Consider the following 72,089-nt stretch of genomic DNA (forward strand, 5'->3'; position numbering starts at 1 on the left):
GTTAATACGGGCCTCACAGTACACGGGCTTTCCCTCTGACTTCTCTGTGACCTGGGCAGCTGGCTCTGCTGCCCCGGGTCAAACCGGTCTCACGAGCTCCCCTTCCTCCTTCCACCTGTGATTCGTATCAGGGCTTGACCCGTCATAAAACCCTTTCATTCTACACAATCCCCCGGCTAATCTCTTCCACACCTGCTTGTTCTTGCTTTATGACTTGTTTCCCAAAACAGGAGATGCTCATATTTATTGGGGGGTCTATTTACTTCAAACATGGGATCTGAACCTTCCTGTGTAAATCATTGTGGGCTGGCCGAACTGGAATGTGGGATGGTCATCATGACTCTGCCTTTTCTTTGTAATGTACACTTATATATTGCCGTATCATAAAACCTAGGAATGTATGCTTGAGGCCAGAAAAAGGGTATTTAAGATGAAGTCCGTTTCTATGATTTGCAGCAGTCTCCTGAGAACATACACGCTGTTGTACTTCTAGGATACCTGTCATTGGTCTGCAGCCAATAAACGATTCTTTGACTTCACCCAGAAGACTCTGTGTTTCTGTAGGTCCGGAACAGGGTGAAACCCCGAAGTCATAGGGTGTGTGCCCCTGCACCGCTGGGACTAAAATACCCAGTACTTCAGTGGGCACAGGTGAAAGTTGCAGAGAGACAAGAAGCACAGCTGGTGGAACAGGCAAATAATCCAGGAAATAGGCCTAGATACGGTACAGGAAAAGGAAAGGGAAATCTAGAAGAAGCCAAGAAGAAGTTCCCATGTCACAACTGTGGACAATTGGGGCATTGGAGATCCGAGTGTACCAATCCACCATTAGTGAGTAATGAGAATAAATCATTGAATCAACAGGTGCAGAACGAGGGGTGTAATCATCAGCAGCAACAGCAGAAGGTTGTCAGACAGCAGAGTCAAGAGCCAAAACCGCCCTTGCCGCAGAATAGAGGGTCCCAGAAGTATAACCAGGACTCGGGATTCTACAATGATGAGCAGGTAAACAAACCGAGACGTACTAACCCGGTACAGCAGTACTGGCTAAAGAATGAAGGGAGTGAGTCTGAAGGGGACTATTGACGGTGCCGAAGAGAGGAGGAAGAGTGCATACTTGGTGCAACTCTAGAAATAGACCAGGCAGGACCATTTGTAGATGGGAAAATAAATGGGGAGAGTGTTACTTTTTTGGTAGACACAGGAGCGACGAGATCAACTGTCAGGTCAGCAGATATAAGAAATCTTCCTCTCTCGGACGAAGCAATGCAAGTGGTTGGTGTAGCCAATACACAGATTAAGACTCGTCTTACCGAACCAGTAAGGGTAAGAATAGGGAAATTTTCAGACATGCACAGATTTGTAGTCTGTGACACTAGTCCAGTGAACTTGTTAGGTAGGGACTTATTGTGTAGGATGAATTGCACAATTTTCTGTACTCCGGATGGAATAGCTTTTGAGACACCAGATGAGGATGTTCTGTACAGGATGACTCTAGATAATAGAGAAAGTGAGATTGTTGGAACATATGCTGTGTTTAATCCAGATGATTTGCCTCAAGAGTTGAGACACACAGTTAAAACAGCAGTTTGGGATTTTACTGGAGAAGATGTGGGATTGATGAATAATGTAGATCCAGGGAAGATTTCAGTAAAAGAGGGAATTGTTTATCCTAATATCCCACAGTACAGATTGACACCAGAGATAATTGAGGGAATAACCCCTATAATTGACAAGATGATTCAACAGGGTGTTTTGAGAGAGTTACTGAGTAGCCCGTGTAATTCACCGATAATGGGGCTAAAGAAACCTAATGGAAAATTCAGGATTGTACAAGATTTGAGAAAAGTTAACAATATTGTGGTGGCATGTTGTCCCATTGTGCCAAATCCGTCAGTGATTTTGTATCAGATTCCTCATGATGCTGAATGGTACACGGTAATTGATTTGTGTCATGCTTTCTTTGCAATTCTATTGCATCATGACAGCCAGCCGATTTTTGCATTTCGGTTTGGACAGCGTATTTTAGCATGGTGTCGTATCCCACAGGGGTATACAGAGAGTCCTTCGATATTCAATCAGTTGTTGAAGAAATCTTTGGAGAGTTTGATCATGCCTGAAAGCTCAGTACTAGTGCAGTACATTGATGACCTACTCGTGGCATCGAAGACACGTGACGCTTGTGAAGTAGATACCATAGCTTTACTGAATCATCTGGCAGATGGAGGGTTAAAGGTATCTCCAGCCAAATTGCAATTTTGCAAGAAAGAGGTGCATTATCTTGGACACAATATTGAAAAAGGTCTGAGAAAGGTGACCAATGACAGGATCAAAATTATCAGAGGAATGAGAGCCCCAATGACCCAGAGAGAAGTGAGGATGTTTCTGGGGATGGTGGGTTATTGTCGTCAGTGGATAAGTAATTTTTCCCTGATAGCAAAGCCACTGATTAAATTGACTAAAAGTGAGGTGAGAGACCCATTGGAACTGAATGCAGAACAAATGGCAGCATTTGAAGAGTTGAAGAGCAGAATGTGTGAAGCCCCTGCTTTGGGAATGCCAGACTATGAAAAGGAGTTTGAGTTGTACTGCAGTGAAAGAAATGGATGTGCACTTTCAGTGTTAATCCAGAAGCATGGACAACTGAGGAGGCCAATTGCATACTTCTCATCAACACTTGACCCCGTAGCTGTGGGTTTGCCAGGTTGTCTGAAGTCAGTAGCTGCTACATGCAGAAGCTTGGAACAGAGTGAGGGTATAATAATGGGATATCCTGTAAGGGTGTTCGTACCTCATGATGTGGCAATTCTTTTGACAAGAAGCAGAACTCAATATATGTCACATAGTCGGCTGACTAAATATGAGAAAATCGTTCTGGGAGCATCAAATGTGACTCTTGAGAGATGTGTGAATGTGAATCCAGCAACTCTCTTGCCAGATGCTGAAAATGTGAATGTGGGAGATGATGTTGATCATGATTGTTTGGATGTGCTTGATTACTGCACAAAACCCAGACCAGACATAAGAGATCTGCCACTACCTGAAAGTGATCATGTGCTGTTTGTGGATGGATCATGTCTGAGAACTGATGATGGTGTGCTGAGTGCAGCATATGCAGTGTGCAAGGTTTCAGAAGTTATGGAAGCTTCGCCATTGAAGGGAGTTAGATCTGCTCAAGTGGCTGAATTGGTGGCATTGACAAAAGCTTGTAAGATTGGGAAGAATCTGAGAGTGACTGTGATGACGGATAGTCAGTATGGATTTGGAGTGGTTCATGATTTTGGCCCACTTTGGCTGCAAAGAGGTTTCTTGACGTCGAGTGGAACTCCAATAAAGAATGCTGAAGTGATTGGGAAGTTGCTTGAGGTGATACAGCTGCTTAAAGAACTAGCAGTTGTAAAATGTGCTGCTCATGAACAAGGAGATGATTTTGTTACTCTTGGTAATCGTTTTGCTAATGACATAGCACAGTATTGTGCAAAGAACAATCATTCGATTAACAGGGGGCGAGAAAGGGAGATGTCTTTTTGTTCTGTGATGTTTACTAATGTCCTGGAAACGTGGGATGAAGTGAAACAGTTGCAGGATGAAGCAGGAGATGAGGAAATGAGAGATTGGATTAAGGCAGGTTGTGCCCCAAGAGAGACAGATCATGTTTGGATCTATAGAGATGGAAGACCAGTCATGCCTAACTCGATGCTATCAACAATGGCAAGAATGTATCATGGCCAGGGACATCTGGGGAGGGACGCTATGATTAGGTCCTTTAAACAAACCTGGTACAATGCAAAGTTCAGGCTGATTGCAGAGAGCATCTGTCAAAGATGTTTGATTTGTCAGCAGTTCAATACAGGAAAGAAGACAGTGGTGAGCCTAGGAACAATAGGCAGAGAAGGAGGTCCTTTTACCAGGATGCAAATAGATTTCATTGAAATGCCCCAAGTGAATAGATTGAGGTATGTTCTAGTGGTAGTCTGTTTGTTTTCAAGATGGGTGGAGGCCTATCCGACTAGGAGAAATGATGGAATAACAGTGGCAAAGTTACTGTTAAGAGAGTTGATTCCTAGGTACGGATTCCCAGTGACAATTGAGTCAGACAGAGGTGGACACTTCTACAATGAGCTCATGGGTTTAATTTGTGAAGCATTGAGCATACAGCAGAAGCTACATTGTGCATACAGACCAGAGGCTTCTGGTGTTGTTGAACAGATGAATGGCACAATCAAAAACAGAATTGGTAAGATGTGTTTAGCCACTGGAATGAAATGGCCTGATGTCTTGCCTCTAGTACTAATGACTATTAGGTCTACTCCAGATAGAACCACAGGGTTGAGTCCACATGAAATATTGATGGGACGTGCAATGAGACATGCTTTCGTGCCTGTCAACAAGTTGATGACAATAACTGATGACATGATTTTGGATTACTTTAAAGGCCTGGCTGACGCAGTTCATTCTGTGTTTCACCAGGTTGGAGAAGACGCCACCACACTTGAAAAGAAGCAAGCCCATGATCTGAGTCCAGGGGATTGGGTGAGGATAAAAGTGCACAGAAGAAGAAATTGCTTGGTTCCTAGGTGGGGAAGGCCAAGACAAGTTATTCTGACTACGACAACTGAAGTAAAGTGTGCTGGTGTGAAAAACTGGGTTCATGCAAGTCATACTCTAAGAGTTCCGAATCCAAAGGATGGGACTGGTAAAGAGTATTTTGAAGAGTCAGATTCCAGTGATGATGCGGAAACTGAACCAGTGAGAAGAAAAAAGAATCCTGAAAGGGGGGAAGGAGAAAGAGAGTCAGAGTCAGGTGATTCTTTTTTCTTTCCGAGAGAGAGTTCAAGAGAAACATTGAGAGCCTCAGAGGAGAGATCAGATTCTGTAAGAGTGCCTGAAGTTCCAACAAGCAGTGGAGAAGAAAGAGGAGAAAAGAGCAATTCCACAGAGACTACACCTGAGTCAGATGAAGAGATTGAAAATCCACTTGAGATTACTCCTGAAGAAGTAGGGTCAGAAGAAGATAGAGAGGGACAGATTGCGGAAGACCCCCGAGGAGGTGTAGGGAACATTCCTGATAAGTTAGGTGAAGGGACAAGTAGACAGCAAGAAGATTGCGTGTCGGAGACCCGAGGAGGGACAGAAATAGGGAAATCTCAATTGGTGGAGGAAAAGACTGTGGAGCAAAAGAAAATTGTTCATGGACCAGAGGCGACTGAAACAGAATCGGATGAGAGTGAGAATGAGAAATCAGAGGGTCGGGTTCTGAGAAAGAGAACTTGGATCGGAGAAAGAAATAAAAAAGAAGTGAGACCAAAAAGGAGTGTAAAATTAGATCTTTGGCCTAACAGGATAAAGAGGCTAAGGTATAGACTGACACAAGCAAATTCATCGAAAGCTGAACAGGTAAACGAGGTGTCCAGTCAGAATCAAGTAAAGAGCGATAAACAAAAGGTCTCAAAAGAACCAGAGGAGATCAAGAGAGTAAGAAAGCCTAACCAGAAGTATAGGTCACCGGAATGGACGTACGTGGCACTGTCTGAAGGTGAAGAGGCAGAAAGGCAAGGAAATCTAGAGGGGACCATACGAGAAGTGGTTGAGGAGGAGAAAACTGTTGGAATCCTGAAAGTTATCTTGACTGACATTGGAGAAGAGTCAGATGCTCAGGATATTGAAGATCTGATACAGTTTGATGTTGCTGAAGAAGAAGTGAAAAGTGATGAAAATCCAAATTGAGTGAACTGAAGGAGTCACTTGGAGAGGAGTGAAAAGTAGAAAATCTAAACTTAGCTGTTTTAAATAATCTAGAGTTCTAGAAATTCAGTAGTGAAGTGGTAGAGGCGAAGTCAAAAGACACTGCCGGAGTAATAAAATGGCTAACACAGAAAATAATCAGAGTAGATGTGCCTTCTTGAAAAGATGGTGTAGAATGTGCTGCTGCTGTACAGGACTATTAATGCTTCTATGGGGTGTACTTGCTTTACTAGTTACTTTTAGAGTTACAATAGACACTTTTGGAATACATACTGAGAATGTGACTAATCTAGAGAAAAGTTCACAGAAAGTAGTTCCAACTAGAATTAGTAACATTTACATACATAAAGATAGGTCAATTAATGATTTTTCTAGCAATGTTTTTTCAAAGTTGTTGTATGAATACGTAAAGACAATGGAAGTAAGGGATTGCTACGTTTGTATGCAATTGCCTGCATCCGTTTCAGAGGGTGTTACTTATCACCATCTACCAGCTACGTATGGGATTTCATGTAGTGTGTTAAGTAGTGTTTTTTATTTGTTAGGGAAAATAGATTATGAGATGTCTAACAAAGATAACATTTTTGAGCAATTGCCTATGAATAGAAAGCTGAATCCAGCTAAAGAAGCTAACATTTTTGGTGAGATTTTTATTGAGACAGAAGAATTAACATTAGTTTACATTTTTAGAAACAATTTAACTTGCAGTTTGAAAGAAGAAGAAAAGGCTTTTCTAGACATGGTAGAGAAAAGGAGAGTGAGCATGCATGAAAAGGCAGGGAAATATAAAGTGAGTGAGACAATATGGGATATTGAGATGGGAAAGGAGTTGAGGAATGGGGCCAGTCCAACTTTGGCTTTAGATGCACCACAGAAGGGTAAACTATGCATTACCAGAAGGAAATACCAATATGATAGTTATTTTGTTGGGACTAGTGAGTGTCATGATACATACTTTATTGCAACAGGATGGGGATTCAAGGGAGGAGAAGATCCAGTTTTCCCGGGAGTGTATTATATTTGTGGGAATAAGGCTTATTACAGGTTGCCTGACCATTGGTATGGCACGTGTTATGTTGGCCTGGTCTTTCCAAAGATTTTCCATATAGATAAAATAGAAGATGCAGAACAAATTAATCTACTAACACGTTTTAAGAGAGAAACTTGGTCAGAAATTGTAGGTGATATTTTTGGAGCTTTAATTCCAGCAGTGGGAATTTCATTAAATGCATATGGAATTCGGAAACTGTCAACAGTGGTGGATCGCTTATCGACAAGTACCGCTGGAGGGTTTCTTTTGGTAAATACGGAGATGATTGCCGTACGTGCCATGTCTATGCAAAATCGACTTGCCCTTGATATTCTTTTGGCCAAAGAGGGTGGAGTCTGTGGAATGCTGAAAGTTCAACATTGTTGCACTTACATTCCTGACGAAAGCAAAGATCTAAAGGTCTATATCAAAAATATTACTGATTTGCATGAAGAATTAGTACCACTGGAAGCTGAAAGTATCTGGACTAAAATGGCTAATAAGCTACTTGCTGTTCAGAGTTTTATTGCTAAGATGGGTAGTACCATTATTGGTAAGATATTATTTCCTTTGACATGTGTAATTGTTGCTTTATTGATACTAAGATTAGTGTGTTTGTGTTGTAAAAACAGGGGAGGGAAAAAGAGAATAATAAGAGAAAATATTGAAAAGAAACAAAAGAAGTCAAAGAGAGACCCACAAGAAATTGAATTAGAGAAATTTAGGGAGAGTGTGTACCTAGAATCGAGAGTAGAGGATGAAAGAGAGACTGGTGTGTAACATGTTCATGTTGTTCGTAAACGAAAAGACATTTGAATTTCTCCTAAGAAATGGGGACTCAATTATTTTTTTTTGGGTTGGTTTTTTGTGGTGATAATATATCACCAAAGGGGGGATTGCTGGAGCAGGGTTTTCTGTTGAAAATTTATTGAGATTTAAACTCCAGTTTATGTTTATATGTCATAATTAAAATTACTGATAATTAATTACTAAATATAAATTTTGTTGAAGTTTTCCTATTAATCAACATTACTAATGAAAGAATTACACGCAGGAATGCATTTATGTTGCTTTATTAATACGTGAACTAAGTTGGTGAGCGAATTAATTAAATATGTGTGGCTAAAGTGCTGTTTGTAATGTGTTTGCGCTTTAAAATAACGTGCTTTTAATGCTTCTTTATGTTGCAGATGGCTAGATAATTACATACACATAAGGGTGTTAGTGGGAATTAACACTGTTTAATCATTACGGTGTAGTAACGTTGTTTTGTGTTTCTTTTAATTAAGATGGTCCGTTTTGGCCTAGACAAAGATGGCCGATATCTACAGCCTGCATTTGAGTAGATGAAATACGACGAGAGGCCTCGCTGAATATGGTTGGAAATCACCTGACCTCGGCCTCCGACTGTATTAAAAGTTTCCGTGAGGACAGCAGCTCCGGGCTTGCTGCCAGCTGCCCTTGGAGAAGAATAAAGCCACAATGAACTCTGATAAACTTGCGGTGGCTTCACTATGATTCCGAGGAAGAGCATTCATGGATGTAACATTTTTTAGTTTGAGCTTCCTTCTTCCGTGTTTTTATTTTTGAGATTTTCGAGAGCGGAGGTTTTCTAAATGTTGCGAGTCAACATCCTTTCCTGCAAGCTCTGCTCAATGGCTCAACGGACGTTTAGAGTTTGTTTGTTACTTTCAATTTGTTAGTTTCCCTATAAATATTGTTAGACTAGAGAGGTTCTAAGGCCACTTCTTCTTGAACTTATGCTCGAGAGGATTGACGCTGATTGAGAGGACGGCGACTCGGGAGACTTTACTGAGAGACCTGTCCTGACCCATTTAGCTAGAATAGGTAACTATGAGAATAATGATTCTGCTATTGATTGACTTTCATTTGAACTAATTTAGATAAATAACCCTTTTGTTTGAATAACAGTGTCGGGTGGTTATTTCTTTGTCATTTATTGAGTTTCAAATGTATTTCCAGTATTTAAAATCATGACTCAAGACAGATCTTTTAGGTCGCATTGACCTCACCTTAGACGCAGATTGTTTAAGTTTTCTCTCATATATTCAGTGTGGATAGAGTAATGGAATGAATGTTAGTGTGATGGGCCCTAGCGTATGATGAGTGTATGTGCGTATGACTGTGGAATTACTCTGTCCGTGGAAGTAGGGAGAATTTATATGTTCCGATCTGCAGCATGACCTCCATGTGTTTCCAGGCATAGGGAAAAGTGGCAGTGGTTATTGAGGCATTCAAGATGGAAGTGAGTTGGTGGCTGATCCCATCTCTGCCGAGGTTGAAAAGTCGGTGGGGGCAGGGGTCGTAGTTGCTTCTGAATGGATGGACTTCATAAGATTAGTCGTGTTCGGTGTGCTGAGTTGTTAACATGTGGTGAGCTGGTGGTTGGAGGTGGTGGTCAATGGGAACCTAAGGATGTTGGAGAGTTGGGGATCAAAGTGTTTGTAGATGACAGCTATCTTGTTGCGGAAGTGGTCGGCGAGTACATCACAGAGTTCCCGTGTGGAGGGCATAGAGTTTTTGGTGGCTAAATGGCAGGTGAACTCTCTGACGATGATGAAGTGTTCCTTGACTTGAATGGAGCTGGTCTGAATCCCTTGGGTCAGGGCTTCCTTTTTTGCAGCTTTGATCTGGCAATGGTAGTCATTGAGGGCTGATTTGAAAGTGGCTCGGTTGGTGTGATTCTTACTGGTGCGTCATCTTCTTTCTAGTTCTTGCACCTGTGTTTTGATGTGCTGAGCTCGAGCTCACCCACAAGTCACTTACCCACCATTTTCACCTTCACTGTCAAGTCTTCTGAATATAATGCTATAAAGAAGTCGAGGAAAGCCTGATCAATGCCCTGCATGCTTGAAACAGTTAACCCCGTCTTATCTTCTGTTATTTCATGCAGCACGTTCCTGGCTTGACCTGACCTGGTTTTCCTAGCCAACCGATGGAAGATCAGAGAATGCAGTTAAATCAAGAGATATAGTTACAAGAGGTTAGCCAGGCAGTCAATCTGCGTAAGAATGGGAAGGCAGCAGGCCCAGGTGTCTTTCCAAATAAGTTCTGTAGGGCCCTAGAAGAATCTCTAACCTCCACCCAGACAAGATTGTTTAGTGCGATCTTGGGTAATTGTGTACCACTTCCACAATCATGAGGAGAAGCTGTAGACACCTTAATGTTAAAGCTGGGGAAAAGCCCCAAACTCTAAATCATACAGACCCATATCACTATTAAACAGCGACTACAAGATTATTTCTAACATCTTGAATAAGAGGCTGGGTCTGGTAGTGGGGATGAATAGTGACCAGAAGGTAGATTAATTGTAGATTCCTTCATGAATTGATGCATGAACTAATATGCACAACCGACTTAGCCACCACCTTTGGGGCCCCATTAGCGGTTTTCACTCTGGACGCCACTAAGGTGTTTGATAGGGTAAACTGGTCCTACTTGAATGAAGTTTTGAAACTCAACAACTTGGGGCAGAACTTCTGAAATGTGTTTCAGTGAATATATTCTACTCCCTTAGCTAAAATCCTTATAAATGGGGCCAAAACATCAGAGTTCAAGATTTCTAGAGGGACAAGGCAGGGCAGTCCCATTAGCCCCTTACTTTTCATTCTGTACATTGATCCTCTGGCAAGAAAGCTTGCAGAGAAAAAGAAGATAGTCACATTTAAGTACGAGACAGGGGGAAGAAGATTCCCTGTATGTGGACGATGTGATTATATATACATTAGACTTTTAAGCATCACTAACAGAAGTGGGGCAATGCAATTGGTTTTAGATTTTGGTTATGCAGAAAACTCCCCCAAGACAAAGATAATGGCATGGAACATAGGCGGGGTCTACCCGGGAGTTAGGAAAGAGATGAAATATCTTGCTATTAATATCACACAGGAAATAGCTAGGACCCCTGAGTCAAATTTCAGCAAAACGTTAAAAGAGGTACATGGCCTTCTGTCTAGCTGGTCTCATTTACCACTGGCAATTCTGGGCAAATTCACTTTTCTCTTTAACTCAATCCCCTTGCACTAAAAAAAAAATACAAATCACACATATGTAAAATGCTTTCTTCTAAGAGAAATTTCTTACTTGAATATGAAAAAAAATCAAATAATAATACAATGAACAATTATTTTTAATTTTCATACACTGTAAATTATCTTCTTTAAAAATATATGGTGACAGAATGTGCAAGAAAAAGGCCTTAATTCAAATAAAAACTTTTCCTCTAGGCCAAATAGTATTCTTGAGATCCTTTATATTGAAATTGTACAATAGTAGTCGTATTAATACATATTAATAAATTCCTCAGAGGCCGAATTATGTTCCTAAAACTTTGGCTTTAAAAATATTAGGTAGGAATTTGGTAATTTGCTAGGCAAACGTTGTTTAAAAACTAACTGAGCATCATTACAATATGTCCATCCTTTTTTGCATTTTAAATAGAAAGTGTAATGTCCAGATGTTGTAGAAGGACCATCATGGAAAATTATTGCTACTGCTACAAAAGTTCTTCCTGATATTGATAGTTGACTTGCTACAAAATGTTTTATTAAAGTTTCCAATTTTCTTCCATCAGCGGTACAACGTTGCATCATTAAAATTATATATTGTCCATATCTTTCTATAAATAATGTTGATAACATTTCTGATTTGCATTGGCTACACTCCACGTTTTGATTTGCTGCTTTAACTAGCTTGTTGAAAGACACTGATTTACAGTCTGGTAATGTCAAATATATAAATCTTTCAGTGTCTATGTTAGTGGCACATGTAAACATACCATTTTTTTTACATTGATGTTCCCATTTATAACGAAGGCCAAAAAGATTTTCAATTTCTATGCCTTCCTTTTCCAATACGGTAAGCATATACATTAGAAATTCCTGAGCATCTTGTTGGATATTCTGCATAAATTGTGCGGAACTAGAACATATATCAAAAAGATTACGAATGTCAGAAACGCTTTGGTGCCGATCACGATCCGGTAAAAAATTTCCCCGTGCGACTCGTATCCGGTCTTTTTACCGTACGAATCGTACAAGTGCCGTACGAACTGGCAATCACGATTCGCATGGTAAAAAGTCCATACGAACCGCATTGGGAATCATTCCCCACACGTCCTCGGGTCGGAAAATGTGTCCGACACGTCCTCGGACGATTTACCGTACAAACGTGAAAAGTCAAGTCCGACCGAGGAATCACGATCCATCCCGTGCGTCCGAGGGTACAACCGTATGGAAAAAACACCGTCCGCACCGAACTCCTATAGCAACCATGGAGACATGTGCCCGCATACGCGCCCAACACTCCCCCCAGCCCCCGTACGTCCGACACGTACCCCCCGTGTATGTACACCCCCACCCGTCTAGGTACACCCCAGTACGTTCGAGTCAGACCCCCACCCCTGTACGAGCCGTACCACCGTCTATGTATACCCCAGTACGTTCGAGTCGTACCCCCACCCCTGTACGTGTCATACCCCCGTGTACCTACACCCCAGTACGTTCGAGTCGTACCCCCACCCCTGTACGTGTCGTACCATCGTGTACCTACACCCCAGGACGTTCAAGTCCTACCCCCACCCCTGTACGTGTCATACCATCGTGTACCCCCACCCCTGTACGTGTCGTACCACCGTGTACCCACACCCCAGTACGTTCGAGTCCTACCCCCACCCCTGTACGTGTCGTACCACCGTCTATGTACACCCCAGTACGTTCGAGTCCTACCCCCACCCCTGTACGTGTCGTACCATCGTGTACCCCCACCCCTGTATGTGTCATACCACCGTGTACCCACACCCCAGGACGTTCAAGTCCTACCCCCACCCCTGTACGTGTCGTACCACCGTGTACCCACACCCCAGTACGTTCGAGTCCTACCCCCACCCCTGTACGTGTCGTACCATCGTGTACCTACACCCCAGTACGTTCGAGTCCTACCCCCACCCCTGTACGTGTCGTACCACCGTCCATGTACACCCCAGTACGTTCGAGTCATACCCCCACCCCTGTACGTGTCATACCCCCGTTTAAGTACACCCCAGTACGTTCGAGTCCTACCCCCACCCCTGTACGCGTCGTACCACCGTCTATGTACACCCCAGTACGTTTGAGTCCTACCCCCACCCCTGTACGTGTCGTACCACCGTCTATGTACACCCCAGTACGTTCGAGTCCAACCCCCACCCCTGTACGTGTCATACCCCCGTTTAAGTACACCCCAGTACGTTCGAGTCCTACCCCCACCCCTGTACGTGTCGTACCATCGTGTACCCCCAGCCCTGTACGTGTCGTACCACCGTGTACCCACACCCCAGGACGTTCGAGTCCTACCCCCACCCCTGTACGTGTCGTACCACCGTGTACCCACACCCCAGTACGTTTGAGTCCTACCCCCACCCCTGTACGTGTCGTACCATCGTGTACCTACACCCCTGTACGTTCGAGTCCTACCCCCACCCCTGTACGTGTCGTACCACCGTCCATGTACACCCCAGTAGAGTTCGAGTCCTACCCCCACCCCTGTACGTGTCGTACCACCGTCTATGTACACCCCAGTACGTTCGAGTCCTACCCCCACCCCTGTACGTGTCGTACCACCGTCTATGTACACCCCAGTACGTTCGAGTCCAACCCCCACCCCTGTACGTGTCATACCCCCGTTTAAGTACACCCCAGTACGTTCGAGTCCTACCCCCACCCCTGTACGTGTCGTACCACCGTCTATGTACACCCCAGTACGTTCGAGTCCTACCCCCACCCCTGTACGTGTCGTATCATCATGTACCCCCACCCCTGTATGTGTCGTACCACCGTGTACCCACACCCCAGTACGTTCGAGTCCTACCCCCACCCCTGTACGTGTCGTACCATCGTGTACCCACACCCCAGTACGTTCGAGTCCTACCCCCACCCCTGTACGTGTCATACCACCGTCTATGTACACCCCAGTACGTTCGAGTCCTACCCCCACCCCTGTACGTGTCGTACCATCGTGTACCCCCACCCCTGTATGTGTCGTACCACCGTGTACCCACACCCCAGTACGTTCGAGTCCTACCCCCACCCCTGTACGTGTCGTACCATCGTGTACCCACACCCCAGTACGTTCGAGTCCTACCCCCACCCCTGTACGTGTCGTACCACCGTCTATGTACACCCCAGTACGTTCCGATCCTACCCCCACCCCTGTACGTGTCGTACCATCGTGTACCCACACCCCAGTACGTTCGAGTCCTACCCCCACCCCTGTACGTGTCATACCCCCGTTTAAGTACACCCCAGTACGTTCGAGTCCTACCCCCACCCCTGTACGTGTCGTACCACCGTCTATGTACACCCCAGTATGTTCGAGTCCTACCCCCACCCCTGTACGTGTCGTACCACCGTCTATGTACACCCCAGTACGTTCGAGTCCAACCCCCACCCCTGTACGTGTCATACCCCCGTTTAAGTACACCCCAGTACGTTCGAGTCCTACCCCCACCCCTGTACGTGTCGTACCACCGTCTATGTACACCCCAGTACGTTCGAGTCCTACCCCCACCCCTGTACGTGTCGTACCATCGTGTACCCCCACCCCTGTACGTGTCGTACCACCGTGTACCCACACCCCAGTACGTTCGAGTCCTACCCCCACCCCTGTACGTGTCGTACCATCGTGTACCCACACCCCAGTACGTTCGAGTCCTACCCCCACCCCTGTACGTGTCGTACCACCGTCTATGTACACCCCAGTACGTTCGAGTCCTGCCCCCACCCCTGTACGTGTCGTACCACCATCTATGTACACCCCAGTACGTTCCGGTCCTACCCCCACCCCTGTACGTGTCGTACCATCGTGTACCCACACCCCAGTACGTTCGAGTCCTACCCCCACCCCTGTACGTGTCATACCCCCGTCTAAGTACACCCCAGTACGTTCGAGTCTTACCCCCACCCCTGTACGTGTCGTACCACCGTGTACCCACACCCCAGTACGTTCGAGTCCTACCCCCACCCCTGTACGTGTTGTACCATCGTGTACCCACACCCCAGTACGTTCGAGTCCTACCCCCACCCCTGTACGTGTCGTACCACCGTCTATGTACACCCCAGTACGTTCGAGTCCTACCCCCACCCCTGTACGTGTCGTACCACCGTCTATGTACACCCCAGTACGTTCCGGTCCTACCCCCACCCCTGTACGTGTCGTACCATCGTGTACCCACACCCCAGTACGTTCGAGTCCTACCCCCACCCCTGTACGTGTCATACCCCCGTCTAAGTACACCCCAGTACGTTCGAGTCCTACCCCCACCCCTGTACGTGTCGTACCATTGTGTACCCACACCCCAGTACGTTCGAGTCCTACCCCCACCCCTGTACGTGTCGTACCACCGTCTATGTACACCCCAGTACGTTCCGGTCCTACCCCCAACACAACCTCCTAAGTACGGAGCGCACCCCAGGCCCCAACATCACAACCTCATGTACAAGTCGTACCAACCCACACACAAGGACAGCACCGTACAACCAAATGGCCCATGTACACACCGTACACACGCTCAAAACGCACGTACGCAACCAGGCCAAAACTAAACAACACAAGAATACACCATACGAATGGCACAAAGCCACTAAACATGGCCAACAAACACTACAAAAACACCTTCACTGACCTGCAACTGCCAAAGACAAACAGAGGCCCAAAACACCACCACTACTTATAACACACCCACCCAAACTTCAAACACTGCCACACCCACCCATGGACCAATAAAAAGGGCCCACACACACAAAACCATGAGCCTTTGCAACAGACTCACTGCTGCCAGACACCACAGAACCATACTACAAGCTACACCACACCTTACACTTGCACACCTTCACACAACCACCTTCACAAACACCCCCTCATCACATTCACACACACACACCCACAACCATCCACACCCCCCCAACATCCACACACCCCCCCACCATCCCCACCCACACCCCTCACCATGCCCACTACCAAGAATCCAAAGTTCAGTAACCGAGAGTTGGAGGTCCTTGTTGATCAAATCCTCAGAGTCGAGCCACAGATCTTTGGAACATTGGTCAGAAACACCAGCCTGGCAGCAAAAACAGCCATGTGGCAGACCATCGTCGATGCTGTGAATGCTGTTGCAGACACTAGAAGGACCAGGCAGGAATGCCAGAACAGGTGGTACGATCTGCGGAGGAGGGTCCGAGCCAAGAGGCAGGAGGAACACAACCAGGCCAACGCCACCGGAGGAGGGCCCTCCCGCAGACTCGTACACTACCATCCCTGGGAGGAGAGGGTGATGGCCATACTGCCGGTGGAGGCAGTCGTGGATTAGAAGGACTCCGAGACCCAGGTGAGTACACAAACAACGCACCTCACATGGGGGGAACGGCATCCACAACCAAAATCACTAACAGGCACGCAACCACCACAAGCCATCGCATGACTCAACCACACTCCATGAGCACGCACATGCCACTGCTGCCACCATGCCCCATGCACCCAGCTGGACAATGTCAAGTCACAGGCCACAGAAGACAACAACACATGACACGGTAACCCGGATGGCGGGAGGCTGGGTACCAAAAATCACATAGTGCGACTCCGAAGCAGACAACAATGCACTCTGCCCATATGGCCTAGGTCACAGCCAGACAAACAGTGTGTCCCAACACAGGAATGACTTGCCAGCAAATGGCGGACGCCTTGCATCAACACATGGGGGTGAAGGCACTGTTTTGCACATGACAGCAGCTAATGAACAGCCAACATTGTGAAAGAGTGGCAGCACACACCACCACAGCAGCAGCGCACAGACACACATCACACCCAATGGGTGCCTGGAGATCAGAAACAAACTCACATCAACAAGCCAAGGGCCACTCAAAGATCTGCTAACAGTGTGTGCCCAGGAAGCTGGGCTGAGGTGACAGAGGGTGACACACAGAGGGAGGGAGAGGGGGACAGAGAGGGAGGGAGAGGGGGACAGAGAGGGAGGGAGACACAGGGAGACGGACAGAGGGAGGAGGCTGACACACAGCGGGAGGGAGAGGGGGACAGAGAGGGAGGGAGAGGGGGACAGAGAGGGAGGGAGACACAGGGAGACGGACAGAGGGAGGAGGCTGACACACGGAGGGAGGGAGAGGGGGACAGAGAGGGAGCGAGACACAGGGAGAGCAAATCAGCCGTGTGGCGTGTGCGAATGTCTGCTCATCAGCAGGTAGACTGCGAGCATGTAGACAAGGGTGGCCAGTCCCAGAACCCCCCCCTCTTCACCATGGCAAAACACAGGGCCATGTCACAACCTGTTCACGAGCACAACGACAGCTACCTGGATCATATTAAGTGTGTGGATCCACTCCATGTGCACATGTACAGTGCTACACGGAAGGCGCCAATGCATGGCTCGCAACACCTGCCCACTCCACTGCTGACTGCAGTCACACTTGACGCAGCAAGTAAGACTGTGCCACACATAGTTAAAGGGGCCAAAGTGGTGCCCAAGGGACACACCCATGCACAAGTGCACTGTGAGTGGAATGCAAGACAGATCCTAATTCCAAGAGGAAATGTGCCAACTTTGAAACTGATGAAACATGGATGTTGCATGGACCAAAATTAACATTGTCTCTCTCACACACAGGTCAACGTCGTGGTGCACCCCCCAACACAGGGGGGGAAGACTCACAGGACCTGGATCTGCAGGAGCCCGATCTCACCGGCAGCGACCACTCTCACCACTCTGTGGACGACCCCGACCGACCTGGCCCCTCTGGTGTCCAACCACCTGCAGCACCTGCGTCAGGTACAACTGTGCCAAAACCGCCCTTGCCGCAGAATAGAGGGTCCCAGAAGTATAACCAGGACTCGGGATTCTACAATGATGAGTAGGTAAACAAACCGAGACGTACTAACCCGGTACAGCAGTACTGGCTAAAGAATGAAGGGAGTGAGTCTGAAGGGGACTATTGACGGTGCCGAAGAGAGGAGGAAGAGTGCATACTTGGTGCAACTCTAGAAATAGACCAGGCAGGACCATTTGTAGATGGGAAAATAAATGGGGAGAGTGTTACTTTTTTGGTAGACACAGGAGCGACGAGATCAACTGTCAGGTCAGCAGATATAAGAAATCTTCCTCTCTCGGACGAAGCAATGCAAGTGGTTGGTGTAGCCAATACACAGATTAAGACTCGTCTTATCGAACCAGTAAGGGTAAGAATAGGGAAATTTTCAGACATGCACAGATTTGTAGTCTGTGACACTAGTCCAGTGAACTTGTTAGGTATGGACTTATTGTGTAGGATGAATTGCACAATTTTCTGTACTCCGGATGGAATAGCTTTTGAGACACCAGATGAGGATGTTCTGTACAGGATGACTCTAGATAATAGAGAAAGTGAGATTGTTGGAACATATGCTGTGTTTAATCCAGATGATTTGCCTCAAGAGTTGAGACACACAGTTAAAACAGCAGTTTGGGATTTTACTGGAGAAGATGTGGGATTGATGAATAATGTAGATCCAGTGAAGATTTCAGTAAAAGAGGGAATTGTTTATCCTAATATCCCACAGTACAGATTGACACCAGAGATAATTGAGGGAATAACCCCTATAATTGACAAGATGATTCAACAGGGTGTTTTGAGAGAGTTACTGAGTAGCCCGTGTAATTCACCGATAATGGGGCTAAAGAAACCTAATGGAAAATTCAGGATTGTACAAGATTTGAGAAAAGTTAACAATATTGTGGTGGCATGTTGTCCCATTGTGCCAAATCCGTCAGTGATTTTGTATCAGATTCCTCATGATGCTGAATGGTACACGGTAATTGATTTGTGTCATGCTTTCTTTGCAATTCTATTGCATCATGACAGCCAGCCGATTTTTGCATTTCGGTTTGGACAGCGTATTTTAGCATGGTGTCGTATCCCACAGGGGTATACAGAGAGTCCTTCGATATTCAATCAGTTGTTGAAGAAATCTTTGGAGAGTTTGATCATGCCTAAAAGCTCAGTACTAGTGCAGTACATTGATGACCTACTCGTGGCATCGAAGACACGTGACGCTTGTGAAGTAGATACCATAGCTTTACTGAATCATCTGGCAGATGGAGGGTTAAAGGTATCTCCAGCCAAATTGCAATTTTGCAAGAAAGAGGTGCATTATCTTGGACACAATATTGAAAAAGGTCTGAGAAAGGTGACCAATGACAGGATCAAAATTATCAGAGGAATGAGAGCCCCAATGACCCAGAGAGAAGTGAGGATGTTTCTGGGGATGGTGGGTTGTTGTCGTCAGTGGATAAGTAATTTTTCCCTGATAGCAAAGCCACTGATTAAATTGACTAAAAGTGAGGTGAGAGACCCATTGGAACTGAATGCAGAACAAATGGCAGCATTTGAAGAGTTGAAGAGCAGAATGTGTGAAGCCCCTGCTTTGGGAATGCCAGACTATGAAAAGGAGTTTGAGTTGTACTGCAGTGAAAGAAATGGATGTGCACTTTCAGTGTTAATCCAGAAGCATGGACAACTGAGGAGGCCAATTGCATACTTCTCATCAACACTTGACCCCGTAGCTGTGGGTTTGCCAGGTTGTCTGAAGTCAGTAGCTGCTACATGCAGAAGCTTGGAACAGAGTGAGGGTATAATAATGGGATATCCTGTAAGGGTGTTCGTACCTCATGATGTGGCAATTCTTTTGACAAGAAGCAGAACTCAATATATGTCACATAGTCGGCTGACTAAATATGAGAAAATCGTTCTGGGAGCATCAAATGTGACTCTTGAGAGATGTGTGAATGTGAATCCAGCAACTCTCTTGCCAGATGCTGAAAATGTGAATGTGGGAGATGATGTTGATCATGATTGTTTGGATGTGCTTGATTACTGCACAAAACCCAGACCAGACATAAGAGATCTGCCACTACCTGAAAGTGATCATGTGCTGTTTGTGGATGGATCATGTCTGAGAACTGATGATGGTGTGCTGAGTGCAGCATATGCAGTGTGAAAGGTTTCAGAAGTTATGGAAGCTTCGCCATTGAAGGGAGTTAGATCTGCTCAAGTGGCTGAATTGGTGGCATTGACAAAAGCTTGTAAGATTGGGAAGAATCTGAGAGTGACTGTGATGACTGATAGTCAGTATGGATTTGGAGTGGTTCATGATTTTGGCCCACTTTGGCTGCAAAGAGGTTTCTTGACGTCGAGTGGAACTCCAATAAAGAATGCTGAAGTGATTGGGAAGTTGCTTGAGGTGATACAGCTGCTTAAAGAACTAGCAGTTGTAAAATGTGCTGCTCATGGACAAGGAGATGATTTTGTTACTCTTGGTAATCGTTTTGCTAATGACATAGCACAGTATTGTGCAAAGAACAATCATTCGATTAACAGGGGACGAGAAAGGGAGATGTCTTTTTGTTCTGTGATGTTTACTAATGTCCTGGAAACGTGGGATGAAGTGAAACAGTTGCAGGATGAAGCAGGAGATGAGGAAATGAGAGATTGGATTAAGGCAGGTTGTGCCCCAAGAGAGACAGATCATGTTTGGATCTATAGAGATGGAAGACCAGTCATGCCTAACTCGATGCTATCAACAATGGCAAGAATGTATCATGGCCAGGGACATCTGGGGAGGGACGCTATGATTAGGTCCTTTAAACAAACCTGGTACAATGCAAAGTTCAGGCTGATTGCAGAGAGCATCTGTCAAAGATGTTTGATTTGTCAGCAGTTCAATACAGGAAAGAAGACAGTGGTGAGCCTAGGAACAATAGGCAGAGAAGGAGGTCCTTTTACCAGGATGCAAATAGATTTCATTGAAATGCCCCGAGTGAATAGATTGAGGTATGTTCTAGTGGTAGTCTGTTTGTTTTCAAGATGGGTGGAGGCCTATCCGACTAGGAGAAATGATGGAATAACAGTGGCAAAGTTACTGTTAAGAGAGTTGATTCCTAGGTACGGATTCCCAGTGACAATTGAGTCAGACAGAGGTGGACACTTCTACAATGAGCTCATGGGTTTAATTTGTGAAGCATTGAGCATACAGCAGAAGCTACATTGTGCATACAGACCAGAGGCTTCTGGTGTTGTTGAACAGATGAATGGCACAATCAAAAACAGAATTGGTAAGATGTGTTTAGCCACTGGAATGAAATGGCCTGATGTCTTGCCTATAGTACTAATGACTATTAGGTCTACTCCAGATAGAACCACAGGGTTGAGTCCACATGAAATATTGATGGGACGTGCAATGAGACATGCTTTCGTGCCTGTCAACAAGTTGATGACAATAACTGATGACATGATTTTGGATTACTGTAAAGGCCTGGCTGACGCAGTTCATTCTGTGTTTCACCAGGTTGGAGAAGACTCCACCACACTTGAAAAGAAGCAAGCCCATGATCTGAGTCCAGGGGATTGGGTGAGGATAAAAGTGCACAGAAGAAGAAATTGCTTGGTTCCTAGGTGGGGAAGGCCAAGACAAGTTATTCTGACTACGACAACTGAAGTAAAGTGTGCTGGTGTGAAAAACTGGGTTCATGCAAGTCATACTCTAAGAGTTCCGAATCCAAAGGATGGGACTGGTAAAGAGTATTTTGAAGAGTCAGATTCCAGTGATGATGCGGAAACTGAACCAGTGAGAAGAAAAAAGAATCCTGAAAGGGGGGAAGGAGAAAGAGAGTCAGAGTCAGATGATTCTTTTTTCTTTCCGAGAGAGAGTTCAAGAGAAACATTGAGAGCCTCAGAGGAGAGATCAGATTCTGTAAGAGTGCCTGAAGTTCCAACAAGCAGTGGAGAAGAAAGAGGAGAAAAGAGCAATTCCACAGAGACTACACCTGAGTCAGATGAAGAGATTGAAAATCCACTTGAGATTACTCCTGAAGAAGTAGGGTCAGAAGAAGATAGAGAGGGACAGATTGCGGAAGACCCCCGAGGAGGTGTAGGGAACATTCCTGATAAGTTAGGTGAAGGGACAAGTAGACAGCAAGAAGATTGCGTGTCGGAGACCCGAGGAGGGACAGAAATAGGGAAATCTCAATTGGTGGAGGAAAAGACTGTGGAGCAAAAGAAAATTGTTCATGGACCAGAGGCGACTGAAACAGAATCGAATGAGAGTGAGAATGAGAAATCAGAGGGTCGGGTTCTGAGAAAGAGAACTTGGATCGGAGAAAGAAATAAAAAAGAAGTGAGACCAAAAAGGAGTGTAAGATGAGATCTTTGGCCTAACAGGATAAAGAGGCTAAGGTACAGACTGACACGAGCAAATTCATCGAAAGCTGAACAGGTAAACGAGGTGTCCAGTCAGAATCAAGTAAAGAGCGATAAACAAAAGGTCTCAAAAGAACCAGAGGAGATCAAGAGAGTAAGAAAGCCTAACCAGAAGTATAGGTCACCGGAATGGACGTACGTGGCACTGTCTGAAGGTGAAGAGGCAGAAAGGCAAGGAAATCCAGAGGGGACCGTACGAGAAGTGGTTGAGGAGGAGAAAACTGTTGGAATCCTGAAAGTTATCTTGACTGACATTGGAGAAGTGTCAGATGCTCAGGATATTGAAGATCTGATACAGTTTGATGTTGCTGAAGAAGAAGTGAAAAGTGATGAAAATCCAAATTGAGTGAACTGAAGGAGTCACTTGGAGAGGAGTGAAAAGTAGAAAATCTAAACTTAGCTGTTTTAAATAATCTAGAGTTCTAGAAATTCAGTAGTGAAGTGGTAGAGGCGAAGTCAAAAGACACTGCCGGAGTAATAAAATGGCTAACACAGAAAATAATCAGAGTAGATGTGCCTTCTTGAAAAGATGGTGTAGAATGTGCTGCTGCTGTACAGGACTATTAATGCTTCTATGGGGTGTACTTGCTTTACTAGTTACTTTTAGAGTTACAATAGACACTTTTGGAATACATACTGAGAATGTGACTAATCTAGAGAAAAGTTCACAGAAAGTAGTTCCAACTAGAATTAGTAACATTTACATACATAAAGATAGGTCAATTAATGATTTTTCTAGCAATGTTTTTTCAAAGTTGTTGTATGAATACGTAAAGACAATGGAAGTAAGGGATTGCTACGTTTGTATGCAATTGCCTGCATCCGTTTCAGAGGGTGTTACTTATCATCATCTACCAGCTACGTATGGGATTTCATGTAGTGTGTTAAGTAGTGTTTTTTATTTGTTAGGGAAAATAGATTATGAGATGTCTAACAAAGATAACATTTTTGAGCAATTGCCTATGAATAGAAAGCTGAATCCAGCTAAAGAAGCTAACATTTTTGGTGAGATTTTTATTGAGACAGAAGAATTAACATTAGATTACATTTTTAGAAACAATTTAACTTGCAGTTTGAAAGAAGAAGAAAAGGCTTTCCTAGACATGGTAGAGAAAAGGAGAGTGAGCATGCATGAAAAGGCAGGGAAATATAAAGTGAGTGAGACAATATGGGATATTGAGATGGGAAAGGAGTTGAGGAATGGGGCCAGTCCAACTTTGGCTTTAGATGCACCACAGAAGGGTAAACTATGCATTACCAGAAGGAAATACCAATATGATAGTTATTTTGTTGGGACTAGTGAGTGTCATGATACATACTTTATTGCAACAGGATGGGGATTCAAGGGAGGAGAAGATCCAGTTTTCCCGGGAGTGTATTATATTTGTGGGAATAAGGCTTATTACAGGTTGCCTGACCATTGGTATGGCACGTGTTATGTTGGCCTGGTCTTTCCAAAGATTTTCCATATAGATAAAATAGAAGATGCAGAACAAATTAATCTACTAACACGTTTTAAGAGAGAAACTTGGTCAGAAATTGTAGGTGATATTTTTGGAGCTTTAATTCCAGCAGTGGGAATTTCATTAAATGCATATGGAATTCGGAAACTGTCAACAGTGGTGGATAGCTTATCGACAAGTACCGCTGGAGGGTTTCTTTTGGTAAATACGGAGATGATTGCCGTACGTGCCATGTCTATGCAAAATCGACTTGCCCTTGATATTCTTTTGGCCAAAGAGGGTGGAGTCTGTGGAATGCTGAAAGTTCAACATTGTTGCACTTACATTCCTGACGAAAGCAAAGATCTAAAGGTCTATATCAAAAATATTACTGATTTGCATGAAGAATTAGTACCACTGGAAGCTGAAAGTATCTGGACTAAAATGGCTAATAAGCTACTTGCTGTTCAGAGTTTTATTGCTAAGATGGGTAGTACCATTATTGGTAAGATATTATTTCCTTTGACATGTGTAATTGTTGCTTTATTGATACTAAGATTAGTGTGTTTGTGTTGTAAAAACAGGGGAGGGAAAAAGAGAATAATAAGAGAAAATATTGAAAAGAAACAAAAGAAGTCAAAGAGAGACCCACAAGAAATTGAATTAGAGAAATTTAGGGAGAGTGTGTACCTAGAATCGAGAGTAGAGGATGAAAGAGAGACTGGTGTGTAACATGTTCATGTTGTTCGTAAACGAAAAGACATTTGAATTTCTCCTAAGAAATGGGGACTCAATTATTTTTTTTTGGGTTGGTTTTTTGTGGTGATAATATATCACCAAAGGGGGGATTGCTGGAGCAGGGTTTTCTGTTGAAAATTTATTGAGATTTAAACTCCAGTTTATGTTTATATGTCATAATTAAAATTACTGATAATTAATTACTAAATATAAATTTTGTTGAAGTTTTCCTATTAATCAACATTACTAATGAAAGAATTACACGCAGGAATGCATTTATGTTGCTTTATTAATACGTGAACTAAGTTGGTGAGCGAATTAATTAAATATGTGCGGCTAAAGTGCTGTTTGTAATGTGTTTGCGCTTTAAAATAACGTGCTTTTAATGCTTCTTTATGTTGCAGATGGCTAGATAATTACATACACATAAGGGTGTTAGTGGGAATTAACACTGTTTAATCATTACGATGTAGTAACGTTGTTTTGTGTTTCTTTTAATTAAGATGGTCCGTTTTGGCCTAGACAAAGATGGCCGATATCTACAGCCTGCATTTGAGTAGATGAAATACGACAAGAGGCCTCGCTGAATATGGTTGGAAATCACCTGACCTCGGCCTCCGACTGTATTAAAAGTTTCCGTGAGGACAGCAGCTCCGGGCTTGCTGCCAGCTGCCCTTGGAGAAGAATAAAGCCACAATGAACTCTGATAAACTTGCGGTGGCTTCAGTATGATTCCGAGGAAGAGCATTCATGGATGTAACATTTTTTAGTTTGAGCTTCCTTCTTCCGTGTTTTTATTTTTGAGATTTTCGAGAGCGGAGGTTTTCTAAATGTTGCGAGTCAACATCCTTTCCTGCAAGCTCTGCTCAATGGCTCAACGGACGTTTAGAGTTTGTTTGTTACTTTCAATTTGTTAGTTTCCCTATAAATATTGTTAGACTAGAGAGGGTCTAAGGCCACTTCTTCTTGAACTTATGCTCGAGAGGATTGACGCTGATTGAGAGGACGGCGACTCGGGAGACTTTACTGAGAGACCTGTCCTGACCCATTTAGCTAGAATAGGTAACTATGAGAATAATGATTCTGCTATTGATTGACTTTCATTTGAACTAATTTAGATAAATAACCCTTTTGTTTGAATAACAGTGTCGGGTGGTTATTTCTTTGTCATTTATTGAGTTTCAAATGTATTTCCAGTATTTAAAATCATGACTCAAGACAGATCTTTTAGGTCGCATTGACCTCACCTTAGACGCAGATTGTTTAAGTTTTCTCTCATATATTCAGTGTGGATAGAGTAATGGAATGAATGTTAGTGTGATGGGCCCTAGCGTATGATGAGTGTATGTGCGTATGACTGTGGAATTACTCTGTCCGTGGAAGTAGGGAGAATTTATATGTTCCGATCTGCAGCATGACCTCCATGTGTTTCCAGGCATAGGGAAAAGTGGCAGTGGTTATTGAGGCATTCAAGATGGAAGTGAGTTGGTGGCTGATCCCATCTCTGCCAAGGTTGAAAAGTCGGTGGGGGCAGGGGTCGTAGTTGCTTCTGAATGGATGGACTTCATAAGATTAGTCGTGTTCGGTGTGCTGAGTTGTTAACATGTGGTGAGCTGGTGGTTGGAGGTGGTGGTCAATGGGAACCTAAGGATGTTGGAGAGTTGGGGATCAAAGTGTTTGTAGATGACAGCTATCTTGCTGCGGAAGTGGTCGGCGAGTACATCACAGAGTTCCCGTGAGGAGGGCATAGAGTTTTTGGTGGCTAAATGGCAGGTGAACTCTCTGACGATGATGAAGTGTTCCTTGACTTGAATGGAGCTGGTCTGAATCCCTTGGGTCAGGGCTTCCTTTTTTGCAGCTTTGATCTGGCAATGGTAGTCATTGAGGGCTGATTTGAAAGTGGCTCGGTTGGTGTGATTCTTACTGGTGCGTCATCTTCTTTCTAGTTCTTGCACCTGTGTTTTGATGTGCTGAGCTCGAGCTCACCCACAAGTCACTTACCCACCATTTTCACCTTCACTGTCAAGTCTTCTGAATATAACGCTATAAAGAAGTCGAGGAAAGCCTGATCAATGCCCTGCATGCTTGAAACAGTTAACCCCGTCTTATCTTCTGTTATTTCATGCAGCACGTTCCTGGCTTGACCTGACCTGGTTTTCCTAGCCAACCGATGGAAGATCAGAGAATGCAGTTAAATCAAGAGATATAGTTACAAGAGGTTAGCCAGGCAGTCAATCTGCGTAAGAATGGGAAGGCAGCAGGCCCAGGTGTCTTTCCAAATAAGTTCTGTAGGGCCCTAGAAGAATCTCTAACCTCCACCCAGACAAGATTGTTTAGTGCGATCTTGGGTAATTGTGTACCACTTCCACAATCATGGGGAGAAGCTGTAGACACCTTAATGTTAAAGCTGGGGAAAAGCCCCAAACTCTAAATCATACAGACCCATATCACTATTAAACAGCGACTACAAGATTATTTCTAACATCTTGAATAAGAGGCTGGGTCTGGTAGTGGGGATGAATAGTGACCAGAAGGTAGATTAATTGTAGATTCCTTCATGAATTGATGCATGAACTAATATGCACAACCGACTTAGCCACCACCTTTGGGGCCCCATTAGCGGTTTTCACTCTGGACGCCACTAAGGTGTTTGATAGGGTAAACTGGTCCTACTTGAATGAAGTTTTGAAACTCAACAACTTGGGGCAGAACTTCTGAAATGTGTTTCAGTGAATATATTCTACTCCCTTAGCTAAAATCCTTATAAATGGGGCCAAAACATCAGAGTTCAAGATTTCTAGAGGGACAAGGCAGGGCAGTCCCATTAGCCCCTTACTTTTCATTCTGTACATTGATCCTCTGGCAAGAAAGCTTGCAGAGAAAAAGAAGATAGTCACATTTAAGTACGAGACAGGGGGAAGAAGATTCCCTGTATGTGGACGATTTGATTATATATACATTAGACTTTTAAGCATCACTAACAGAAGTGGGGCAAAGCAATTGGTTTTAGATTTTGGTTATGCAGAAAACTCCCCCAAGACAAAGATAATGGCATGGAACATAGGCGGGGTCTACCCGGGAGTTAGGAAAGAGATGAAATATCTTGCTATTAATATCACACAGGAAATAACTAGGACCCCTGAGTCAAATTTCAGCAAAACGTTAAAAGAGGTACATGGCCTTCTGTCTAGCTTGTCTCATTTACCACTGGCAATTCTGGGCAAATTCACTTTTCTCTTTAACTCAATCCCCTTGCACTAAAAAAAAAATACAAATCACACATATGTAAAATGCTTTCTTCTAAGAGAAATTTCTTACTTGAATATGAAAAAAAATCAAATAATAAAACAATGAACAATTATTTTTAATTTTCATACACTGTAAATTATGTTCTTTAAAAATATATGGTGACAGAATGTGCAAGAAAAAGGCCTTAATTCAAATAAAAACTTTTCCTCTAGGCCAAATAGTATTCTTGAGATCCTTTATATTGAAATTGTACAATAGTAGTCGTATTAATACATATTAATAAATTCCTCAGAGGCCGAATTATGTTCCTAAAACTTTGGCTTTAAAAATATTAGGTAGGAATTTGGTAATTTGCTATGCAAACGTTGTTTAAAAACTAACTGAGCATCATTACAATATGTCCATCCTTTTTTGCATTTTAAATAGAAAGTGTAATGTCCAGATGTTGTAGAAGGACCATCATGGAAAATTATTGCTACTGCTACAAAAGTTCTTCCTGATATTGATAGTTGACTTGCTACAAAATGTTTTATTAAAGTTTCCAATTTTCTTCCATCAGCGGTACAACGTTGCATCATTAAAATTATATATTGTCCATATCTTTCTATAAATAATGTTGATAACATTTCTGATTTGCATTGGCTACACTCCACGTTTTGATTTGCTGCTTTAACTAGCTTGTTGAAAGACACTGATTTACAGTCTGGTAATGTCAAATATATAAATCTTTCAGTGTCTATGTTAGTGGCACATGTAAACATACCATTTTTTTTACATTGATGTTCCCATTTATAACGAAGGCCAAAAAGATTTTCAATTTCTATGCCTTCCTTTTCCAATACGGTAAGCATATACATTAGAAATTCCTGAGCATCTTGTTGGATATTCTGCATAAATTGTGCGGAACTAGAACATATATCAAAAAGATTACGAATGTCAGAAACGCTTTGGTGCCGATCACGATCCGGTAAAAAATTTCCCCGTGCGACTCGTATCCGGTCTTTTTACCGTACGAATCGTACAAGTGCCGTACGAACTGGCAAGCACGATTCGCATGGTAAAAAGTCCATACGAACCGCATTGGGAATCATTCCCCACACGTCCTCGGGTCGGAAAATGTGTCCGACACGTCCTCGGACGATTTACCGTACAAACGTGAAAAGTCAAGTCCGACCGAGGAATCACGATCCATCCCGTGCGTCCGAGGGTACAACCGTATGGAAAAAACACCGTCCGCACCGAACTCCTATAGCAACCATGGAGACATGTGCCCGCATACGCGCCCAACACTCCCCCCCAGCCCCCGTACGTCCGACACGTACCCCCCGTGTATGTACACCCCCACCCGTCTAGGTACACCCCAGTACGTTCGAGTCATACCCCCACCCCTGTACGAGCCGTACCACCGTCTATGTATACCCCAGTACGTTCGAGTCGTACCCCCACCCCTGTACGTGTCATACCCCCGTGTACCTACACCCCAGTACGTTCGAGTCGTACCCCCACCCCTGTACGTGTCGTACCATCGTGTACCTACACCCCAGGACGTTCGAGTCCTACCCCCACCCCTGTACGTGTCGTACCATCGTGTACCCCCACCCCTGTACGTGTCGTACCACCGTGTACCCACACCCCAGTACGTTCGAGTCCTACCCCCACCCCTGTACGTGTCGTACCACCGTCTATGTACACCCCAGTACGTTCGAGTCCTACCCCCACCCCTGTACGTGTCGTACCATCGTGTACCCCCACCCCTGTACGTGTCGTACCACCGTGTACCCACACCCCAGGACGTTCAAGTCCTACCCCCACCCCTGTACATGTCGTACCACCGTGTACCCACACCCCAGTACGTTCGAGTCCTACCCCCACCCCTGTACGTGTCGTACCATTGTGTACCTACACCCCAGTATGTTCGAGTCCTACCCCCACCCCTGTACGTGTCGTACCACCGTCCATGTACACCCCAGTACGTTCGAGTCGTACCCCCACCCCTGTAAGTGTCATACCCCCGTTTAAGTACACCCCAGTACGTTCGAGTCCTACCCCACCCCTGTACGTGTCGTACCACCGTCTATGTACACCCCAGTACGTTTGAGTCCTACCCCCACCCCTGTACGTGTCGTACCACCGTCTATGTACACCCCAGTACGTTCGAGTCCAACCCCCACCCCTGTACGTGTCATACCCCCGTTTAAGTACACCCCAGTACGTTCGAGTCCTACCCCCACCCCTGTACGTGTCGTACCATCGTGTACCCCCACCCCTGTACGTGTCGTACCACCGAGTACCCACACCCCAGGACGTTCGAGTCCTACCCCCACCCCTGTACGTGTCGTACCACCGTGTACCCACACCCCAGTACGTTCGAGTCCTACCCCCACCCCTGTACGTGTCGTACCATCGTGTACCTACACCCCAGTACGTTCGAGTCCTACCCCCACCCCTGTACGTGTCGTACCACCGTCTATGTACACCCCAGTACGTTCGAGTCCTACCCCCACCCCTGTACATGTCGTACCACCGTCTATGTACACCCCAGTACGTTCGAGTCCAACCCCCAGCCCTGTACGTGTCATACACCCGTTTAAGTCCACCCCAGTACGTTCGAGTCCTACCCCCACCCCTGTATGTGTCGTACCACCGTCTATGTACACCCCAGTACGTTCGAGTCCTACCCCCACCCCTGTACGTGTCGTACCATCATGTACCCCACCCCTGTATGTGTCGTACCACCGTGTACCCACACCCCAGTACGTTCGAGTCCTACCCCCACCCCTGTACGTGTCGTACCATCGTGTACCCACACCCCAGTACGTTCGAGTCCTACCCCCACCCCTGTACATGTCGTACCACCGTCTATGTACACCCCAGTACGTTCGAGTCCTACCCCCACCCCTGTGCGTGTCGTACCATCGTGTACCCCCACCCCTGTACGTGTCGTACCACCGTGTACCCACACCCCAGTACGTTCGAGTCCTACCCCCACCCCTGTACGTGTCGTACCATCGTGTACCCACACCCCAGTACGTTCGAGTCCTACCCCCACCCCTGTACGTGTCGTACCACCGTCTATGTACACCCCAGTACGTTCCGGTCCTACCCCCACCCCTGTACGTGTCGTACCATCGTGTACCCACACCCCAGTACGTTCGAGTCCTACCCCCACCCCTTTACGTGTCATACCCCCGTTTAAGTACACCCCAGTATGTTCGAGTCCTACCCCCACCCCTGTACGTGTCGTACCACCGTCTATGTACACCCCAGTACGTTCGAGTCCTACCCCCACCCCTGTACGTGTCGTACCACCGTCTATGTACACCCCAGTACGTTCGAGTCCAACCCCCACCCCTGTACATGTCATACCCCCGTTTAAGTACACCCCAGTACGTTCGAGTCCTACCCCCACCCCTGTACGTGTCGTACCACCGTCTATGTACACCCCAGTACGTTCGAGTCCTACCCCCACCCCTGTACGTGTCGTACCATCGTGTACCCCCACCCCTGTACGTGTCGTACCACCGTGTACCCACACCCCAGTACGTTCGAGTCCTACCCCCACCCCTGTACATGTCGTACCATCGTGTACCCACACCCCAGTACGTTCGAGTCCTACCCCCACCCCTGTACGTGTCGTACCACCGTCTATGTACACCCCAGTACGTTCGAGTCCTACCCCCACCCCTGTACGTGTCGTACCACCGGCTATGTACACCCCAGTACGTTACGGTCCTACCCCCACCCCTGTACGTGTCGTACCATCGTGTACCCACACCCCAGTACGTTCGAGTCCTACCCCCACCCCTGTACGTGTCGTACCACCGTCTATGTACACCCCAGTACGTTCAAGTCCTACCTCCACCCCTGTACGTGTCGTACCACCGTCTATGTACACCCCAGTACGTTCCGGTCCTACCCCCACCCCTGTACGTGTCGTACCATCGTGTACCCACACCCCAGTACGTTCGAGTCCTACCCCCACCCCTGTACGTGTCATACCCCCGTCTAAGTACACCCCAGTACGTTCGAGTCCTACCCCCACCACTGTACGTGTCGTACCATTGTGTACCCACACCCCAGTACGTTCGAGTCCTACCCCCACCCCTGTACGTGTCGTACCACCGTCTATGTACACCCCAGTACGTTCCGGTCCTACCCCCAACACAACCTCCTAAGTACGGAGCGCAACCTCATGTACGAGTCGTACCAACCCACACACAAGGACAGCACCGTACAACCAAATGGCCCATGTACACACCGTACACACGCTCAAAACGCACGTACGCAACCAGGGCAAAACTAAACAACACAAAAATACACCATACGAATGGCACAAAGCCACTAAACATGGCCAACAAACACTACAAAAACAACTTCACTGACCTGCAACTGCCAAAGACAAACAGAGGCCCAAAACACCACCACTACTTATAACACACCCACCCAAACTTCAAACACTGCCACACCCACCCATGGACCAATAAAAAGGGCCCACACACACAAACCATGAGCCTTTGCAACAGACTCACTGCTGCCAGACACCACAGAACCATACTACAAGCTACACCACACCTTACACTTGCACACCTTCACACAACCACCTTCACAAACACCCCCTCATCACATTCACACACACACACCCACAACCATCCACACCCCCCCAACATCCACACACCCCCCCCACCATCCCCACCCACACCCCTCACCATGCCCACTACCAAGAATCCAAAGTTCAGTAACCGAGAGTTGGAGGCCCTTGTTGATCAAATCCTCAGAGTCGAGCCACAGATCTTTGGAGCATTGGTCAGAAACACCAGCCTGGCAGCAAAAACAGCCATGTGGCAGACCATCGTCGATGCTGGATAAGTCTTTTTCTGATAAGTACTGATTCGGGTCCTTATTTATTACTAACCCTATTCCTCCTATGACTAGGGACAACTGTTGTTTATAATCACTTAACTCCCAAGGTCCCTAGCTGACCCCTTTGGGTGCTCTTGTTGTTACTAAATATAGTGAATGCTGTTGCGGACACCAGAAGGACCAGGCAGGAATGCCAGAACAGGTGGTACGATCTGCGGAGGAGGGTCCGAGCCAAGAGGCAGGAGGAACACGACCAGGCCAACGCCACCGGAGGAGGGCCCTCCCGCAGACCCGTACACTACCATCCCTGGGAGGAGAGGGTGATGGCCATACTGCCGGTGGAGGCAGTCGAAGGATTAGAAGGACTCCGAGACCCGGGTGAGTACACAAACAACGCACCTCACATGGGGGGAACGGCATCCACAACCAAAATCACTAACAGGCACGCAACCACCGCAAGCCATCGCATGACTCAACCACACTCCATGAGCACGCACATGCCACTGCTGCCACCATGCCCCATGCACCCAGCTGGACAATGTCAAGTCACAGGCCACAGAAGACAACAACACATGACACGGTAACCCGGATGGCGGGAGGCTGGGCACCAAAAATCACATAGTGCGACTCCGAAGCAGACAACAATGCACTCTGCCCATATGGCCTAGGTCACAGCCAGACAAACAGTGTGTCCCAACACAGGAATGACTTGCCAGCAAATGGCGGACGCCTTGCATCAACACATGGGGGTGAAGGCACTGTTTTGCACATGACAGCAGCTAATGAACAGCCAACATTGTGAAAGAGTGGCAGCACACACCACCACAGCAGCAGCGCACAGACACACATCACACCCAATGGGTGCCTGGAGATCAGAAACAAACTCATATCAACAAGCCAAGGGCCACTCAAAGATCTGCTAACAGTGTGTGCCCAGGAAGCTGGGCTGAGGTGACAGAGGGTGACACACAGAGGGAGGGAGAGGGGGACAGAGAGGGAGGGAGAGTGGGACAGAGAGGGAGGGAGACACAGGGAGACGGACAGAGGGAGGAGGCTGACACACAGCGGGAGGGAGAGGGGGACAGAGAGGGAGGGAGAGGGGGACAGAGAGGGAGGGAGACACAAGGAGACGGACAGAGGGAGGAGGCTGACACACGGAGGGAGGGAGAGGGGGACAGAGAGGGAGCGAGACACAGGGAGAGCAAATCAGCCGTGTGGCGTGTGCGAATGTCTGCTCGTCAGCAGGTAGACTGCGTGCATGTAGACAAGGGTGGCCAGTCCCAGAACCCCCCCTCTTCACCATGGCAAAACACAGGGCCATGTCACAACCTGTTCACGAGCACAACGACAGCTACCTGGATCATATAAGTGTGTGGATCCACTCCATGTGCACATGTACAGTGCTACACGGAAGGCGCCAATGCATGGCTCGCAACACCTGCCCACTCCACTGCTGACTGCAGTCACACTTGACGCAGCAAGTAAGACTGTGCCACACATAGTTAAAGGGGCCAAAGTGGTGCCCAAGGGACATACCCATGCACAAGTGTACTGTGAGTGGAATGCAAGACAGATCCTAATTCCAAGAGGAAATGTGCCACCTTTGAAACTGATGAAACATGGATGTTGCATGGACCAAAATTAACATTGTCTCTCTCACACACAGGTCAACGTCGTGGTGCACCCCCCAACACAGGGGGGGAAGACTCACAGGACCTGGATCTGCAGGAGCCCGATCCCACCGGCAGCGACCACTCTCACCACTCTGTGGACGACCCCGACCGACCTGGCCCCTCTGGTGTCCAACCACCTGCAGCACCTGCGTCAGGTACAACTGTGCCAACCACCACCCCCACTCCTGCCACATCCCAGGTGACACCCAGGATCCCTGCCCCAACACCACAATGCAGCCAGGCTGGCCAGGAGGGACACGGTGTCCCGGGCACCCAGGAGGAGGCAGGCGACAACGCCAATGCCACCCCTCAGGGGTCCCCGAGACCCGATGTGCCCACAAGGGCAGGCCAGGCGCAAGTGGGCAGGGTTGTTGGGAGTGGAGGACGGCGGAGGCGCGAGCCTGACCAGTTGGCTGGGGATCCGGTATTTTCCCATGTCCGTAACATCCTGGACTCATACCGGCAGGACACCACGGGCATGGCCCAGGTTGTGTCCACCCTCAATGAGATCAAGGGGAGCCTCGATGAGATAAAGACCCAGCAGGCCCAGCAACATGCGGAGCTACATGCCTGTCTACTGGTACACCAACGGAGGATGGAGGACAGACAGGCTGAGAGTGACGGCATTCCAGGGGATTCACGCTACACTCCGTCGGATGGCCGACAACATGGCCGACCCTCCCTGTGCCAGAAGGCGGAGAACATCACCACCCACAGGGAGGGATCAGGAGGAGGAGGAGGAAACATCCGACGGAGCATCCCAGATGTCGTCACGGCCTGCTGCTGAGGTTCCCCGCAGGAGGGCGGGTCGTCCACGGAAAGGACCGTGAGGGTCGGCGCTACATCACCATCTCCCAGGACACCTGGCCTGGCACCTGGCCCACTGGAGCAACAGCATCACAGCATCAAGAGACATTCTCTGCCACATGGCCCTGCTGGTCACTGGCTGACCAATGTTGACAAAGACTGTGGCATGGACTCTGAGGATTTCCAATGGCAAGGACACCAACTCCCCTACTGAACTTTGGATTCCAAAATCCCGGAAAGACCCTCACTTTGTCCCCCCCCCCCTCCCCAATAATAAATCACACTATGAAGAGTAGATGCCTGCTGGTAGCATTATTACCTAACATGTGTCTTGTAAAGTCAAAACATGCCTGAGTCATCTTTTGTCTTCAACCACCCACACCCTGGGGCCTGAGTCTGGCACAGGACACATGGGTCACAGTGTATTAGGCAAGACAGACATGGAGCACCATACACACCCGTGATGGGCCCAACCAGCTGAGGGGGTTACCGAACAACCGTGCTGACACACACATTGAGTACAGCAACAGTCATGCGCAGAGGTCAGGGATCCAGTCCAGTGTCCTGGGGGGCACCCAGGTATGTGTAGACAGGTGGCAGAACCATGTCCTGCAAGCTTGAGTCCGGTGGATGCAGAGAATGGGGGCCTGGCCAACGTTGGATGCATGGGGATGGCACATGTCACAATACCCACACAGTCATGGACATCATGCCCAATACACAGTCTCAGCCCACACACACAGCTTGCATCTTGCCACTCGACACATTGACACATAGCCACAATCAGGGAATACCATGCCAGACAAGCAGGATGCACCGTGGCAACACACCAGCATTGACTGAGAAGAGGCACCTTGGAGGCATAGGGACACCTTTATTAGTCATGTATTCGGGATTGCAGAGGCAACTCGAAGTACACATGAACACATCATGTGGAGTAACATGTGGGTCCAACACTGGCACCCCCCTTCAGCAGCACACATGCGTGTTCGCCATGGAACTGGCACACAAGCGTCGGCTAACAGCTAAATACCCACAGCTGCACACGGAGAGCCTGCCATACACCATAGATCCGCTGATGTCGAAGTCCCACACCATGTCAAGCCAAAGCTAACCGTATGTGTCCGAGGGCAGTGTCACACACATTGATGCCATCATCACAATCCCCTATCCCATCACTGATGACTGTCAACCAGGCAGACCATCTATTCAGGTGTACACAGCTGCATGTCGTGTCCCATGGGGATGCGACATGGCTGCAGAGGAACCAAACATCGACAGGGGCAGTGTGCATACATCGTGAACAACTGCCACACCCAATACACCCCAGATGCATCCCTTACCCCATGGAGACTTCCAAACGTGTCCGTGCCTGTAACGCTGAGTCAGCCCACGATGTCATGTCCATGAGGAATAGCAGTGCCACAACAATGCAACCAGCAGACGTCATGCGCAGGTACCTGGGGATGAGAGACACACAAGAAGTCAGCCACAAAAAGCACAGCCACTTGCATGTGCATTTACTCGACACATGTATGGATGACAACATGCTAGGTCACAATTATGACTGGGGAAGTACAACCATCACTGGCACCATCACTCCAGTGACACACCCACACACACCTCTGACTCACGTGCCATACATGCAGGTGGAGACACACATCACAACGCATGCCACACGGGGCCAAATGCGTGCACACTCAGACACTGGTACTCACCACTAAGCAAAGAAGTCGCGTATGAGCCGAGTCCGGATGTCCTCTTGCGGCTCCACATCCTCCACATCACTAGCCCCATTGCCAAGCCCTTCGTCCTCCACGGGTGGATGGTCCTCGTCATGTTGATCCAGGATGAGTGGCACAGCTCTTTCAACTGCCATGTTGTGCAGCATGCAGCAGACCATGAAGATCTTGCAGACCTTCGCCGGGGCATATGGGAGTGCGCCGCCGGTCTTGTGGAGGCACCTGAATCGGCTCGTCAGCATGCCAAACGTCCTCTCTATCACTCGCCTTGTCCGGCCATGGGCGGTGTTGTAGCGGAGCTGGGCCGGCGTGATGGGGTTGCGGAGAGGTGTGAGCAGCCAAGGCATGTTGGGATAGCCAGCGTCCCCTACATGGGAAGCACATGGTCATCGTTAGAAGTGGTGAAGCGGTCGTGCTGGTGGGCTATACAGAATACAGGACAGACAGACTGTACCCACCAACAACACATGCCCGTTCGTTGCGCAGCTGCATCATCATATCAGGCATCCCGCTACGCCTCATGATGTAGGCATCGTGTGCTGATCCTGGAAAACGAGCACAGACATGTGAAATCACCAAGTTGGACTGACACACCACAAGGGCATTGATGAAGTGGTAGTGCTTCCGATTGCGGTACGCCACCTCCCGTGCGTGTGGTGGTACCAAAGCTACATGTGTACCATCTATGGACCCAATGACATGGGGCATCCCTCCCAGGGCATAGAATCCACGCTTGACCTCAGTCATCTGTTCAGGGGTTGGGAACTTGATGAAGTCATCCAGGTGAATCAACATGGCCTCTAAGAAATCATGCAGCACACCGCTGAACGTGCTCTGGGACATGCCACCAACATGAGCTATGGTATTTTGAAAGGTACCCGTGGCAAGAAAATGTAGGGCAGCCATTACCTTCAGCTGGGGTGTCAGTGCCGTGGGATACCTGTGCTGCGGTTGCAGGTGTGGTGCCAGTCTCGCCGTCAACTCCAGAATCAACGGTTGGGTGAAGCGGTAGAGCCGGATGCTGTCATTCTCCTGCATGGCAGCCAAGTCTGGAATTCTTCGGGCAAGAGGCGGCGCTCTGCAGTAATTTAGAAGTGACAAGGAAGAGTGAGTGCACTACGACAACAACTCATGTGTACTGAGCACATGTTAATCTGTCAATACACACATGCTACATAGGGAGTCAGGTATGTGCTACATGGCCAGGACACGTATGGATGCAAGGTGACACTCCTTCCAAGACCCAGCTACACACGGAGATTGAGAACCTCCCCATGCCACGCCATGGGAATAGCTGTGTCCCAGTGCAAGTGAACAGCCAGACGCAACACAGGAGTGACATACGCCCACACATCAGCAGCAGTAGGATGCCGATTGCAGAGACTGGTAGCGGAACACTGAAGCCACAGGTCACATGACATTACACTAGGACAGCCCACACACCTTGCCATGAAGGTGCACATGTCATGACTCACCACACATACCTTGTGAGGATGCTGACATGTCCTTGTCACGCTACTCCCTGTCCCATGCATACATGTGCACCTCACATCCGATACCACATGTGGCATGGTGTGCGGAACAGTGTGCAATGACAATCTACACACAGGCACATGTTGGTTGCTGCAACGGCTGCAGCTTTTGAGGGTGCTCCAACATCAACCTGATGGGAAGCCCCCACACATACATGACATAGTCACATTGTGCACCGTGGGTAGTGACAAGTCAGGTGTCATAACCCCTGTACCGGGCATCAGGGGACACTTCCGTGTGTTGGTGTCCGTGCCATGCCAGTGACGCTCACCCCAAGTGCGCAGTACGACATGCACACATGTCAAAGGAGTCAAGGGCATGCCTGGCACACATCGCACCATCACACAGTACATCTGTACACATCTCATCATACATCTGGTGCCTTCTCGACTCAGGAGTAATGTTCCACATCACAGGCCGTAGTGATGCACAGACGATGCCTCGATTAATGGACATTCCCCACCAACACCAATACCAGCATAGCAGTAGTGTTATAATGAAAAAAAAATTAAGCTTTATTCAGCATGAGCACAATGTCCGTGGATCGCAGGCAGTTCAATATTCACAAAGCCCATAGGGCAGTCAATGAGTCTCAGCTGGATGGGGGACACAGTGGGATGCGTGTCCCCTACCTTGCCTGCACAGTTACATGCCATCGTCTTCCACAGGGGTGAGGGCATCATGGGGGGGGGAAGCAACAGGCACCGCAGGGACATCAGGGCAAAGGGGAGGCGTTGTGGGTGCAGGGATGGAGGACTCCACCACAGGGGGTGGGGCAGGGCCAAAGGCGGAGGCCAGGATGGCACTACACACCTTTGCAAGGTCCTCCAGGGATTCCCCTGCACCCGAAGGATCCACAGGCCCCAAGGAGGGGGGGGGTCAGAGGGATGGGTCGCAGCGCCACCGGGGGAGGGTGTAGACAGGGGGGGGAGAATCAACCACCCTGACCGAGGACTTCCTTGACCGCTTGCATGGTGGTGTCACTGTGGGGCTCAGGGACAGAGCGGCCATGAAGGAGTCCTTGGGGGAGATGTGGCCAGGAGAGCTGAGGGGAGGGGATTTGGAGGGAGTGGACTGGGTGGAATGCGGACTCCCACTATGGCTGCGTGTCACACGTTTGCCCCCCGACCCAGTGGGTGTGCCTACCTCACCCTGTGTGTGCGTGTCAGGAGGAGTGCGGTGGACCTTCCCTGCTGGTGTGGTGCCTGTGTCTGTTGATGTGGGTGCATGCCGACGTCTGGGTGTACGTGGGACAGGCATGGGAGTGGGAAGTGTGGATGGGGCAGGGGTAGGTGGGGGGAGGTCGCGCTGCAGGAGACCCACTGCTGCAGTCAGTGTGGAGTCTATGGACCTCAGCAAGTTGCGTTGGTCAGCCTGCGATGAATGAATGCCCTCCAAGTATGCCTCGATGTTGGTGAGGGTTTGGCCGTGGGCATGGAGGACATTAAGTATCGCAGCCTGACCAACCTGCAGTTGCCGCTGGATGTCCACAGACTCAGCATTGGCGGCAGCAGTGGAGACAGGGGCAGGGGGTGCGGTGCCTGGCATGAAGGAGACATGCGGTGACCGGGCACGCTGGGAAGGGACACGAGCAAGTGGGAGGCGGCTGATGGGAACTGAGGGGGTGGTGCGAGGTGTTGTTCCGCTGTCAGCTGCTGGTGCAGCCACCGCCCACTCGGAGACATCCTCCTCGGACCTGTCAGCTTTGTATTCTGACGTGCCAGTCGACAGGTCCTCGGCCGCACTATCCTCCGCCTCTGTCCCACTCGATGTGCCAGCCCCGATGTCACGGCTGGCACTGGTGCTCGGTCCCTCCGCCTTGTCTGTGTCCATGTCTCCCTCTGTGTCCTCCAACGATGCTGTGGGCAGGGTGGAGAGACATAAATTAATCAGACACCTGTACACATCTGTCACATGAGTCCAATCTACATAGGTAACATTGCATAGCCTGAAAAGGAAGATCCCTAACATCTACTAAACAAGGTACCGATGTAGGGCATGAAACACACAGTTGGTTGAGCCACCATGCCACTGAAATACCATGGAGAGCATGAGACAATAGCTAAAGACAGGAAACGGAGTCTGACATAGCACCCAGGCCCTGGGGACAATCCAGCACTGCATCTGCACCACACAGCGTTGGCGAAAATACCGATGACCAGGGACCATATCCATGAACTTGAGACACATGCTGCATAGGTAATGCTGAAAACATGCCCAACATGACTCGGTCACTGCACCTTGCGTGTGTGTCCAGACAAACATCACACACTGCCCAGACCCAGCAAGTAGAAATCTGGATTTGACATATAGGCTTTGCCCGCCCCAACCACCCCCTACACGAGGCAAATAGTTGAGACACAGGTGGCACCAACATCTCATAGTCTGGGTGATAAACACAGGGGCAGGCAAAATGCAAGATTGGACGCCAAACAGCCAAGGTGCGCCTGTACAAATAATGAGGTACCAGTGGCCATCCTCAGATGAGTATAACAAGACACACAGGCACTAGCAACTGTGAGTATGAAGAAGGACATTCAGGTCAGGCTGCACAGTGGACACCTGTACAAAATAGCACGTCTATATACATGGTGCCAGGGGACAATGGCACAGAGCACAACCTACGCTGTAGACACTGAGAGTGTCCACGTTTATGATGACACATACAACACTGATGAAAAGGTGCCCCAGGGGACAGTAGTGGCCACGCAACTCCATGCTCCTGAATGGTAATGACTGCAACACACGCCACCATCCCTGCACTATGCGTATCGCACACTCATGCACATCATGTCACAGGCCACTACATAGGACATGCGCGCTGTAAGGCATGACACATGAGAGACCAACTCCCATGTCTGGAGTCAGCATCAGTGCCAACTGACATGGAACCCACATGCAGTGAACTTGACAGGGCACAGCCAAGGTCCCAAAACCTGTTACACACCACCCCCACACATGATGCTACAGGCATAGTTCTCGTGGACAAAGCGCCAGCCTACATTACCTTGTGAAGGAGTGACTACACACAGACCAGGGAACACATTGCAAGGAGGGGAAGGGTGGCAGGGGCGCAGCGCTATACTGGGGCAAACTGTATCTGCACAGCACCTTTACACCCTGGCAGTGAATTCATGCTACTGTGCCCTTACAAATGCCAGTGACACACAACAAACACACATGTACCTACCCCCTTCCGGCTGCTGCTTCGCCTGTAAGCGCCTCTCCAAGTCTGGAAAGACCACCGGCAGCACACGCCTGTGGAGGTGGCTCAGACGGCGGCGGCCGCGGTTCTTGTGGGTCTCAGGTGAGTCCCCCAGCAGGACCCGTGCAATCCTCCGCGTCCAGCACCGGATATCCTGCCAGCGTTTCCTCACCTGGGACAGGCTCCGCCTCTGACCATCCACACCCCTCACGGCACTGACGGCAGTCAGCCAGATCTGCTCCTTGGCAGTGGCGCCTACCTGTGAGGAAGAACAAGTGACACCACATCAATACACCAGCCACATGTCACAGAGAGACATATGAGAACAAATTAGCTGGTAACAACAAGGCATGTCATGCAGCCAACGCATTGCACCTTTGTCATAGGGACATGATCCTCTGGTGAGGGAAAAAGCAGTACGTGCCATAGTGGGTACACAGGTGGAATGATGGCAATGTCACAATCAAGGATCGAGGCTCACACTGTGCATCACACCCACCCCTCCTGTCTCAGGGCACTGCTGTTAGTGATAGGCACACACCCCTCCTGTCTCAGGGCACTGCTGGGAGGACTCCACACCCACCCCTCCTGTCTCAGGGCACTGCTGGGAGGACTCTGCACACACACCTCCTATTTCTGGATATGTACGCTTGGAACATACACGGTGGGGGTACGCTCCATGCATTCGAGGTGAGGGTACGAGTCGTACTTACACTGGTGTGGTGGGGGTACGGTCCGTACGTCCGCGGGTGAGGGTACGAGTCGTACTTACACTGGTGGGGTGGGGGTAGGCTCCATGCATACGGGGGTGGGGGTACGAGTCGTACTTACACTGGTGGGGGTGGGGGTACGGTCCGTACGTCCGCGGGTGAGGGTACGAGTCGTACTTACACTGGTGGGGTGGGGGTAGGCTCCATGCATACGGGGGTGGGGGTACGAGTCGTACTTACACTGGTGGGGGTGGGGGTACGGTCCGTATATCCGCGGGTGAGGGTACGAGTCGTACTTACACTGGTGGGGTGGGGGTAGGCTCCATGCATACGGGGGTGAGGGTACGAGTCGTACTTGCACTGGTGTGGTGGGGGTACGGTCCGTACATCCGCGGGTGAGGGTACGAGTCGTACTTACACTGTTGGGGTGGGGGTACGCTCCATGCATACGCGGGTGAGGGTACGAGTCGTACTTACACTGGTGTGGTGGGGGTACGGTCCGTACGTCCGCGGGTGAGGGTACGAGTCATACTTACACTGGTGGGGTGGGGGTAGGCTCCATGCATACGGGGGTGAGGGTACGAATCGTACTTACACTGGTGTGGTGGGGGTACGGTCCGTACGTCCGTGGGTGAGGGTATGAGTCGTACTTACACTGTTGGGGTCGGGGTACGCTCCATGCATACGCGGGTGAGGGGACGAGTCGTACTTACACTGGTGTGGTGGGGGTACGGTCCGTACGTCCGCGGGTGAGGGTACGAGTCGTACTTACACTGTTGGGGTGGGGGTAGGCTCCATGCATACGCGGGTGAGGGTACGAGTCGTACTTACACTGGTGTGGTGGGGGTGCGGTCCGTACGTCTGCGGGTGAGGGTACGAGTCGTACTTACACTGGTGTGGTGGGGGTACGGTCCGTACGTCCGCGGGTGAGGGTACGAGTCGTACTTACACTGTTGGGGTGGGGGTACGCTCCATGCATACGCGGGTGAGGGTACGAGTCGTACTTACACTGGTGTGGTGGGGGTGCGGTCCGTACGTCCGCGGGTGAGGGTACGAGTCATACTTACACTGGTGGGGTGGGTGTACGCTCCATACGTACGCGGGTGGGGGTAGGGTCCGTACATATCCGTCCCCACGCTATGTGATGCTTGTGCGGGCCGTACCCAGGCCTTTGCCACGTGGGTACGATCCGTCCCGCCATTGTTGGGGTGACGTGGGTGTGGGCGTGGTACGTCTCGTACCCACGCTCTTCAGGCGTGGGTACGGGACGTACCGGTCTGGTTGTGTTGCCGGTTCGCGTGGTGACGGACTTCCGTTGTGGCGGTCGCTGGCGTAGCTGGACATGCCCCCACCCCCTCGTAGTGACCAGGGCATGGGTGTCAGGTATGTCCTGGGCATGTGTGGTGTGTGACTTTGGTGGGGGTTTTGTGGCCTGCCCTGGTCCTGCCACCCCCACCCCACCCCACTTTCCCCCCTCCCTTAGTTATTCTGACCTTCTGCGGCGTCTGCGTCGTAACCTGTAGAGGAGGTGGACTGCTATGAGGGCCGGGATGACACGTAGGTTCGGGTCCATGTCTGTCCGTCGCGTACGGGTCCTCCTTGTTTGCGTCGTCCTGTGTGTCCGTCGCGTACTGGTCCTCCTTGATCGCGTCGTCCTGTGTGTCCGTCGCGTACTGGTACTCCTTGATCGCGTCGTCCTGTCGCGTACTGGTCCTCCTTGTTCGCGTCGTCCTGTCTGTCCGTCGCGTACTGGTGGTCCTTGTTCGCGTCGTCCTGATTTCCCGGCAGTTTTTGGCAGCCGGAAAATATTCACCGTGCGGGATGACGTCGGTGCGAATCGTGATTCCTGGTTCGTGAATGGCAGGCTGCGAGCGTCCCGACGTCAGGTCGGCGCTTTCCCGGATCGCATTGGTAGGTTTATTTTGTTCGGTCGGGCTTTTTTACGAATCGTACGGAAATGGTGTTCCGTGCGATTCGTAATTCCTTGTTTGTAAATTTTGACGACCGGGTACGCGTCGGACGGAGAATATGCTCCGTCCGACGGTTCGTACCCGGTTTTTACCGGATCGTGATCGGCATCTTTGTATTTTAGTTTTATCAGTTCTCAATTTTTCATAAACAGAATGCAACAGGGAACAAAATCTTTTTTTCCCGATTCTCCATAATTTGCTGTTGCAAACTTTCTAGAAAAAAAACAACACTGACCACTACATTAGCATAGCAGTTGACACCTGAACTATTTTAAAACTGATAACCAACAATCTCTTCAACAGTGTCCTTTTTCTTTTTGCTTGTGATCTCTACATTATCTTGATTTTTTTCCTTCTCTATAACTTCACTACAGATATTCTCATATCTTCTTTTTCGACCAACCACACGCTTTTCAAATACAGGATATTGACCTACATTGGGAGCATACGCTCTTCTTAACCTATTATACTCTTTTACAGAGTTTGCATCTGCAGTAATCTTTGACTCATCAAAATCAATCAAAAACAAACCAGATAAAATTCTGACTCGGGACAAAGCAACATATGCCATACCCTCTTTAAATACGGTACTTCCAATGTTCACCAAAGCACTGTCTACACTTAATCCTTAAGATTTATGAATAGTCACTGCATATGCCAGAGAAAATGGAAATAGTTTTTTACGGGCATATAAATCTTTAACAAGCAAAAACCAACTGAACAACGACCAATTTCTTTTACTTCTTCAATTTGATCAAATTTGATTTTAAAAAATTGAATTCCATCTCTATTTTGATAATTAACAAAATCAACAACTTTACCCATTGCTCCATTTACTAAACCTTTTTCTACATCCAAATTACGCCTTAAAATTACCCGACAGTTTATACATACATATAGATTCTTTTCTAAACCAGCAGTTATAGATATCGATTTTTCTAAAGAATCCAATTTTGTTTTCAATTTACCCGTCAAAATAATAGTGATTCCTTCATGCTCTATTTTATCAATGGCTTCCATTTTTATTATTTCTTCATTTTCTAGCTTCAAAAGTTGTTCATTAAATATAGAACACTCACTCATTAAGCAGATTATAGATTTACTTTCTGCAATTTTCATATATATTTTCTCAGGAACTATATTTTCATTTGGAATCAAATTTGAAAGTAATAGACTCTGCAAAGCTTGTTTGCCACGTTCTGTCAGTACTCCAATTCTTATATCTTGAAGAATAGTTCCATGATCAACATCATTTGCCTGTCGCATATTTGCAATCAGTTCTTTGTATTCAAAATATGACCAAATATTAACGTTTCCAACAATACCCAAAGACTTTCTAGTGTCTTCATGCGCAAGTGTTTTAAATACTGGTTGTCCTTTTACGGGAGGAAGTTGCAGTAGATCTCCAAAAACTATGACATGTTTTCCTCCAAATAAGACATCGTACTCTGTTTTAAGAATTTGCTGCATTCTTAAATGCAAAAAAGCAAGCATTAAGTTTGAGACCATGCTTACCTCATCAATAAACAGAAGTTTCATTTTCTTTAGCACTCTTGAAACTTCATAACAAGCTTCTCCAGATAGCTTGTGATATTCCAATTGTTTTCATGCTCCACAGGTAGCATAAGTAAACGATGCAATGTAATTCCTTTAATGTTGTGTGCTGCCAACCCAGTTGGAGCAGTTACAACACAAGACACATGGAAATCAGTTGTTTTCTGGAGATAACTGGCGATTACTTTAATTAAGAAACTTTTTCCTGTTCCAGCTTGTCCACTCACATACATTCGTATAGGTTGAAATGAGGTGTATGTGCATTCTTTCTTTTCATGAAGAAATCCACGGTCAATCTGTTGTCTCACTTGCTGATATATTTCTTTCTTTTCAACATTTAGTTGTTCTTCCAAGTTGGCTAAGTCCATAATATCTTCTTGAGCTTGATGCATTGCTGTTTCCACCTCATTCATGGCGATTGCTGCTTCATTTTCAACAATTTGTTGTCCTAGTGGATCTTGACTCAGTGGAGCAGAGCTTTGACTGTCTTGAGAACTGTCTCTAGCAATCTCAGCTGCAATAGTAGCTTCTTTATCAATTACATCGTTCAACATTTTCACATAATTTGCAAAAACAGTACATTCTATGATATCTTTACAAGCATTGAAGGAATCTTCATAGCTGTGAAAATCTCCAAATAATTCCAATTCTGAATGCCACGGTTTGAACAGTTGCAAAAGTGCTAAATAGTAAAATTCCCTTTTATCAGGAGTGTCGCAACTCAGTTTCCTGTGATTAATTAAATTTCCTTTCCTTTGTTTCACCAAACAACCTTCAGAACCAATCACTGCATATTTTCCATCATTTATGTTTTCTGTAGTATCCCTTTTAAAAGTGTAGTTTTGCAGCACTTCATAGAGACATATGTTATCAAGATGATGAATTCTATTTGGATAATATGTGTCCAACATATTTGTTTTCACAATATCTGTACTTTCCGGTTCATTTAAGCTAAATATTCGATTTCTTGTACAGATTTAAGTACTCGATTTCACGTTGCAGCAAGACCTAGACTCACCCAAATGATTCTTCTAGATTTGGAGTATAAATTTGCAGATGATAACCGATCTGAGCATTTATACGCTCCAATTTCTCGATGGAATAACATCTTCAAACTGAAACTGTATAACTTCTTACTTTGACTCTTCTTGTGAGAAATCTCTTTCCACATTTCTTTCAAGTCCGTCTTTTCTGATTTTGTAATGTAGGATGTTACATACCGAGCGACAGCAATGGAATTATCCGCTACGTACTGAATATCCATGTTAGCATTCCACATAGAGAGAATAACCGGATTGTAATCATTTATATATTTTGATTCTTCACATCTTCTCAAATTGTAGGTATTTTTAGGAGACTTTCTAGTGATGGTATGTCTCATAGCTGACATAAAACTGTTTACTCTTCTTTTAGATATTACAGGACGTGGAAATCCAAAACGACCTTTGGTATAAAACGTTTCCTTCGACTTGTACTTTCGTTGACAGTATTTTCCACATCGATGGCTTTGGAATCGTAAGACTTGTTTCTTAAGTTGTTTTCTTCTGTGCTTTTGGGTATGGCACATGTGGCATAATCTTCAATGAAAGACAAAATAGTATCGTCGGAATCAGTTCCGAATTTGGGGGCATCCTTGATCCATATGAGCATATGTATATGAGGAGCACCTCGAGCTTGATACTCCTTTCTCCAAAAGAAATCCACAACTTCTCCGAGAGGAGGATTCTTTTTATTGCAGATAAAAGACATCATAGCTTCAAATCTATTATTGAAATTCCTGCATACATTAACAAGATCCAAAGAGCACAATTCTCCAGGTGTCGTGTATTCAATATTGTTTATATTCAAATTTGCCTCTCGAAGAAATTCAAGTAAATCATCCCAAGCATATTCAGCACAGCTTAGGGTAAGGAACCACGTAGGAGTTCCTAAGTTCCATAGCATACATTTAAGTTCTCCACGACGACGGTACCAATACTCATTAGTGCCACGCTAACATGTCATCAGATTAATCAGCTGAGATTCTAAATGATAATTTCTCTGATGTACTTTATCCATAAATTCCTTTGCAGAAACATTTTGAAGATGTACTCCTGTTTTCAATATGTGATTCACTGCATATGAAAGTCCAGACAAGTCACTCTCAAACAAAAGATGCAATATATATGGGATAATTGTCGAAATCTTGGATCTTCTGCATACAATCTTGTTGTACGATGTCCAGATGCAGGAATCTGCACAGGTCGTTCATCATATCGTCCACCTTTTCCTGTTGGGAACAACTGCGGAAAACGACGAGCTTCCAAGCTTTTTTCCCATACACTCATGGGACTTCCCTTTGCTTTTTTCATTTGGAATACCTCAATAGTATTCCCCATCACTTCTTTGGAATGAAGTGGATGTACACTGTAATGTTCATAGATTTCTTCACTTCTGGACATGTCCACTTTTTCAATTTGTCCACTTGACGTTTCAGTATCTTCTGCTGAAAGTATTTCTTCTTCTCCCACATACACATTTTTATAGAACTCATTGTTTTTAATCAGATACAATGCTGCCTTCTGATCTTTCCTAACATCCACTAATTCTTGCCAGATTTTCTTACTCTTAGTAGGAATGCCATTAACTAGAATAGCTAGTGCTTCATTTTCTACATTCTCTACACCAATAGTTTCAATATTTTTCTTTAAATCTAGAGGTAAATATACAACTTTTCCTTTTAATCCTCTCTGTAAATCTGAAGGAGGCAATTTACCTGTTTTAGGCTCCATACGAACAATAGCCTGAAATGGGTGCACACATTGAATGAGAATAGACCTATAGGTATTTAAATCTATCAGTTCTGGAGGAATATTTACCAACTCTAGATTATTATGCACAGCTCTAGCGGGCATTTTATTCTCATCTAATTTATTATAACAATATTTACAAATACGCTGATCAGAACCCAAATCAAAACAATTCTCTACCAACAAATAAGTTGTAAATTCCTTCCACTTCCCATTATTTTCTCTTTCACTTTTTAAATACAGATCAACAGTCCTAGTCTGATTTTTAAAGTGAGTTCGCCGACAACAAATACAAGAATAATTTGGTCTTTCACCTGAAATCACCTTAAACTTTGTAATTTGTTCTTCAAAAAATGTTGTAGTACTATGTTGCACATTCTCGTCAACATTTTCTTCTATTAATGTGTCAGTTTCTGCACTCTCTTGTTCAGGACCAGAGTATCAAAACTCAATTTCATCACAAACCTTCTTCACATCTGATACTGATCCATGCAAAAGAGCACTGTTCAACTCATTTAGCATTAGTGCAGGACTTTTTGCATAATACAATCTTCTGACTAACTTCCGCATCTGAGAATGATGTACTGCTAACATCCTGAAATGGTGAAAAACACTTTGACATACTTTCCTAGAAAGACAAGCCAGAAAATGACCTTGCAAACCAGTATTTTTTCTCACTCTGCAAGGGTCTAGTCCTTGCAATATCTTAATCTTTTGTTTAACACTTTTTTTACTATATTCTCTTACGAAATTGCGTAAAATATCAATAGATTCTTGTCGTACACTACAAATACTACTGCAATCCCAAGTGTACACTGGGGCTTTAGGATGTCTCCCTAGAACTTCATCAGCTAACGCTTCTTCTACATTTCTGGGAACCATCTTCTCTTTCTCAATTGGACAACCATTTCTAACCTCATAAGCTCCACCACTTGTATCAACTGCATGCAATAAATTATTGGTCTGAAAATAACTCTCTTCATTAAAGAAAGGCTCTGAACTTGAACTGTGTTTCCATTCACCCAAAAAAAATCACAAAAACGAGTTCTGTTAATTACTCTTTTCCTCTTACTTTTGGCCTTCATTAAATGGATTGGCTTATCTAATGATCAAATTCTGTTTAAAACTAAAATGAATAGTTTCCTTTTTACTTCAAAAGCCTTTTGAACAATGGATTCAATATGCTTCTTCTTTTTATAAAATAGTGCTCTTTTTCTATATTTTTTCACATCTTTGAGCAAGTTAAAAACTACTCTATTATAAAAACATTTTTTACGGATTTCTTTATACTGATTTTGCCTTCTTTTACCATACATCGAATCTTTTGAATTTAAATTTTCTTTTTTTCCTTTCCTGTTATTCATAGTCTTTTTAGTGGTCAAACCATTCTCAGTAGTTTGCACTTTCTGCACACTGCTTCTAGGCTTTGAAAGTTTTTTAAGGAATGCTTTTGTTGTCTTACCAGAAGACTTTTGCTTTTTACCCACATGATGTTGGTCATCCAATACTTGCTGTTCAATTTTCTTCAAATAATTGTCCTTTAACTGTTCTTTTCTCTTTCTTGATTTTTCAGGCATGATAACTTTATTTTAATGATGATAAACAATATCTGTACAAAATAAACATAAATAAATGTATTTTAATAAATTTATAAATTATACATTTCTATTTTTATACAAAAATATTCAATATAAAAACCATTTAACCACTTTCTTTTCTCATCACTAATTGAAATTGTAAATCAAGGTGTATACATAACTGTATAGGTGATTACAGGTCTGCATGTGTAATGGACAAAGGTTTGTACCAGTGTTTGTGTTAAGCCCTGGGACATTATATGAGTACTTAGGCACTGACTGAATGATTACAGTCCTCCAGGGAGAATGCCTGGGTGAATATATAAGTGGTTGGGTTTTGGTGCAGTCTTGAATGTTCTCAAACAGCCAATCATTTCTTTTCTTTTTTCAAAACTGCATCTTATCCACCATTTTAGAAAAATCTTACTTTTCAAACTGCCATTTCACATGCAGACACCTTCTGAGTGCATCCAGACCTTCTTTCAAGATGCTTAGAGTGTGGGTTGTGGGACACAGCTATATTTTCTGGAGCCAAAGGTATGCAGAAAACAGAGGTATTGACAAAGACCTATCTTTGCCAAATGTAGACATTAAATGGATTGGTCAGAGAGGATTAAAGTGGCACCAATTGATGCCATTGGTTAAATCCTTTTTTCATCTCCAACACCCTGACCTCATAATTGTGCACTGTGGTGGCAATGACCTAGGCACTTTGACTGGGGTAGGTCTGGAAATGCTTATGAAGGACACTTTTGGAGAATTGATGTCACTTTTCCCCCAATCTACCTATGTCTATTCCAACATATGCAAAAGACAGAAATGGAACTGGTCCAATTAATTTTGTCCGCAGATTGAGAAAGCTAGAAAACATGTCAATAAAGCTGTTTCTGCTTTTCTCCGAGATTATAGGGTGGGGTCCATTTACCACAACAATTTCCGTTTCAATATGGATGGAATCTATTGGAGAGATGGTGTACATTTTACAGATGAGGGTAACAGAGTCTTCCTCATCAACTTTAGACTCTGCATAGGTACTTACTTATAAGTACCAAAATCTCTCAATAAACACAACGACTCTTTTTAGAGCCACCCAAGATCTAAACACATAAGCTTGATGTATATCTGAAAAATATTACTTTTTTTTTGCTTGGAGTCGCGCACCCAACGCGTTAGGAGTCGCAGACCCAACGCGAGAGGAGTCAAGCACCCAACACGTTAGAAGTCATGCACCCAATGCGTAGGAGTCGCGCACCCAGCGCGTGCACACCAGGGGGCTGCCCTGAGCACCGCGCTGGGTGCGCGACTCCTAATTTGCCCGTAAAAAAAGAAATTAGCACCTATCACTAATTTCTATTCTCCCCGGGGACCCCATCCCCCGGGGCCTATATACAACGTTGGGGACCGTGGGGGGACCCCCAATGCCCCCACGGTCCCTGCCAGCTCCCCGCGTCCTTCGGGAGCCAGCATTGCTTTTCCAGACGGGGAGCTGCTAACATGCAGCTCCTCGTGTGGAAAAGCAATATGGTTTGCATTTTGAAAGAGAGAGCAGATTTCCCTGCTCTGTCTTTCAAAATCCAAACCAAGTTTGCTATGATAGGGCGGGAGCCAAGGCTTCCGCCCTGCCATAGCAAACAGCAGTGTCCCAGGGGTGGGCAACCCGAGACACTGCAGGAGCCGGCCCTGGGGGGTGGTGGTCTCCATGGCCATCGACGGCTCCAGGAGGGGGGCCATGCGGCCCCCCTCCCACAATCTGAAAAGCCCCGGGGGGTGGTGGTCCCCGGGGCTTGGGGGGCCTTTGAGACCCCAACCCATTTTTTTGAAAGCCCCCGGGGGTAGCGGTCCCCAGGGCTGGGGGGGCCTTTGAGCCCCCCACCCGTTTATTTTGTAGCCCCGGGGGGTGGCAGTCCCCGGGGCTACAGGGACTGCCACCTAAGCATCTAGAGGTGCTTAGGGGGTCCCAGAAGGACCCCCAGGGGCCCCCTTTTTTTTTAAAAAAAAGGCAAAATGCGCGCATGGTGCGCGCATCCTATCGCGTTTGGTGCACGGATCCTCTCACGTTGCGTGCGCGGATCCAAGGAATTTTTTTTAGTTTTTTAAACGCATGATTCTTATTGGTTAACAAAAACTGACTGTAAGGAACATTATATATGATAAGCTGATATGTTGAAAAGTCAAGCACACTTGCTGTCTTGTTTAGCAACATTGTGTGCTGAACTTGTGACCTGTGTGCTCAGTACAGTGTTCCATGACCTGTTTCTATGGTAACAGGCGGAAGGCAGATTGGGGGAAGGGTTAAAATGTATTTCATTTGGAAAGGGTTGAAATGTTTAACCAATAGAAATGTGTGTTTGCTTTTGAATTAAAGTGTGAAGGATTGTGATTTGATGTTCACATGTATATGTGTGGAAAATGTAAGGGAAACTTTGCCATTCTTTGTTTTTGCTGAGAGGTGCACAGTGCAGAGATTCTGTATAAGAAAATCTGGTGTGTGACTGATATCTGGTGTGTGACTGATATACTTCTTAATCTACAAAACAACTTGAAAGGTGAGTTATTTAATTGTGAGGGGTTGTATGTAGACTATTTTGATTTTAATCAGACTAATGTATTTCTCCTGCTAAAGTGTAGGGAGTACTTTTTTTCTCTACAATCTTATTGACAGTGTATGTGCATGTAGAAACCATTCTGTGATAAGCATTTGTGTTTTTCATGTGTTTGCAGACAGATAACTGTGCTGTTTTTATATTTTGGTAGAATTAGAAACCAGTCATTATGAATTTGTGAAATGAGTTATGTTTCTATACTAAAATGTAGTACTCCTTCTTGATGAAGAAATGTGCTTTGGTATAGTGCAAGGGATAGTGTTGTTTGTCTAGAATCACACAGTGAGTATGTGTGCATTTGGGAACCACTGTGAGAGAAGCATTTGGTAACATCGTGTATTTGCTGACAGATAACTGTTTTAAAACCTGTCATGTTGACAAGTTTTAGTAGCATTAGAAGCCAGTCTTTTCTTATGCGTTGATTAAATGAGTCATGCTTTGACACTAATGTGCTGTACTTAAATATGTAGAATGTGTGCAGTACCCTTACATCTTCTAGAGTAGTGAATGAGTTTTGGTAAACTCCTAGGATAGTGTCGCTTGTCTAAAATCACACTGTGAGTCTGTGTGCATTTGGGTAAGGATTGTGATAGAAGCATTTGGTAACATTGTGTATTTACTGACAGATAACTGTTTTAAAACCGGTCATGTTGTCAAGTTTTAGTAGCTTTAGAAGCTATTCTTTGCTTATGCATTGTTAAAATGAGTCAGGGTTTGACACTAAAGTGCAGTACCATGTACTATTCTCTTCACTGTGCCAGAACTGAAAATTTAAAAGTTTTACCCAGGCACTATCCTAGCAGAAGTCTGAAGATTTAGTCAGTTTCCAAGTACTCATGTTGTGAACCATACATTACCACATAGACTGCTTCAAATGTCTATGCAGTATGCATGCCGTCTTCTAACATACTATACACTTGTCTTTCACACTTTCAATTACCTAGTCAGTATCCATACAGTCCAGCAAACATCCTGTCACTCCCTTTGTACTCCTCTAGTGACCCATTCAGTACCAAGTACTAATCCATTCACTGTGTCAAAAGCCAACCACTTATAAATTCACCCAGGCACTCTCCTTGCTGTACTCTAATCATTCCGTCAGTACCCAAGTACTCATGCAGTGAGCCAGGCCTTAGCACATAGACTGCTTTAAATGCATTTTCACTATGGATGTAGTCCTCTAATCACCTACACAGTTGTCTTTCACACCTTCAATTCCACAATCAGTATTCATACACTTCTAGCAAACACCCTGTCACTCAACCAGTGTGTCTCCTTATAGTACTGTAATCATTCAGTCAGTTAGTATGTAGTCTTTTAGTGAGGTAGGCTTTAGGGCATGAACTGCTTCAAAGTAGTGTGCACTATGCATGTAGTGTTTTAACCATCGTCACACTTGTGGTTCAGGGCTATAGTTTCTTAGTCAGTTTTTATATAAAATGTGTTTGTACAGTAATGAAATAGTATAAATTTGAAAGTTATTAATATACATTTATTTGTGATTCTTTTTTACAGATACTGTTTTTCAACGTAAAAATAGGGAAATCATGCCAGAAAAAAAAGAAAAAGAAAAGAAACTCAGAAAGGCACAGGAGCAGGAGTGTTTCTCATCCGTTTGCACTCTTCTCGTGCAAGATTGTTCGGATGAAGGGTCCTTAGGTGTTTCATCATATTTGCCGTGCCGTACGAGTATTTCTTGTTAGGATCCCCTCGCGACAGAACTCTTTTGCAAATCTTGCACGTGACCAAGGTGGCATTGGTCTTTGTTTGCCCCTCGGGAAAAGTAAAAAATGTCCACACCACTGAAGAAAAACGTTGTGGGCGTGGTGCCTTCTCCTAAAATGTATCCTCAGATTCGGTCAATATTTTAAAGCGGCAACATTTACAGTTTTTGTAAGTTAAACTTATAAAATGTTGTTAGCCGTAAGCATTTTATATATCTTTGATTTGTATCTTGTGGTATTTTGCTGAGAATAGCATGTTGTTTTTTTTTTAACCATCTTTCTGATTGTTTTGTTTTTGCCCGCTGTTAAGTGATGAGTACGATTGAAATCACTATGTTTAGTGAAATTCAATATATTCTGAGAACAGCAAAAAAGGCAAACAAATTACTTTGTGGAAATTATGCTGTGTTGTAAAAAATTTACTATTACATGTTATAATTTTTTTTCTCCTTTTCTTTCACAGATCCAAATTTTAAAATAAGCAATTTATATGAATTTAGATTGCAATGAAAATCTGAAAAAAATGTATACCATTTTTTATTCCTATTACTGTGAAGGTAAGTTTAACTAAGTCTCAATATGCAGAATGAGGAGGTCTTCAAGAAGCTACAAAGTTGAAACACGTTTCTAAAAACACTCTGTTTATACCTATGTAGTTTTGAAATCTGACCATAATCAGATATCATGTGACCTGCAAAAAAAGAGATTTGAGGGGTTCATAATATTTCCCATTGTACCTATTGAAGGACCACAATCATTTCAATCATTCTTCTTTGAACATCTTTGCAGACAAAACTCTGTGCTTACCTTCTATCATTCGCAAGGAATTTTAAAACCGGAAATATGTCACTTTTTGTAACATAGTTATTGTGCAAGACACTCTTTCATATTTAAAAAGAGAGGAAAAGGCACTCTGTGCACTTTTTATACTCCATGTAAATACAACCTCATTATGCACACCAGAAAGGGTGTTCTATAAGTGTTGTTGTGCATGATTGCACTGAATACTCATAGAACAAGACACATGTCTAGATTTATCATAAATCATAAATCTCGATATGTGTGTGAATGCTGCACCATTTTAAAATTGGTGTAGGAAAGCACAACAAGGAGAATTGTTTTCATCAGTCATCAGTGATGTCATTTGAGATGTCATCAGTGATGTCATCAGTGATGTCACTGACCATGTCATGAGTGATGTAATATGTGATGTCATCAGCAGTGCATTGCGGGGGCGCGAGTTATAGTTAGCTGAACTAACTATAACAGGGGAATTTCTAGGGTTTTGTACAAGGGAAATGTCCAGCTAACTATAACGCCCCTGAAACCTATGGTTTTTTTTGTGAATATATATATGTATATATTCCACTGGCTTCCCACTGACACCAGACACAAGGTCACCCAAGCCCTCAACATCTGTTGGACTAGGGCATTGCACTCTACAAATCAACTGTCAAAAAGGCTCCAGACCACACAGAACACCCCCACCAGACTCATCCTCAACATCCCCTACAATGCACACATCACGTCCCTCCTCAGAGAGCTACACTGTCTACCAATCGAGAAGCAAGGCCAATTTAAACTGCACACCCATGCATACAAAGCTCTCCACAATGTCGAACCAGCCTACCTCAACCACCACCTTAACTTCCACTATCCCGGCAGGCAACTGTGCTCAGCCTCCCTCCTGTTTGTTCAAATATCCACATTAGCAGGAGCAAGTGAGGAAGACGCTTCTTCTACATCGCCACCAAATCCTAATACAACCTTTCACACCACACAAGGACCTCTCCGTCCCTTCTAGAATTCCGCAAGAAATGAAAGACTTGGCTATTCGACTAGGAACTCAATTGGCCTACTCACCTACTGCAGTGCTTGGATACCCATTGGGTGATAAGCTCATTCTACAAATCCTCACAATATAACATAACACCAGAAAAAACATGAGAAAGGTATGCACTTGTGGAGCCCAGGACTTGTCAAAAACCTGCCACTCTTCAGAATGCCTGATGCCTTGATTCCGGTCCAGGGAAGACATGGCTTGGCAGTTCGGGCTGAACTGTTCCCATGAGGCACAGGGTCAAGACTGATTTGCATATGGCCATGTCTAAACTGGGGTGGTGTAGTGGGCAAAAGAATGATGGATTTAACCCAGATCTCTTGACTGGGGGAGAATGTCTGCATTGTCAGCATTCCGTCCATCATTTGTTTGTTGTAACGCTTTTCGCCCTAAGTGGGATGGGTATTCCCAGACGTGGGACCGGTGCTCACTACGCCACTGGAGTCAAGCTATCCTGGCTGATGACGGCTGATAGCCAGAAACCGGTCCTAGGATGCTTGATTCCGGTCCAGGGAAGACATGGCTTGGCAGTTCGAGCTGAACTGTTCCCATGAGGCACAGGGTCAAGACTGATTTGCATATGGCCATGTCTAAACTGGGGTGGTGTAGTGGGCAAAAGAACGATGGATTTAACCCAGATCTCTTGACTGGGGGAGAATGTCTGCATTGTCAGCATTCCGTCCATCATTTGTTTGTTGTAACGCTTTTCGCCCTAAGTGGGATGGGTATTCCCAGACGTGGGACCCGTGCTCACTACGCCACTGGAGTCAAGCTATCCTGGCTGATGACGGCTGATAGCCAGAAACCGGTCCTAGGATGCTTGATTCCGGTCCAGGGAAGACATGGATTGGCAGTTCGGGCTGAACTGTTCCCATGAGGCACAGGGTCAAGACTGATTTGCATATGGCCATGTCTAAACTGGGGTGGTGTAGTGGGCAAAAGAACGATGGATTTAACCCAGATCTCTTGACTGGGGGAGAATGTCTGCATTGTCAGCATTCCGTCCATCATTTGTTTGTTGTAACGCTTTTCGCCCTATGTGGGATGGGTATTCCCAGACGTGGGACCCGTGCTCACTACGCCACTGGAGTCAAGCTATCCTGGCTGATGACGGCTGATAGCCAGAAACCGGTCCTAGGATGCTTGATTCCGGTCCAGGGAAGACATGGCTTGGCAGTTCGGGCTGAACTGTTCCCATGAGGCACAGGATCAAGACTGATTTGCATATGGCCATGTCTAAACTGGGGTGGTGTAGTGGGCAAAAGAACGATGGATTTAACCCAGATCTCTTGACTGGGGGAGAATGTCTGCATTGTCAGCATTCCGTCCATCATTTGTTTGTTGTAACGCTTTGGGTGAATTTGCAAGCAAATCCAGGAATATGTTTAGAAATTCTCCACAAGTAACCCAATGATCATGAAAGCAATACAACCGATTTTACATTTATGGCTGAGTTGAAAGGCTTTACTTGTGGATTCCAGAGTGACTCCAAAGTTAGGAAGCATAGGAAAGGGCCTAAACCAGCGACATGCTCGCTGCTGACATCTGGCATGAATTTTGGCTCAAGTGCATAATTCGTAAAAAATCCAATTCAGTCTTTCATCCTTCACAGTATAGCTGAGTCCCATCAAATTGGTTAATAGAAACACTAGAAAATATGCTATTCTGAGAAATTGTTGTATTGTATTAAATAATGATGATTTGATACTTCTATGTGTACTTCAGAATGGAACAAATCGCCATTATGGATTGTTAATGTGCAGGAAGGGACACCTTCCTGCACATAACCAATCATTCCCTGCAACACAAGCAACCGGGCCTGCATTGGCGCTAGGCAGCTAATTGTAGTGCCAGCATTAGAGAAAACACAGGGGCACTCCGTATTGTTGGAAATACGGTGCAGCCCGATGTTTTGGAAATGTCAGAGCACATGCGCTGCTAAATTTGGCACAGCGCCACGCTCCAACTTTATGAGCCTCATCACAATATCGGTTAGAAAGCATTCCAACAGACTCCTTGTCAGAATCGGTTCCTACTGACTCGGGTTCGGCGAGTCTGACCAACCGATTACGATGTTTACGAACACTGTTCGGTCGGACTCCTATTGACTTCAATGAAAGCCTGTGTTCTGACCGACAACACATGCTACCATACATATATATATATATATATATATATATATTTTTTTTTTTTTGTGACAATGGGGTTAGAAGCCGGATCGCACAACAGCGGGTGCGAGCGTGGGGCCAAACCCAGGCCAGGTTCAATTTTCACACAAGAGACGCCGCACTCTGGAACCATTGGTTTGCAAAGCTTTATTCGAACACAAAGCCTAGTCTGTCAATCCGACGCGTTTCGGCCATGACGGCCTTTTTCACGGTAGGTGACACTACTAACAGCTGTTCTTATATGTCATTTCCTGTCGAACAATTAGTCCCATTGAATTCTGGGAGTTGAAGTTCAGTTTTTACATAAATCACCTAATGACAGAAAACTTAAAGAAAGGAAAGTCATTCCTACTTGTAAGTACAATTCTCAAAGTGCCTGTATTAATGTGACTGTTGCATGATTAATACATATGAATTGTTTTTGCAGACAATAGGGGAGGCATGCACAGAAAAAAAAGGGGGGGAGAGAGACCAAAGTGGATAAGTTATATACGTATATTAGTAGCCACATTAGTATGATACTATGTATTGGCACCGCTTACTCATGCCAATAAGATTAGTTAGAGAAGTTCACGTATAGTACGTGTGTATTTCAATTTAGTAAAGTAGTTAACCCTTAGTGGATGTGTATTATTGTGCATGATCTGGGCATGTACCATTGTCTGGAAAACAGTAGAAGTAATCTGTATGCATTTGGAGATACAATGGAAGATGAAAGTTGAAAATTAAAAGTTGGAAATTGAGCGCCTGTTACAGTCAAAAAAAAAAAAAAGAAAAGAGGTTCCACTCTATAAGTGGACATAAAATTCCTCGTCAATGTTCATCCCTTTAGGGTGCTTGGTACGCAGTCTAATAATATATTTGGATTCAAGCTGGCGTAGCGTCTTCTTGCGGTCTCCCAAGCGTTCGCTCTCTTCCACTATGTCTATAGCAAAGAAGTTCATGTTCTGCCAATCTCCATTTTGGCATGTCAAGAGATGTTTTTTGTTGATTGTCCAATGATTTGGGCTAGATCACGGTCTGGTTGGAGTAATGGCCAGTATTTTTGGATGCTTTGTCTAATTTTGTATGCTTCCTTGCTGTAGGTCAAAATTAGTCGTAGACTGGATTGTGTTTGTTTGGTTTTATCTTGGGATTTGTTGATCAAGATTTCAACACGTGATAGTTTGTCAACCTTGTTTTTACTCTTGTTCAGATCTAGCCCAAATCATTGGACCCACACCTCTCATCACTTTCCGCAAAGCACCGTCAATCAAGGACACAGTAGTCCAGAGCCACTTTCAAATCAAGAACACTACGACCAATTGGCTTACACAACAACAAATTGGATTCAGAAAATGCAACAATTGCAAAGCATGCAAAATTGCAATCAACAAAAAAGACATTAGAGATCCAAACGGCAGGAAAATTGATATCACCAAGAAAATTACCTGTACTACCAAGTTTGTGGTATATTGCATTGAATGCAACTGCGGGATGAGATATATTGGCAGTACGGTATGCATGTTGAAAAAGAGAATTCTCGAACATATACGAGCTGTAAAAAACCGAGATGCAACCTATGCAACCGCAAAACATCTCTTGACATGCCAAAATGGAGATTGGCAGAACATGAACTTTTTTGCTATAGACATAGTGGAAGAGAGCGAACGCTTGGGAGACCGCAAGAAGACGCTACGCCAGCTTGAATCCAAATATATTATTAGACTGCGTACCAAGCACCCTAAAGGGATGAACATTGACGAGGAATTTTATGTCCACTTATAGACTGGAACCTCTTTTTTTTGTTTTGTTTTTTTGACTGTAACAGGCGCTCAATTTCCAACTTTTAATTTTCAACTTTCATCTTCCATTGTATCTCCAAATGCATACAGATTACTTCTACTGTTTTCCAGACAATGGTACATGCCCAGATCATGCACAATAATACACATCCACTAAGGGTTAACTACTTTACTAAATTGAAATACACACGTACTATACGTGAACTTCTCTAACTAATCTTATTGGCATGAGTAAGCGGTGCCAATACATAGTATCATACTAATGTGGCTACTAATATACGTATATAACTTATCCACTTTGGTCTCTCTCCCCCCTTTTTTTTTCTGTGCATGCCTCCCCTATTGTCTGCAAAAACAATTTATATGTATTAATCATGCAACAGTCACATTAATACAGGCACTTTGAGAATTGTACTTACAAGTAGGAATGACTTTCCTTTCTTTAAGTTTTCTGTCATTAGGTGATTTATGTAAAAACTGAACTTCAACTCCCAGAATTCAATGGGACTAATTGTTCGACAGGAAATGACATATAAGAACAGCTGTTAGTATTGTCACCTACCGTGAAAAAGGCCGTCATGACCGAAACGCGTCGGATTGACAGACTAGGCTTTGTGTTCGAATAAAGCTTTGCAAACCAATGGTTCCAGAGTGCGGCATCTCTTGTGTGAAAAAAAAAAATATATATATATATATATATATATATATATATATCTTTCTGATTTCTTGCAGGACGTCCAGTATTATTTGCTTGAGTTTTACCTCATAATATTTGCTGCTTGTATTTCATATTATTATCCATGCATTTAACTGTTGCAATTACCAAGTGTGTTATTATTACTTGCATATCAATATTTATAGCTCTATATGCATTAGAATGTTGATAACTTGGCATCAGGGAAAGCTTTTCTGTTAGAGAGCATTGCATAAATAAAAACCCAAGCCTTATTCTAAAAAGAGAGTCTTTGCATTTTGTAACGTGAAACCCCTTTCTGGGCGTTGTTGTGTTTTATGTCTTCTGCCTCGTCGCGTTTGGGCCACCTTGTGGCAATGGCATTTGTGCAGCTTTGTATTATTGGAAGGCAAGGCAAGACAGCACCCAAGGGCAAGAAGAGGGGCAGTGAAGTAGTGGGTCTGGTAAGAGCTGGGGAGGAGGCGCTGACCACCAGCGCCACTGCCTAGGGCTCTGCTCAGCTCAGTAAGTCCTATTGTTTATTATTATTCTTTCCCTAACTGTTACCTCTGCCGACTATTATTCTACGTTTAATTTTGCCTTGTTTATTTCATTATACTGTCTCCTTTTTTTTCTCGAAATTCCCTATCCAATCCTGTTATCCCTGCATTATCTTTTTTTCCTTATATCATATTTTTTTGGGTAGCTGACTTTTTCTGGTCTGTACTTATCTGTAGTTTTCTTCTGCTTTGTTGTTTATCTTTCCCTCTCCCCTATATATCTTGTGGTACTGTAAGACTAAGAACAGATTTTTGATACTCTACTGTCTAAGGTGAAGATTGCAGGCCTAAGTAAGATAGTATTATAAATAATAATCACCATGTATGTTTGTTGAGAAAGACTATGTGGTATCTTCATTTCGATACCATGCATTCCCCCTTAGTGTTATGTCCAATGCCGCTCAGCCAGAGTGACTGTGATTTAATTAGAATGCTGATGTGTGCCTTGTTCAGTGAATGTCAGTTGGAGTGTGTGGGCTGAGCAGCAAGGATGCTGCTCTTAGTGGAGCTTTACTGATACCATCCTGCCTCCTTAGTACCATCTTTACCTGTAACCTGAGACTCCTTGCTTGTGATGGGGTTGGGATGCCTTTACTTGAGATGGGGCATGCTTAGTGCATCCTATCCATTCTTACAGTTCCTGGTGCTAGAGCATGGATTCTGCAACCGAAACCGTCCTTACATTTATGTCGCTAGTGATGGGCATTTGAATTGTGCCCTAACTAATCTTGCTTTTACTTGCACTGGATTACTCTCAGGCATTACTTACTGTTACTGGTGATGGGGTACTGGCGTTGCACTCAAACTAAATTGTTAAGTGTCTTGGAGCATAGCATATGCACCCAGACATTACTTACAGTTGCTGGTATTGGGGCACTTGCGCTACACCCATACCAAATTTTCTGTTGTGTGTGTTGGGTATGTGCACCAAGGTGTTGCTGTGTGATGGGCTTGTTAGTTGCAACCCAAACAAATATTTACTTTACAACTACTTACAGTTGTTGCTGATGGGGCATTTACTTTGCTTTCAAACCCTTTCTTTGAGGCATATGTGTTGCACCCGCAGGGGAATAGGTTTTGCATGTGGCAGGGGTATGCAATCTGTTGGGGCACACATATTGAAACCTTGTGCTACGTTGTGGCAATAGAGCATTTGCGCTCAAAAGTTTTCTTTCGGGCATATGTGTATTGCAACCGCAGGGGCAAATGTTCTGCTTGTGGCAATCCGTTGGGGCACTCGTGTTTTACCCTTGTGCTATGTTGTCGTGATGGGGCATTTGTTTTTCATACAAACCATTTTTTTGGCGCATATGTGGTGCACCCGCAGGGGCAGTTTTGCTTGTGTCAGCTGTATTGCGCCCGCTGGGGCACACATATTGCACCCTTGTGATATGCTGTTGAGTCGGTAACTTGGGTGCGAGGTGTGACTTTGTTGCTCCTCTATATTTTATTGTCTGCTGAGGGGAGAGAGTGTGGGTTTGCCCCCCCCCCCGAGTTATGTATGAATGTGTTTTTCTTAAACTTGTATCTTAATTTCATTTTCTAGTCTTTTCATTTTTTATTGCATGACTGAATTTGTAATCCCTTTCTTTGTTCTCCTTTTATGGATGTTGTGTCTTATTTAAATTTAAATTTTCTATTTTTTCTATAAGGAAAGGAGAAGTGTGGTATCTTCATTTCTATGCCATGCATTCTACCTTAGTGTTATGGCCCATGCTGCTCAGCCAGAGTGACTGTGATGTAATTAGAATGCTGAAGTGTTTCTGGGTGAGTGAATAGCAGTTGAAGTGTGTGGGCTGAAAAGAAAGGATGCTGCTCCCAGTGGGGCTTTCCTGATACCTTTGTGCTTCCATACTACTAACTTTACCTGTAACATACAACTCTTAACTTGTGAATAAACATTATCCTGTTTCACCTATGCTACTGGCTACCCTGCATCTTCATTTATCACAGCTTTTATTTTCTTGTTCATGCTCTAGCAGTTAACCAGAGAGTGGCCATGGTCAGAGGCCATCCCTCCAACTCCCAATGTTGTGCTGTGTTTTTCATTCATACAGCATACCAGCAGTTCCCATGACAGTGCAGCATGTTTGGAAATTTGGAGGACCCATTGCATTTGCCAACTGACACCATATATCTTTCATTGACTATTATTATCCCACCCCTTCATTGTGCTTCAATGACTCAGAGTCATCATCATCATAGGCTATAGCTCTGCCCCTCCATTACAAAAGGTTTTTGGTTGGTTTGACTACCTGGCTTTTCTAACATTGTGAACCAACAAAATGCCCATTTTGATTTTTTGCTAGAAGATACTGCAGTGCTAACCAAACTGTAGTGATGTATTGCAGTTGTATTTTTTTATTAAAAAAATGAAGGGGACGTGTCTCTGGCATCTCAACAATTCATGTTTTTTTTCTAGCCAGACAGAGTTTCGCCGGCTCAAGTTCCGCTTCAGGAAGAGAAAATGCAGGGCCATTCAGTTCACTATTGCAAATAAAACATAAGCATGTATTAATTACATGAAAATGCACTCTTCACTGTTTGCCACCCACCTTTGCATTGTCCCATGTTAATATTTTCTTAGTAGAGCTTTAAGCAAAAGCGGCATTACTTATTGTTAATTTCAAAGTAAGATGCAAGATGCGAAATGCGGCCTAGTCATGCATTTGTTTTGTTTCTTTCAAAGCGCAAATGTAAAATGCAGCCTAGTCCTTTCATGCATTAGTTTACATTAGTGCATGAATGCACAAAGTGGTTTCCTGTGTTTCTCATGTTATTTGTATGTTAGTTTCCACTGCACACTGTTAGTAAATACTGCGAGTTGTCAATCCGAGCAGTTTTTCTTTTTCTAAAACACTGCTCCATAAATCCCCCCTCTGATGGCTTTGAGCCATCATAAAATACCCACCATACCAAGTGCTATCCTTATTCTATCTAAAGTTCAATATTCTTTTCTCTTTTCATCTTTCTTTCATCTAAATCTTTCATCATTTCATAGTGATTTCTTTTCATTTCTTCTAGTTCTATCTCATCTCTTTTTCTCTTTCTTGCTCTTCGTTTGTTATTTGATTCAGTTGGGTCACATCTTCATGTAATTTCATAATATTCTTGATATATCCCTCAATACCCTTACTTTTGTCTGGGATATAAGTACAGCAGTGTTGAATTTTCAACATTCCACAGACTCCACCCTCATTTGTCAATAAGATATCAAGGGCAAGTTGATTTTGTAAAACCATTGATATGATTGCAACCATTTTGGTGTCAATCATCAAGAACCCACCAACAGTATCTGTTGATAAACGATCAACCACTGTGGAAAATGTTCAAATTTTATGTGAATTCAGAACGACTCCAACTGATGGTATCAGTGCACCAAAGATGTCACCTATTATTTCTGAGAAACTCGCTCTCTTATTACGTGTTAGTCCTTGTTTTACTTCATTGATTCTGTTATTATTTCTATCGACATGATAGATTTTTGGAAAACAATTCCAAAATAACAACTACCGTACCAATGTGCAGGCAAACCATAGTAGGCTTTCTTACCACACACATAATAGACTCCTGGGAAAACAGGATCAGTTCCACCCTTTAATCCCCACCCTCCAGTAATTTGGAAAGTATGCTCACATTCGCTAGTACCAAAGACGTAAATATTATAGTTAGTTTTTAGTCTAGGTAAACAGATTCTCCCTTTTTGATACCAGTCCGTGGACATTGCAGCATATGTCTCGTCTTTCTCATAATTTCCCTCTCTAAAAGTCCACGGTGGTACCTGTGACTTCTGTTCAGCAGCTTTTCTTTGGAAACTCTCCCTTCTGCTATATGAACATCTTTTCTTCAATCTGCAAACTATATGTTAGATTATGTTTATAAGCATATTCTATATTTAGTGTCTTGGTAATATTGAAGAATTCTCCCATATAACGTGCATTTTTACTACTTAAAACCTTGTTCAGCTCTTTTAAAACAGGTATTTCTAAAATACTAAATCTGTATTGGAATAATGATACTCCAGCTTACCCGTCACATAAAAAAGACTGGTTAAAACACTACATGACACACCATATGTTAAAGGTAGGTGATGATAGATCACCCCTTCTGAGACAGACAAAGGTAATTGCATGCACACATAACAATCACTCACATCCATTGTGTTAACATATTCATACAACAATTTAGTAACATTTAACGAAAAATCACAAATTGATTTATCATGGTGATAAATACTTCCATCTATTTGTTCTATATCAGTTTTTGGGGTTTCTTTAGTAACATCATTCACTCTTTCACTTATTACATTATTAGTATTGTTTCCGTTATTAGTTACCATTAAAATAGGTACCATATAAAACTCTAAACTAAAAAAAAGTAAAAAATAGTGTAATCTTACACTTCAAAGCTTTCTTCTTTATCCATTTCTTTTATTTCTTTACTTTAAGTCTTCTACATTTGTCAATTTCTTTGTTTTGTCTGGCAATATTGCACTCTAGTTTTCACAGTCCCTTTAAGGTGGCTTCAGTTTGCTTTCATCAATTTGCTCAATGCCAGTACTATCTTTTTCTTCACTTGGATCTGCGCTTTCAATTTCTTCGAGCATTAAATAAGTCCATTCTGGTGCTGTGTACTTCTTGCTTGGAATTCTTACTCTTTTTGTTTTTTATATTGATTCTGACTCTTCCTGTTCTGTTTGACTTGAGACCTCAATAATTTGCTTGTGTCTTCTCTTTGACTTTCTCCTCACAAGAGTTTATTTAAGTCTTTTCACTCCACCTGGCCAATTGTCACCTTTTCTTGCTCTTTTAGTTTGAACCACTTCTTCACCTTCTTTCTCTGGCTCACAGGTTCTTTTACTTGGCTTTTCCGTTATTTGTTCTTCTTCATGACTTTCAGTAACTTCCCTTTATTCTGTTTCAACAGCAGTCTCACGAGACCCAGTAGCTGGTGCCCACTCTACCTGACTTGTGCTTGGCTGTTCATCATCTGTTTGTTCTTTAGAATCTGTCACTTTAGATTCTTCAGTTTCGCACACTTCAGCCTCTGGACTTTGTCTTTGGTTTACCAGTTGCCGCTCTTCTTGTCTTTCAAGCGGACTTGGGACTCGTCTGGTATGACTTGCATGAAACCAGTTTGGCAAGCCACCACACTTCACTGCTGTCATCGTCACCAGAATTACTAGGTATGGTCCATTCCACCTGGGTTCTAAACACGATTTCCTCACATGTTTCTTCACGAGAACCCACTCTCCGGGACTCAGATCATGAGCTTGAGTCGTCTGTGTTGTAGTTGCATTTTCTCCAATCTGGTGAGACTCAGAACACACCAGATCAGCCAATCCTCTGCAATATTCAACCACTAGATCATCAGATATATTCATCAGTTTGTTCGCTGGTACAATCGCTTGTCTCATTGATCTTCCCATCAGGACTTTGTGGGGACTCAATCCCGTCTTTTTATCAGGAATGCTTCTAAGACTCATCAATACAAGGAGTAAAGCGTCAGGCCATTTCAGTGTTGTGGATGCACACACCTTTCCTTACCTAGATTTTATTGTGCCATTTATCTGCTCAACCACTCCAGATGCTTTGGGTCGATAGGCACAATGCAGTTTCTGTTCAATTTGTAATGCTGCACAAATCATACGAATTATCTCATTATTAAAATGTGTTCCTCTATCTGTCTCTAAAGTGACTGGAAATCCAAATCTCTGGATCAACTCTCTTAAAAATAGTTTTGCGACAGTGAGACTATCGTTCCTTCTCGTTGGATAGGCTTCCACCCAGCGAGAGAACAAGCAAATGACAACCAAAACATATTTAAGTCCATTACATGGGGGAAGCTCAATGAAGTCCAATTGGAGTCGGGTAAATGGTCCTGCTGCCTTTCCAATTCGTCCCCTACTAACAGCTGTCTTTCTACCTGGATTTTGTTGCTGACAGGTGACGCACCTCTGGCACAGACTTTCCGCAATGACCCTGAACTTTGGGTTATACCATGACTTCTTGAAGAACCTAATTATTGCATCTCTTCCAACATGTGCAATTCCATGGTATACCCTTGCCATTTTTTAAAGTAAACAATCTGGCATGACTGGTCTTTCGTCTATTTAGACCCACTCTTCGTTCTCTGCTCTCTTTCTGCAGCCTGAATTTATCCAAATTTCCTTTTCCTCAACACTGGCATCTTCCTGCAACTGTCTAATTTCGGCCCAAGTTTCAAATGAAGAAGAGAACATTAGATGGCAATTGATATTTTCCTTTTCTTTCCCTCTGTTTAGGGCAATTAAATTTTGCGCACAGAAATGCGCTACTTTATCTGCGTATCTGTTGCCTTTCGTCACATAGTCATCTCCTGACTTATGTGCGGAACATTTGGCCACTGCAACCCTTTTGGGCAATTGTAAGGCATCCAATTAATCTTTCACAGTTTTGCTGTTCCTGATTGGGGAACTTGAAGTCAGAAATCCCCTTTGCATCCACAACTGCCCAAAGTCGTGGACAATTCCAAAACTATATTGACTATCAGTAAATATGGTTACTCTAAGGCTTTTGGCAATTTTGCATGCTCTAATCAGAGCTATCAATTCAGCAATTTGGGAAGAGTTTACCCCTTTTAGACAGGATGCTTCTAAAACTCCCGCTTTGGTGCATACAGCATAGGCAGAACACAATACACCTTTTTCATTCCTTCAACATGATCCATCAACAAACATAACACAGTCTGGTTCTTCTAGAGGGGTATCCTCTATGTCAGGCCTAGGTTTGGTGCACAACTCTGTCACATCCAAACAATCGTGATCTGCCTCGTCTCTTTCTTCCTCACAATATGAATTTGGCAACAAAGTTGCCGGATTCACGGTTGTGCACCTTACCACAGTCATATTTTCAGCACCCAAAAATACTCTTTCATACCTAGTCAGCCGACTATGGGTCATATTTTGTGTCCTTGTCCGTGTCAAAAGAATCTGACCGAATGTGGCACATATACCTTAACTGCATTCCCATCACAATTGCTTCACTTTGTTCCAGACTCACACAAGTAGTAGCTAGTGCTTTCAAACATCCTGACAACGCTGCAGCCACTGAAGCCAAAGTAGCAGAAAAATATGCTACTGGACGTCGTGCCATTCCATGTTTCTGGGTTAAGACTGTAAGTTCACACCCATCTATTTCACAGGAGTACAAGGCAAAATATTTTGTATAATCTGGCATTCCCAAAGCATGTGCTCGACAAAGGCTGTTTCGCAATTTTGTAAAAGCTTCCATACTTTCATCATCCAAAACAATTGGATCTTTCACATCTTTTCGTGTCAACCTCTGTAGAGGTGTTGCCATTAGTGAGAAGCCACTGATCCACTGTCTGCAGTATCCAACCATTCCCAAAAACATTCGAACTTCTCTCTGAGTTTTGGTTGGGCTCATTTGTATAATCACACTAATTCGTTCTGGTGTCACCTTCCTGACTCCTTTGTCTATTTTGTGCCCTAGGTACTGGACTTCCTGTTTACAAAATTGTTATTTTGCTGGTGACACTTCGTGTTCACCTTCTGCCAAACGGTTCAATAGGGCAATGCCATCTGTCACACATGCCTCTCGTGTCTTTGATGCCACAAATAGGTCATCAATGTATTGAACCAAAACTGAATTTCCTGGCATGATCAAAGTCTCCAAACACCTTTTCAGAATTTGATTGAAAATCAAAGGACTCTCTGTGTACTCCTTGAGGAACTCAGCACCATGCCAAAACATGGTCTCCGAACTGGAAAGCAAACAAGTGTTGGCTTTCTGGATGTAAAAGAATCAAGAACAATGCTTGGCACAAATCAATCACTGTGTACCATTCAGTATCGCTGGGAATTTGGTAAAGGATCACTGCTGGATTTGGCCCTACTGGATACCAGAGTACTACAATTTTATTTATTTTTCTGAAATCCTGCTCTATTCTATATTTTCCATTGTGCTTTATAATTCTTATAATAGGCAAATTACAAGGACTGCTCAATATTTCATTCAGAATTCCCTGCTCAATCATTTGGTCAACCACAGGTGTGACTCCTGCAATTACTTCCGGACCCATTTTGTAGTGGGATGTATGACGTTACAACGCATACATTTACATCGCGGTACACTACATCGCGGTTTTGACAACGCAAGTCGTTACAACGACTTGCGCTAGATGGCGCTCTAGGACAAGGAATAGGATTTAGGAGTAGTATAATTTACTATTTCAACTCCAGTCTACGTTCAGTAAGGAAGGTGTTGGGTAGTAAATTATACTATTCCTTGTCCTAGAGCGCCATCTAGCGCAAGTCGTTGTAACGACTTGCGTTGTAAAAACCGCGATGTAATGGCATCGCGATGTAATCCCCGCATTGTAAACGATGTTTCCCTTTGTAGTGAGGTGTGTTTGGATAAATGGCACCCTCTCTCACCGTAATCTGATTAGAATCTAGATTTGTCATTAGACCAATTTCCTTTCCTGTAAAATCCCATACGTCTGACCTTACTGTACTCTTTAATTCTTTAGGCAAATCTTTTTCTGTTAGAAGTGAAAAAAACTGATCCACTTCTGTCCCTTGCTTTGCTGACATCATCTTGAATGTGACATCCTCAACAGGTGTTTGAAATGCAATACCATCTGGCGTACAATAGGTGGTACAATTCATTTTGCATAGTAAGTCTCTGTAAATAGATTTACTTGACTCGAATCACATACCACGAAGCAATGCATGTCTCTGAAACTCCCAATATGAACTTCTATCGGATTTGTGACTGGTGTTCTAATATGCTCATTCGAGACTCCTACAACTTGGATAGTTTCTCCTGAGAGGGATAGGTTCGGAATTTCTGCTGCTATCACAGTAGAATGGGTAGCACCAGCATCCACTAGGAATGTAATATCATTACCTTCCACTTATCCATCAACAAATGGACCTGACTGATCTACCGCCAAAAATGAGCCAAGCACACACTTTTCCTCCCCCCTCAGGCACCGTCATTAGTCACTCTTCTTGCACTGCAACCAGAATTGCGGAACACTTTGCACATTTTGATTCTTACCAACTTGGTCGCTTCCATAAAATCCAGTGTTTGCACTGTACCTCTGCACTTGACCATTCACATTATTTGGCATAGGAGCTAGTGGCACCTGTAACTGTGGAGTAACTGCCTGCTGCTGCTGTTGATTCACAACCACTTCATTCTGCATCAGTCAATTTAAATTTTGATTTGCCCCATTTTTCTTTTTAGCAGATTTACACTTGTTCTTCCAATGTCCATACTTTCCACACGCATGACAAGGAAATGTCTTCTTAGCCTCTTCCTTACTCATTTTACCTCTACCTCTAACTCCACTGGGTATCTGACCATTTTGATTCTGGCCATTCATCTGGTAACCTGTTTGAGAACCACTGTTTCCTTCTTGCTGCTCTGCTACCTTCACTTGTGCCCACATAAGTTTCTCTTTTAACTTTTTATGTCTCGATTTATTATTGTCAGTACAATACTTCGCATACCTCAAAATTTCCTCAATTGTTTTGCTCTGCCAGCAGATCAAATGCTGCTGAATCGTATTACTAATCTCTGGTTTCAATCTAAACACAAAACAATACACTAAATGACCCATATCTTTGTCTCCAATATTCTCAAACCAGCTATACTGTTTGAATACCTGCAACAATCTTTCATAGTAAGCATGTACTGACTCCTTTGGTTCTTGGGTTTTTCTGTCTATCTTAACCCAATCTGTTTCCGTAGGGGAAATTTTCCCTTTCAAATAAATGATTACCTGATTATACCTTTTCATCACCTCATCTGATGGTGCACCTGTCTTAGGATCTCTAGGGTATTCTTCTTTTGGCCAATCGACAGTGATCTTACATTCTGTCCATAAATCAGCTGGAACAAAAATCTCAAACAAACCATCTAAATCCTCTATTAAAACCTTTGAAACTTTCACAAACCTTTCTACCTGTTTGTACCACTCAACTGGTTTCTCCCTTAACCTGGGAAAATCGTTTGTAAAGGATAGTATATCCTGTCTCGTCCATGGAACATGAACATATCCACCACCTGGAACTTCTCTCATCAGACACGCCCTTTCAGCCCAACCTGTCTCTCTCAACGGAAGCAAAGACACTCCTTTGACAGCTGCCTCTTCTTTCTTTTTCATCCATCTACCTTTCCACCATTCTACATCTCCCCATTTTTTCAAAATATTAATCAAATCCTTTATCTGTAAACTCTTTCCAGACGCATTCAAACTCTCCAAATCCTTATCGGTAAAATCCAACCTGTATGTTTTCTGCAACACCTTCGACTTCTCTATGTCTATACCATATTCACTAGCAGCCTCTGTTATTTTCTCATGAAGATTTCTCACTCTCCAAGTAATATTTTTACCTAAAAACAACAGCTCTTCATCTCGGTGGGTCCACAGTCTGTTTGGACTTATGGTACCAATAATCATCTCTTCCAAATCTGCTGGCTGCTTGGCTTTTTCACCGTTGAGATACAGCTCTACTGTGAAAGACACTAAAATTATTTTTGCATGATTTTTTAACTAGCTTGTAGAAAATGATGTCAGAGTGTGTAACATTTAACATAAATGATAATATAAGAGTCGCTAGTATGCTGACTTTATCGTACTCCACTCTGAGTATGTCCGGTCTCTGATAGTGTTAAAAAGTTTATCATTTATGGCGCCACACTGATTTTGAAACTGTCTGTGTCCCTATGTATGCGACTATAGGCTTCTGAGTTGACTACATTCTGTGCGTTATTAGCCAGATTGGATACTACAGTAGCGAGCAA

This window comes from Triturus cristatus, chromosome 3_2, assembly GCF_964204655.1.
Source record: "Triturus cristatus chromosome 3_2, aTriCri1.1, whole genome shotgun sequence".
NCBI lineage: Eukaryota > Metazoa > Chordata > Amphibia > Caudata > Salamandridae > Triturus > Triturus cristatus.